Raw genomic sequence first — 66,423 nt, forward strand, 5'->3', positions numbered from 1 at the left:
GCTGCATTATAATAGCAACGACATCTTGATTATTTAACTTAATTTTGGTCAAATTTATATAATTATTTATGCTATTTATTAGACATTTAGAGCCCATTTTGCATCCACTCTCAGAAAAGACCTCAAAAGACCAACAGTGCTTTGTCACTAATGCTTTTGTTTGTGTGCGTGTATTGGCTGGGGGTCTCTATGGAAGGGCTGTATCCAAGTAGTGCTGGCACAATAGTGGAAAGTGCCATACCTGCTCTAATCCCTCGCATAACCTCTGCAGCAGAGGGGAACTGATACGGGGTCAGTTTGGTGTCAGCTGATGTGGACATCGGCTAAAAATAAAAGGGTGGAAGCATGTTGGTTATTGTGAAACACAGGGTCAGTTCTGGAAGTGACTTCTAAAAATACTTCCATAAAGCCAATTTTAGTTTTTTTTTTGTCTACAGTCAGGACTGTTTTATACATTCTCACATCCACCCACCCCCCCACACACAGACACAGACGCACACACACACAAACACGTATTTGCTACCCAGACTTGCCAGCTGTACTTGTGCTTTGTTCCCTCACTCAACCACTTTCTATTTTTACTTGGTTCAGGGGGTTAAAATAGTAGCAGTAAAGGCTGTGATAATCCCCTGCTCAGCTGTTACAAGGACTGTCCAACTCCCTGTCTGGCTTTCAGCTGCAGGTGATCAGGACTGTATTCATAACTCCTCTCACAGACACACATGGGTAAACAGATGCACACAGATATGCCTACTGTTCAACAAAGTCTCTCATAGGTTCAGTTGTAATTTGAATCAATATTAATGACAGAAAGCAGGGTTTTTCCTGCATAGAGACATTTTCGGCGCCCCCCAAAGTGGTGTTATGCCTCCCCCAAAGAAAAATCACCAGCGCCAAAATGATAAAAATTGAGAATATATTACGCTATTTAAAACCTCTCCAAAGGGCTGGACGATTGATTGCAATTACATTTATATTAATGCTTCCCTCGATCAAATTAAAACAAAATGTTTGTAAACGATCATTGAAACTCCCCTTTCTCAACCCCATACCGCTCTTAACACCCCTTTTCGCCTTTACTGTTGCAGTCGCGACCCCAAAAAAGTTGTCCCGTGTTCTCATCCCCCAAAGGCCCATTCTGAGCCAGGAAAAACCCTGAGAAAGTTAAGACTTCTGAAGCCTGAACACAAAAATAAGCCAGCGGTTTCACACAAAATAAGTTTTATTTTGGAAAAATTGTTGAAGAAATATCCATTGTAACACTGTGGCTGTGAAAGTAAAAGAAGCCCAAATACCAAAGTACGTATTTGTCAACCTTTTATTGGAGTGTACAATGTATGAGTTCATTATTTGTCAAGCCTCATTGGTAAGGCTTGACATCCATACCATCTTATTAACCAAGTTACCCACAGAAACTAACATTAGTGAAAAACATGGCTAGGGGTTTTCCCAAAAAAAGTATCTTGATATTCGACAAAAGAGGTCAGTTCTTAGATCACGAGTGGCAATTTATCTCTCAAAGACAGAATTTTAAAGAGTACGCCAACATTTCTCTTTTGCAAACTGCCCAACAAAGAAAACAAACAAAGGCGTTTTAAAAAAAAGCATTTTCATCTGCAATATTAGCCTACTTCTTGTGTAAAGTTAGCATTTCCTCAGTTTGGAATGTAACTATAAATGCTAAATTCTATCCACTGAGTGCAAGGCAGCAAACTGGCTTGTCAGTGATAGTGATGCTTTACAAGTTGGCTAATATGCTACTTTAAATCCAGGTGAATGACGTTTCCATTAGTGCATCAATTAGGAAATTAAGACTAATGTACAAATTGAGGTCAACTCAACAGTGCATGTTACAACCCTTAATTAAAAAAATACTGTAGAGCTAACATGGCTACCATAGTTAGCAACACTGGTGCCCCATTGATAAGATTAGGCGATGATAACTTCTGAAAAAAGAAATTACACGTTTTCCTCTTACAAATGAGAAAGCCAAATGTATTAGCAGTAAAATGTTCTCTTGCTCAATTCGGTTTAGCTGCTACAGCCTATTTTTGTCTGGTACGACCAGTTAGCATATGCTTGCTAATGTAAGCAAACTTTTGAAAGATATAAAGCATGAGAAATGTTTTTTCACCCCAATGTTTGATAATGTTCTGGCACATTTCTTCAAGCTCCCCCCCCCCCCACCATTTTTATTGTAGCTGCAGTAGTTATTTATCAAGTTACAGTTAGCTTGAAAAACAGACGCATATCTACGCTGATTGGTTAGCAAGCACTGCATGGAGGTCATATTAGGTCATCATGTCAGATGCTGCTGCAATAACATTTAAATATATGTAGGTTTCTTTCTCAGATATATATTTTTTTCTTCTCTCGAGCCAGACTGAATGGGTTAACCAAAATGGGACTAAAGTATTTAACTTGTGACAAATCAACCTTTAAATGATAATATAGCAAGTTTGGATAAATACATTTTTTCGACATCTGGCTATTTGGTCTTTATTTGGTGATTAATTATCCACTGTCTTTGTTCTTTTTTTGAATAGAGAATTCCTACATTACACCTCATGATTTACTAGTTAGTCAAGAACATGTTGATACTTAAGAATGCCATTTATCTATCGTTTCTCCCTAAACTGTCAACACTTAATGTCTTCAAACGGGAAACACAATACTTTACTCCTGCTGTTTCTGTACAGTAACATAGCATATGGACCCATTATAAGCAGTGGTGTGTAAAACTAAACTGTCTTTATTTCTCAACCGTTACACGATGAATGACCTGATTCAAACAAACAGGCATTTAATAATACTCTGCTTTCTATTGTAAAAAAAAGAAAAGACAAAAGATAAAAAGAAAACAATTTTAACTGAATCTGTAGTGTAACTGTGACAAAGAAAATTTAACAAAAATTTGCTACGGATAGCCAGACAAAACTGGCCACCTTGCGTGTAGTGTAGTGTGATGAGTTAACGGATATAAATGCTTAATGTCCAAGTGTATTTTTGCTTTGTTTCTTAAAGCAAGTATGCACGTGTCATGATGATACAGACCTTACAAAAATGTCCTGTATTCATGCCGCGAGTCTCCTCTTTCAATCTGTGCAAAAATATAACAAGACTCAAACTCTGGTGCAAATTTACAGTCGACAGCTAATCAAGCTAAATATTCCAAAACGCGCATTTTTCCTTTTTTTTTTTTTGCTTTCTTTCTCTTAAGAAAATATGAGTGCTAAAGTAGAATCATTTGAATAAGTAAAAATAAACTACAGAGCAATAGGGTATGAAAATAGTTCAATCTTTTTTTTCCTCCTGACGAACAATGACACAACCGATGAAGGATTTGTGGCAAGTTATTTTGTAAGCCTTCCCCACCCCGTTTAATAACCGACCAAATGAAAAAAACAAAAGAAAAAAACATTCCACCCGAAGGTTCAAGAAACCGCTTGCTGTAAAATTGCACATTGTAACCTGGGGATACGTGGGAGTGACGCGGAGGGAACATGTGTGATGGGATGATAGGTTTGACAAGTGACAAGTCAGGTGAAATGCATAAAGAAGTTCAAATGAGATGTGTGACATTGCTATCAAGTGACAGAGATGGAACCAAACAGAATAGAGACGACCGAGATAAGGAAGCGACAACCTAAGATGTGAGAGTGACAAACATTTACAGATTAAATGAGGTATTGCACAGATTAATAATTAAAAAAAAGCATAAAAAGGCAACAAAAATATACAGCGAATTGATAGAGCATTTACATTTATAGTTTTTGAAATTAAAGATTTCTTAAAAAAAAAAAAACAAGAACAGTTTTAGTGTCAGAATGTCAAGGGGTTGGGGGGAGGGGAGAAAAAAAAATGAAACCAAAAATATCTCTAGTCCTCCCATTCATCATCATCCTCAAAGTCTTCGTCCTCGTCATCGTCATCATCTTCATCTGTGGAAGAAAAGAAGACATTCACATGAAGTCTACTGAAACAGCTGAACTATGTTCTTACAGGTAAGGAATAGACATACAATGGAAAAAGGGCATTTTCTAAAGTTCTTCCTTTACCAATTAATCCAATTTTCTTAAAATCTCTGTCGAAGACCAAACTTCGCTTCGCCTTTGTATCAACTTTAAAGAACTATTTTCTTGCAGGGAAGAAAAGTTTCCTCCTCTCATAGGCTAAAAATAATAAAAAAAGAGGAATCAACAAGGTTGTTAGAGACTGATGGGGAAGTGGTGAAAGTCTAATTTATATTTTGGTGACAGCGTGTCATCTCACACATTGTCTGAGTGCCAGCGACTGGTGTTAAGCAACTGCTCCCTTTTCTTCACGGTTCAAGTGCTAAGTGGAACAGCTTGAGGTCCGACCAGAGAGAGAAAGAGAAAGAAAGAGAGAGAGATCAAGCCAGAGAGTGCGTTTGTATGTTTTTTCAGAATTGGCATAGTTGCTGAAGCTGCAGCAATTTTCTCCTAAAGCAATTGTTGTGGGCCGTTGTAGCACGTGTAGCCTTTGTCTGCGACTGTGCCCCGAGGATCCCTTATATTAAGTGTGAAATAGACAACATTCTACAAAATCCTTTCATGAAGTTGCTGCCTCAAGCTCAGTCCGTTTTCACAATGAGAGGACTGTTCCATTACATTTTGGATGACCGCCAGAGGCAGTGCTTAACAGTGGATGTCATCCATGCCGTGCATGTGCAGGTCGAGTATTTAATATCAACAAAGTCACATGTGACCTGGGATGACGAACGGCAGCCACGCCTATATAAGCACACTTCCGCCTCAAGATGTCCCCACAGAATCTTTTTTGCCACGATTACAAATGACAGAGAACTCTGACGGTCATCCAGAACTGATAAACCCCAGTTACATACCTAATGTAACTCTTTTGTTTTATGATTAGGGTGCAGCTTAGGGAAAGAGTGGATTTTTAGGTTTTGGTATTTTATTTAGTTAAAATAGTTGAGAGAAAAGACACTCTTAATAAAAATGCTTTGGACAAAAGCTTCATGAATGTTACTTAAAGCATGTTCCATGGTAAGCGTTGCAGTAATACCACCACAATGTAAAAACCCCTGTGGATTTCTACCATGCATGACAGACAACAGAAAAGAAAGATACTATTTGAAGATGAGCAGATGCTGAATGTTTGCGTATTTTATTTACCTGAAGAGTGAATAGCCTTGCTCCTCTTCTGCATCACCTCCATCAGGGCTCCGACGATGCCTGCCGAGGGGGCCGGAGCGGCAGGGCTGGTATCGTTTTCATTTTTCTGTAAAGAAGACAACACGATGAGCAGCCAAAGTTAACTAGAGATTCATCCAGAGTTGACGTTTAGACAAGATGTGTTGTGTATTTAACTGAATTGAATATAGACCGGTTTCAGTTTGATTCCTCCTCGGATTTGGTCCAGGAGCGCGTCTCTGCCGACGGCAGACACTGGCCTCTCTTTCTGCGGGTCCACCTTCTTCAGCTGGGCGCCTTCTCGGATCTGGTTGAGCAGGGCCGACTTCCCCATGGGCAAGGGGCCGTCACCCTCCGAGGATGGCGGAGGGGCCGGGGGTGGAGGGCCGGGGGGAGGGGGAGGTGGAGGGGGAGGTGGAGGTGGAGCTCCAGCACTGGATGGAGTGGAGGAGGGGGGAGGAGGCGGAGGGGGAGCGGACACTGGGATGGAGGCGTGGGCCGGCGGAGGTGGAGGAGGCAGAGAGCCGCGGCTGGGCGGAGGGGGCGGTGGGGCGGACATGCCCGGCCGGGAGGGAGGGGGAGGTGGGGGAGCGGAGACGGGCGCTCTGGATGGGGGAGGGGGAGGAGGGGCGCCTCGACCCCGTGCAGGGGGAGGGGGAGGGGGGGCAGAGCCGTGGTGCGGGGGAGGCGGAGGAGGAGGGCCGCCGCCACCGCCGCCTCTGGATGGAGGAGGTGGAGGAGCTGAAGAGAGAAAAAAAAATAAAAATAAAAACAAGGACAATGTTAAGTTAATAAAGAGTGAAGTTGTGATTATCTATGAGGGGAAACCCATTCAAATTTTGTAATATGAAGGTATTCTTTAAGAAACATACTCTTTTAAAAAGGTGCACTCAGCTATTCTGGAGAATGCTTGTTGTCAAAATCACTATTTTTAATATCTATGCTTGATCCACTACCTGTACGTACTGTGTGCGAGCTGAAAAAGCCTAGATTGTTTCCAGCGCACACAGTATGTACAGGTAGCGGATAGTTGGGAGATCTTCACTGATAAAAAAAAAAAAAAAAGTGTTTTTGACATCAGGCGTTCTCCAGAATAGCTGATTCCACCTTTCACTCTGCTTATTGATTTAAACAAAAGATAAACTTGTAATGTTCAGTTTAACTGCTCGTTATTGAAGCGTATGCACGTGCATAGTTGTTACAATATGGTGTGTACCAGAGCTAAAGTTTACAATTTTGGCTGATACAGAGGTTTAACAGCAAAACATGGTGATATAAAATGCATGTCAGTCAATGCATCATGCAGTTATATAAACAAGCCACTGGGGGGCAGCCTTCTCTCATGTAACTTGTGTTAATGTTGTCATTGAAAATTGTGATAAATTATTTGCATAGTTTTTACAATATAGTGGACACGATTGGCTAGAGTTGACGGGGGTTCATTATCAAGGCTTCACAACACTCATTTCACTCAACAGAAGAAGGATGTCTGAGTTGATGAAGCAGCCGCGTATAGAAATGCTTTGTTTTTTTTAATGTCTCCAGTTGTAGTATTGAGTCAGCTTCAACATACAATTCAAATTCAAAAAACAACAAACACTCAACTAACTTCAGTAACTGCAACAACAAAAAAAAACTGCACACACTATGACTGAATTCTTAGGTCAGATTTACAGTCAGACATGCACAGCTCATTGGCTGTCACAGCAAGTCATGCACAGAAAACCTACCACTCCACCTGGGCGGACCTGGGGATAGAACCACCACACCAGTTAGACTGTCGTGAATTGACTATCAACCTTTAAAAATGCATTTCACATGGCCGGTGTGCTAAAGATATCATTTAACGTGGCATGGATACAATTTTTTTTTTAGTAATATTTGCTGAGGAGATACACATTTACTCAGCAAATGTGTGATGCTGTCCCTTTTAATTTCAAATGTGTTAGTCCAAAAATAAAGAAAATTTAAAATCCTTGCTGTTGACAATCGCCACAAAGGAACACGTGGTCGAGGAACACGCTGTGTACCTCGACCAAAAAGAGCTTGCGTTCCGCCTTACCTTGTCTCCGCAGCTCATTCTTGACCGCTTCCACGCCTCCTTTCTTCTCGATGAAGTCGTAGATGACTTTAGAGGTCTCCTTGTCTTTCAGCTGAGCCTCAGAGATGCCGCACATATCAAACAGGTTCTTCAGCTCTGGGTCCAGGTTATTTAACTAGAGGAAGAAAAAAAAACAGTATATAAACAGTCGAGGATGAATTTAAATTCAGTAGTAGTAATCCTTAAAACATAATCCTGGAAATGAATCTGCCATGATGTACCAATTGGATTATGGATTGGATGGACGATTGACAGCAATGTTATGATGCATAATGTTTTAGAACAGCTGACTGTCATATCTGCTCCTGTTCGAGCACATTCCTGAACATGCAAAATCCCCTACCCTACATGTTGAGATGTGCGATATGGTTTTAATCTGTATTTATGAGTTTTGCGGCCCAGAAACACATAATGTGATGGAGAGGTTCAGAAAGGATTGAAAGGGACATATATTAAAAGAAGCAGGATTACCCAGTTTTACAGTTGGGCTTAGAAATCTATGTAACCACTAGTCCATTCATGAGGGAGTGAGTGTCTGAGAATTTTTTTTTTTTATGGATTTGTGATGCTACATTCTGCTTAGGGAAGTCAGAAATATCCTTTTGAGATGGCTCAAAATGAGAAAACTATGCAAGTTATTATGCTGCCATCTGGTGGTGTGGGGTAACACCCAACAGGAAAATAGTTCTACTCAATAACACCAGATTTGAATGTTCGTTACAAGTCTGGTCAGGCCTTTTAGCATCATTTCCAACAAGAGTTACCCCTTCATCCGTATGTTTTAAACTGTGGTTTGTTGCCAGCAGAGATGATAAAGAGAAAGTAATAAAAACAATACAATATGATCTTCATTTAATTGTGTCATCATTTTATCCTGTTTCAAGCTTAATTTAAACCATATCCGGGTTCAGTTACTGCTCTTAACAGATCTTTTTTTAATGCCTACCACAAAAACTGGTCAGTTTATGTCCATTTCAACTAAGTGGTTTTGGTGTGGATGATGACTTCAAAAGGTCAGACCTTTATTAAGTTCTTTATCTACAGTGGTTTTTAGTGTAAGGATAGAAAATAACAGATACATATTAAAGGTACAAGCTGTTAAGAATGGCAAGATATCTTCCTTGCTCCTTTGTGAATCCACTCATGTGTGCTTTGCCCAATTTATGTCACCCATTCAATTCAATCTAAGTCCTTGAAAGCATTAAGTTGTGAACTCATCTGAATTTCATCTTTTTCTCATTTACAGAGTAAGGCCTTTGACCTGCATTATCTCATACTCATGAGACACAATCCAGTTTAATTACAGGCAACAGGCTCTTTTGGGAGCGAGTCCATGGATTATGCAGATACAGGTTGATTCGCTCTTTCCCCTTTCAAAATCTGGTTGTGTAACCCTGCTGAGGACTTGGCCACGCAGCTCGGCTTAATATTTCGGAGCCCTTATTAAATTGGAAAAGTCTGAAGGGTCTGGCTTACGAAGAGATAAACTAAAGTTTTTCAGGATATCCAGAGTTCAAAAGTTCACATACATAACGAGCACACATGTTAACGTTACATTCTCGTGGTGCACTTACGTCGAAGCCCGTGTTTGGATCCCATCCGACGTGCCCAATGTGCCTGTGAGAGGAGAGAGTGAGACAGAGAGAGCATGTGTGAGATTGCGTACAAGTACAAGAAAACCAGATGGTTCACTGATAACATACTGCAGGTCAGCAAAGAGTATGAGAGCTGCCACAAATCACATGAGAAACCATAGGATTAAAAGGTAAAGACAGCCTGGATTAATACCTCGTCCTGAGATTCACGAGTACTTATATGGACAAGAGGGATATAGGAGTACAGATCTACAATGAACTCAAAGACCTAAGTCATTGCATGAAAAAAAAAAATACTAATCATACTAAGAGTATGATAGACAATCACACTGGCTTTGTTAAAGGAGGAATTGTTCCAAGTCAGAATCACGACCACATGGTTATGGCCATATCATTATATCATGTACTGCCTATAAGGAATAGGATACAGGATTACTCAAATTGACATGTGCAAGTGTGTGTTCCAGAGTTGCCACACAGTATGCAACATGGAATGACATATCAATATCAAAAATGCTTATAATGTGCCTGTGTGGTGACTCACTGGAAGTTGCTCGGTGTGCCGATGTCGGCCTTGGTCAACCTCTTCTTCTTGCCCCCTCCCTTGGGCTTCTTCTCCCTCTTGGGGAAGGCGGAGTGCACAATGTTGTTCACCTGAGAGTTGTTGTGGTAACGCTGACCAGTGCTGATCTCTGGGTTTTTGATGTCCACTGTAGCCATGGGCAACGTCGGGCCTTGAAAAAAACATGACGAGATGATGACGTTAGGGGTTGTATAATGCAGCACGTGGACTTCATATAGACGGACAGCACTTTAAATAGAACTCAACTAGCTAGTGGGGTTTTCAACTATACTTCAAGGAGTACTTTTTAAATGTGGAATACCTTCTTTATATAATAAAAGTGTACAATTGGTTTATCTGGCGCAGTTGTGTCAATATTGACATGCTGACTTAAAACATGGGGATTTTCAGTGCCAGCAGTGCTCCTTTAAATTATGTAATCCATTATTTAATGACTATAACAGCCTGGGTTATGGCACAGTGAGGCTTGGCAATTGTATTTGGGTTTGTGGGCTGCTTACGTGGGATTATAGTGTCATCTCATTGCTGTCTCTCACGTTATTCAAAACAAAATAACTGGACATAACTGGTTAAGATTGAAAAAAACGGAAACAAAGCTTTCTACGTATTTGAGGATTGATGAGCATACATAACCATCAAACTGCAATAACTGATGTAAAAATGTCATGTAATAAATAGGATAGACTGGACAAAGGTGACCCAGACATGTCCTAAACAACAGTCACTCCACCACACACACAGCCAAACAACATGGATATCCAATCAACAATGTCTACCAGTGCCTCCAGCTGTTAGCACATACCTTTGGTCTTACTACGGGGACTTTTGGGGGTTCGGCTGGGCGAAGGAGAAGGCGAGCCTGAGCGACTGCGTTGCCTCCTCACCCTGTCCCATATACACCCACCACCACCCTCCCTCCCTCCGCAGGTGTTCATAGTGACATCAAGAAGCATTTTGCCCACCAATTTGTGAGCGCGATCTTTCGAGCAAACTGAGAGCCGAGCTTTGGGGTTGGACCCAGGGTAGAGTTCATCCTGTGGGAGAACCAGACAGTGTAGGGACGACAGGCAGCTCCCTGGGCCCAAACCACCTCCTCCACCTCCCACTGCTGCTGATGCTGCTGCTGCTGTACCTCCTCCTATGCTGCCCTCACAACTACGTTCCTCAGAGGGAGCGGACAGGAAGGTGGTGCAAAACATCATGGTAGCAGCCACCGACAGGGCATGGGCTAATTAGGATGAGTTCTAGGGACTAGGGAAGATCCTGGGAAGTTTAGGGCACCACCCACACAGACTGAGGTATTCCTACTCAAGTCAAGTAAAAAAGAGATCTAGGATAATTCCTGGAGGTTTTCCATCCCAAGTGAAAAAAGTACTGGCCTCCTGAAATGGACAACTAACCACCCCGTAACCGAGCTTCATAGGCAGGTAAAAAAAAGAAGCACAATCCACGTGCTGTCTTGTTTAAGAATTGGTTTCAGTCTTCTCAAGAGAAAAAAGTTTCTTCTTTGCTGCCAAGCCAAGACGAGATCCCAAAAGGTTTCCAAAACACGACCAAAACAAAAGCCCGGAAAGTGAGCCAACTCGTGATGGACTCGGTGCAACAGTCTGCACTTTACTGAATCGGTATCCTCGTCAGGCATCTGGTGGAGTTTACGCTCATACTGTCTGAGCTGTGGAGGCAGACATCCAGCAATGCCATCAGTAGGGAAAAGCGCCAGTCAACACTTAAACCAGACAAAAAGCAGCAGTTTGTTCCCTCTTATATTCCTTCCGTTACAGCAACAATTTTATTCAAAAATTGTTCACCAAATTCCATGCGTCAGAGCTCTGCATATTTCGGTATCTATTTTTACAATCATTTTTCTATTCCCTTGACTTTTTCCGTCTCAGCGGGGCGCACCGTTTGATTAAAATGCTCGGATTGGCTCTCCGTAAATCGCTCCACCCACATAACCCTACCATGCAAAAACACACACACACACACACACACACACACACAAATGGAACTAATCCCAGCCAAATCATTCTGGATTACGCAACCATTAAAATCCATCCACAAAATAATCCCACGGTAATCTCTGGGGTTAGAAAAAACATGATGAAGTTGCATGGTCAGAGAAAGAAAGAAAGAAAGAAAGAAAGAAAGAAAGAAAGAAAGAAAGAAAGACAGTTTAAATGGATGGGGACAAATGATGAGAAGGGGGAAATGCTGGAAAGGGCAGAGGGAGGAAAACAGAACGAAAGCAAAAGCCAGACTGGAGATGACAGACAGTAACAGTGTGACGATGAGGTAATGGGGAGGTGAGAATGAGACAGATGAATACGGAAAGAGAATAAATTCCTGTGACAGGGTTGACTCCTTTGGAAATGTACCAAATCTCTCTCTCACACACACACACACACACACACACACACACACACACACACACACACACACACACACACACACACACACACACACACACACACACACACACACACACACACACACACACACACACACACACACACACACACACACACACACACACACACACACACACACACATATTCAAAAAGTGAAACCATGCACGACAAATCCAAAGGTAGATCTTTAACACGCTAAATGAGAGAAAAACCAAAGCAAAGCCAAAATGGTTTGTAGTATGTAATGTATGACCATATATGGCTTCTGACCATATGGGACCCATAGCAAAAGCATCCACAGGCCTGATGCAGGGAAAAAACTCTTAATAGGGGGATTAGCTAACTGCATAAATGTGCCACTTCTCGAGTGAAAAATACTTCTGCATGGGCTGCATGCACTCACACAAAGATATATTAATGAGACAGCTGGGTCAAATCATGCTATTTATCACTCCAAAACTTGTTTTTTTTTTCCTATAAGTGCTTCTCTGCATAAATGGATTTGTAAGCGATAGGAATATGAAGCCTGTTTGTTTCTACAACTGGATTGTTTTTGTTGGGTTGCTATTAACTTAATATTTCAGAAAGACACTGCAGTAAAAATGAAAGTAATATGGAGGATGGACGGCAAAGAACAGATGGTACTTTCTTTGTAAACGTTTATTTATTTGTGAATTGGATTATTAATATTATTTTTTTACTATTTTAAAGTTGTTCCTGTTTTACCACCATCTTTTCTAGCGTTGAGCAAGTCCATTAATTTTGTGCAGTGCATTGTCAGACAATAGTCAAAATGAAGTGTTCTAGAATGCATGCTGACAGTTTTGAGTACCGTACACTTTTATAACCAGCTTAGCGGTTGCATGTTCACTGGAAATTGGACACAGCTAATGTCTTACTAGACAATGTGAATACGTAGTTTTGCGACAGCTGTTGATTAAGATGATAATTTTTAATAATAATAATAAACAATCTGATTGACACAAAGGTTGCCAACACCATCAGAAACACGTCTGACTCAGGTTTTTTTTACACCTCTCGTGTTCATTTTTGAAATGATGGAACAGGAAACAGTGGGAGGACATACCATTTGGAGGGTCGCGTCTCTTCTCTGTGAACACAGACAAATGAAATACATTACCATGCTGTGCTACTTAGTGGGTTGTGTTAGTGAGAAGCGATTATGTGTGAGTGCGTCAGAGCGCAGATGCACAAAGGGAAGAGAGCTTGCTGGTTTTTCAAGGGGCAGGGCCCGGTAGGATTGTGCATGTGCTGCACAGAACAGAAAGTTATTCGGAAAAGTTGCCAAGCAGAGTGTTCGGTTAGCGTGTTGAGGAGACATAAATCACACACGCACACACACACACGACAGCTTAAATGAATCCAAACATACTGTACATTCAGTGCTGTTTAAACACTAAACCCTGAGGACAACACATGTGTCTCTTTCGGTCTCGTATATTATTATAAACACTTATGCATTAATGATGTTGACACACACATACACACACACACACTTCAAAATACTGATGGTTTCCATTTTTCAAAGGCTGAAGGTCAAAGAGAAGTAGCGTTTTAGATAAGATCAGAGCACCCAATGCAGAGGGGCTGGAGATGAAAGAAGGATCCAGTTGAAGGGTCAGAACCCGCAGAGGAGGAAGAGAAAGAAAGACGGACGGTCTTAATCAAGCGAGTGATGATAAGAGTTATGGATCGAGTGACGATTATAGGTTTAGGAATGTACCTGGACGTCTTTTCTGACGTACAATGAGTTTTTTTTTATTGAATCCTTAGTCTGTTCAGATGAATACAAACATTCATAACCCATTTCAATAGATTAAAAGTTATAATGTAAAAACTAAAATTCAGAAAATTGCCTGCCAGTTCCCGCTCTAACCACTACACCACAAGCTCTTTTGCTAGTTTTAACCTGAAACTGTAGTGCCCCCCCTTGGCCGGTCAGCATACAGTATCTGTCCAAACCCCAAACAACAGTCTTAAATGTTTTTTTTGCAGCACCAAAACCATGCTAATTTTGTAAGGATCACTTTGAATAATGTACAAGTGGATTGATTTGAAAATTGTGATAATGTGTTATGAAAGGAACGAAGAATGGGTGGATATTATAGTAGAAGAAGACCGGAGATGTAGTAAACAGACCTAGGCAAAAGAAAAAGGATCAGTATAATGCCTCTGAATGAATTTTGTTCACTGATTGAAATGTATAATTTTTTTTTTGCCCAGTTCTGTGGGGTTTAGCACTGTAAAAAAATGACACGTTTAGACATTAATTTGATATTGTGCTAGCACTCCCGACAAGCCAAGTCACATCACCAAGTTTGTTTAACGTGTCATTTTTTTTCCAGTGGGTTAGGTCAGTAGATAAGGTTTGACGGTTAAGTTGGCGGCAGCAGAAGTAAGTAGGTACCGGTTTTCCTCTGTCTTCTGCCCATTAGCTCTTGCAGATGGCTACGGAAACGCTTGGTCTCTTCCTCACTGGCAAAGTTCAGACCCACTTGGCATGTCTGTTAAGAAAACACACACAAACAGTCATTGGTACAAATAAAAATTAAAATAAATAGACTGTCAAGGGCAAATTGAATTTCCAAACCTATTTCCATAATGTGTAGACAGTGAACAGTCCCAGCCTTATCACAAGAACCAGCGCTCCCACATACGTACCTCATGGTCTGCTGCAGTCTGACTGTACCCACTAGCTAAGATGTTTGCTCCACATATAATAAGGTGTCCTGTGACAACAAGTGCGTTGGACACAAAGTGACTTGAAGCTAGGATTTAAAACAAACAACATTTTGTATTTCTTGCAATGGGATTACAGAACTAGAATTTTGCTCACATCAGTTTTTCCAATAGAATTTCTGCACTGAATTTCTCTTTGTGACTGGGCCCATAATGAAGGAGTCAGTGTCGTGTGTAATGTTTACAATCAGGCGAATGGGAGCACTTTGAATAAATAGCGCTATAGCTTTTGAAACTAGTTGAAATGTTACTGTACAAGAGACAAAGTTAATTGAAAAAAACAAACTAGGATAGACTTAGAATAATTAAAAATGTGCACTAACTTTTGGTTTTTCACAGAAGTGAACAGTGGTGTATGGTATATACTCATGATGACTGAATAAACAAACTTTCCTCAGAGGAAAATTGGATCCCTCAAAAATAATTTAGTTCTGATCTTTGATGATATAAATATTCAATACAAAGAAATACATGTAGAGAAATATGAATGGTTAACTAACTGTGCCAATGTAAACAAATACCCCTCCTCTAAAAAATGCATATTGCACCTTTAAGAGGTTTAGAAAAAATAAAAGGGACAACTGTGAAAAGGTGTAGAGAGGGGAAACTCACATCTCCAGTAAATGTGAGGAAGTAAGGTTTGCTGAGGTAGGCGGCAAAGTTGTTGTACAGCTCCTGCTCAAACGTGATCTTACCCTCCTGTGGAAAAAATAAAAAGACAAGGTTGAATGACTGAATTAGTTCTTAGTTAATTGACCAACATCCCACATATTCTAACTGTGCGGCAATAGAAATATAAGGCCATGAATATAAAGCAGAGGTGCCCCACCACTGGTTAATATTGATTGTGGCGAGGGCTATCATGTGCCAGCTACTACTACAGCAATGAACCACAATGAACCACAATGATCACCAGTGTGCAGAACTGCTCTGTGCTTTGTGTGTTTGCTCACCTTGATGTCAAAGACCCTGATGAAGTAGGAGCGCAGGGGGTTGTCCTTGACCAGACAGGCCACCCCGCAGCATCTCTTGTTCCAGATGGAGTTCCTATCTGATGTGAACACCTGGACCACGGCTGAGGACAATGACTGGAGGCAGAGAGAGATAGAGAGGGGGAGAAGGGGGGAGAGAGAGAGAGAGAGAAAGAGGTGCTTTAAGCAGTGTGTTTTTGTACATGTATCTCACAAGGGTTTCAAGCCAGCATACCACAAGACGGTGATACCATAAAAATGAATACTTTCAAAACAAAATACAGTCCTATAAAACAAATTAGACTGACTACAACTTAGTGCGGGTTGGTTGGTAGCAATGCAGGCTAAGCTTCAAGGTTTAACTGAGCCAATGTTTGCAAAATTCAAGATCTGAGAGCATCAGACTGCGTACAGTAAAATACAGAATATCACTTACTCTACAAGAGGCTTAAAAAAAACAAAGCAGCCTCAAATGTGGGAAATTTTTGGTTGTTTCCAAATGGTCCATTCAGTGGTAAATCTTCCATCTATTAAGTGCCCTATTATAGCCTGGACAGTGGGCAGAAAATCGCTTTGGTATTTTTGGTAAGAAACTGGACTCATCGAGGACCTACCTACATTCCTTTCATGACAAATGATAGCTGTAGCAACATGCTGTGTGTTTCTAAGCTGCAGACAATGTCAGATATGTAAGCATGAGGGAATATCAATAGAGGTAACGTTATGGGGGCATTGTTAGAACAGAATGTTCACACAGAGCAATAAGAAAAGGTTTGAGTACAATAATGACGACATAACCGATGACTGACAGGGTGACAGACAGTGAATCAATGGGGGGGGCCAAGGAGCTTTGGCCTGCAGCTGTCAGAAAAAGGGTTCATCAAATCCAAAAGCCTGACAAGTAGCACAGAAAGACAACTATGAAGACACATCTACTATGCTGAATGAAAGCAGAGCCATTAAGCAAGAATATTGAGGTGATATAGGTCGTGAAGTGAACATGAACCTAAACTAATTGTGTATGTACTGTATTGCTGTACACACACTGACACGCTGAACGACTACTACTAAAGCATACCAATTTATTCATCAAAGCTAAAAAAAATTTAAGAAATTCTAATTGAAATCATATCCAGTCAATTAATTACATTTCCACAATAGCCGTATGTTTGCCAATTTATGTGCGTTTGGGAATTTTTCAGTTTACCTTTATATCACCTCTCTTATTTTAAGATCTTTGAAGTTCGAGGCTTTGCTTTAATAGTTACACTCTGTGAGATACATTTCTGTAGAGTTATTTGGTAAAGCAGTGGAGTTCAAAGCAAAGAGACCAAACCTGCGTAATGATATTATGGATACACACACACACACACACACACACACCGAGGAGCACACCTGCAGCGCGCACACTCACAAAACACACAGACACAGCCAAGATCATAAGGCCAGATCAGCCTCCCACAGGGTTTTACAGGTAGCTGCAGGGATGGCTTCACAACGAGGGGTCGAGGCTCACCGCCGTTAGCTCACAGATGAAAGCAGGAGTATCAACAGGGGGAAATGCCTGGTGATCTTTACTGGCAATGGCAACTACCTGTGTCTTGAATGAATAACACTGTACACAACTATCTCAGGGCTTGTATTTTGTCCAATCAGCAAACGTTAGTAAAATTACACTCCACCCCGATAGTTCCTGCACCATTTGAAAATATTTCCTAGAGACAGGGTACTTTTCGAGTTAAGGCACTAACGCTGAAACAAAGTTCACGTGTAGAGTACCACTTTTATCTACTGTTGAAAAGAGACTATTTTACAATTATACATAATATGTATGTATGTGTATGTTTTTTTTTAACATTCTTTTTACTGGCTTTTCGTCCACTATTACCAATCCACTTAAATGTGTTTTGTGACCGCTTCTCTAAATATTATTTTTATTTGGCTACAATCGTGCCAGAATAATGCAGGCACTCACAAAGTGACATATTGGAATTGTTATTGGAAATGTATTACTAGTGACACAAGCACGCTTTGGACATCAACAGATTATTTAGACATGGCTTTGTTTTGGTTTGCCTTGGTTGTAACTGCAGAGCTTCTCTACAGCAGCACAGATTCACAATGTATACCGGCCTGACAGAGAGGGCCTTTAATGAAAAGTTATGTCGATCCTCTGCCTTTCATCAGCACCACAGCTCTTCATATATAGGATGTCAAGGGTTATACTAAATGGCCTCGGGGCTTTAAGGGAACGGCTGAAAAGCCTGGTCGTATAGCGGCTAATGTAGCCACGTCACATGACATGACTAATGTTAAACTGCACACGATGCAGCCAACATGAGATAACAGAACAAAGCGTGCACATGCAGAGGGAACCATTACATCACAGTTGTGGATTGTGAATCAGAGTATAACCTCACAGTAGAAGTTATCTAGTGAATTGTTTGGTTTATCTGTTGCCTAAAAACACACAATTTCTATAATCAAATAGATGTAATTTGTTCTTCACAAGCATGCAACTTATCCCTCTACCTCTGTGTGCTACATTGTCAAAGAGGCAAGTTGTCTTCCAGCACTGCATGTACAAGATGTATATCTTCACACAGTTTTTATACAAGCATTGGGTTTCTTGGCGGCATAGCAGCTCTCAATTATTTGGATTTGGAACAGAAACAGGTCAAAACATAAATGTGAATTTCCATTCCCCTGTGACGGTGTCCAGGCGGTGCGGCCCCCAGGGTTTCATCTGCCTGTGGAGCACTGATCGCTCCTGACAGGGCCAAAGGCTGCAGGAAGTGGAACTGTCTGTCTATGATGTCATCAACACCCGACACCCAACACTCGCCCACAATTCCTACGTCTTTCTACAACAGTGATAAAGCTTACAGATCACCAGTCTCTTTTTCCACACAGAACAAGGAGACTAGAAAGTATTGCAACAAACACTTAAATATATATATAATACTGTTCTCTCTGAAAGCTACAGCACCAATGTACCCTAACATTTATTTAAAACCACATATTTGGTGAAAAAACACACTTCTTTAGATCCTGGAAGTGAATGATTAACTCTTTGGGAGAGTTGGGACCAAAGTCATGGAGCTGTAAAGAGACGGGAGATATAGGCAGCACAAACTAAACATTTGTGAAATGAGGACGGTTGCCATTTCTGTCTCTGCGCAGTTCGACTTAAGACAGAGCATTATCCTCACTTGCATCTTCATGTAAACAGACTAGTATTCACTTGTTTGTACCTTGACATGTTTCGACTACTTCCTGCAGTCTTCAGAAGCGTCAACTGTTGCTGTGACGCGTGCTGTTAAGAGTTTCCACTAGCACCATTAGCCTACACCTCTTTACACAATCTTAAAAAGGTGTAGACAGCGATTCAGGAGAATGCTTGTTGTCAAAATCAGTGAACATCTCCTCACAATCATCTACCTGTCCATAATGTGTGTGCATTGAAATACAAATACACATGTTAATAAACAGGCTTCGTAAACATCATGCATGTAAACAAAGTGTAGCTAGCAACATACCTGTGTACTAGGCTGTGTAATTTTTTTTAGTGCGCACACAGTAAGGACAGACAGTGGAGGAGTGAGGAGATATTCACTGATTTCAAGTGATTAAGACAACAAGCACTCTCCAGAACCACTGACTCCACCTTTTAAGAAGAGGAAGCAAATGAATGGTGGTGAAAAGGTTCGAAGGAGTGGGAAAAAAACAGAAGTAAGGAGGAGTGACGGAAGCAGAGGAGAAAAGGAGAGCAAACATGTATAAAAGGGGGGAGGTGATGATAGTAGGAAAAAAGGATTGAGGATGCCAAACAGGCATGAGGAAGTGTTAGGAGGACCATGAGAAACATGAATGAAAGAAAAGAGTGCGTTTGTGTCTCTAGGGGAAGGCTGGATAACATAAAAGGAGGTAAGGTAAGACGACTTAATAGGAGAAACAATTTAAAAGGGTTAAAATGGAGGAAAGGAGGAGTCATGTTCCACTTCTCCAGCACAAATCACCAGAGGAGGCCGACCACGGGACTTCCTGTAGGACAGGACTGCTGATCAGGCAGTCTGCCCATGCACACACACACACCAACCCACACACACACACACACACCAACCCACACACACACACACACACACTTGGACCCATTCCACCTTCTGCCCAGTCAGACAGTGACGCTGATTGTGAAAACAGCAGAAGGAATACCAATGAGTAGAACCAATGAGTGGGACCACTGTGCATGTACCTGTCTCTCTTCTTTATGCATGTGTGTGTGTGTGTGGCTGGATTATTCAAACAAGCAGAATGCAGGTTGAAACGATCGCATATGATCTAAGTAGCTACACATTTATAGGAAGAAGTCTTGCTTCCTTGAACCCACACGGCACACACTGGATTCATAACATTTTCCTTGTAAATGTTAACTGTTGCTTATTGTGCACATATTTTAGTTGTAGAGTAATGCTACCTGCTGCAACACTGGCTAGACCAAACATGTAAAAAAAAAAACTGTCTCTAAAAAATAGCAAGAAATTCATTCAGCTTCTTACCAAGGATTGCCTCTCAATAAGGTCTTTGCCCAAGCTCAACAGGCAAAATATGTCTTGTGTGCAATTCTATGTCTAGTTATTAAAGCAACAATACTGAAGGCAGCTCTCGAATAAATGCTGTGCAAAAAAAAAAGATGGTCTTAGAATCACTGTTGGACACCAAATCTTCTCCCCCTAATCCCAAGCCCAAAAGACTATTACAGACAAACGAGGAGAGCCCTGCTGCTTTCAAGGAATTAACTCGTATACAAGCCTTAACAGCATGAATTAATCAAGTCTAACTCGGTTGCGTTGGACCCAACTAAGAGCTGTGCAGACAGGACAAAGAAACATAGTAAAGTTGACTGTGACTTTGACAATTTCGGCACAAAAAACCCATTATTAGCGCACTTTCAGTCAGCCACTATATCACTATTGGGCATTAATTAGATTAGGTTTTTACCCATCTAATTTCCGCCAGTATCTAAAACACACAGTCTTTCTCTGCCAATCGCTCAGTGCAAAGACCTGAAGGTATTAGGATCTCTGTCACATTGCAGAGTGACGCAATGGTCAGAATGCCAGCGCAGTGTCGTCACTGGATTCAAAACAGGTTACATTAGTGTGTAGGAAGATACGCCTCAGGAACCTGTGTGGTCACGTACAGGAGTACAAGCCTGACGCACTGTATCATGGGACGGGAAGTGTATGTAGCCATTCCAAAGCAAACACACACACAGACAATACCTGGTTCTCTGCAAAAAGGAAGAGCATTTATTTGTCAGTCAAGCCCACACCACCTTTACAATACAAACAACTATGGGGAAGTAACCTGGGGAAGAACAATCTACACTTCTCAAGAGCAGCAATGCAGATCTGCACACCATTGTTTCACCTGCATGTTCTACACTGCTATCAGGCAGAGACTCATCCATACTCCCAAACGAAAGAACGAAAATATAAAAATAAATGTTTATTATGTGACACCTTGGTTTTAAGTTAAGTTATCTTTATTAGTCAATTTACACAAGGCACAATGAAATTCGTCTTTTCACATATCCCCTCAAGTTGATACTCCGGAGGGGATCAGCGCGCAGGTTCAGCCAGCACCCCTGGAGCAGTTTGGGGTGAAGTGCTTTGCTTATGGACACAATGGTAGAGATTAGTGGGCATCATACATGTTATACCAACCACCACTAGTTTTACTACTAACACCTTTCTATCTGGTGCTGGGGATCAAACCAGTGACCTCATGGTTACTGGTTGGCCCCTCTTCCTCTAGGCCATCCTACCACCCCTTAAAGCATGTCTTATCTGTAAAGGCTTCCAGTAACAGGTGATGGTGCGACATTCTTTGCGGCTGATATCACTGGATGACATTTGCAAGACACAATGGCACAACCTACTAAGCAACAAGGGGTTGGGCGGTAATATGGTAATACTGTATCCTGCGGTATTTAAAAATGTCAACAGTATTCTTTTAATTACCGTCATAAAAAAATCTGCTGTGTAATGTAATGGCCGCATGTTTATAATGAATGCCTTAAGAGTGTGTGTCTGTGTCCAGCAGTAGCAGCACCAAGGCCTGTGTTTGGAGATGCTGTGATGGCAGAACTCCTGTAAATGACTGAGGCTGAATTTGACAAATAACAAACCTGTCAAAGAAGGACTAGCAATCAGAGGCACTCATATTGCAAGTCACGTGACTCAGAAGGGATAATTAGAAAGAAATAAAACCTTATGGAAATAGGTCATTTTAGCAACAACAACCCTCTTTGCTGGGAGCAATATGACGCAGCTTTACAGTTAAAGACTTGCAAGCGCATTACTACCTTATGGATCTCAGTATTCATTACGTGTGACAAAGGGTCATCATTTGTCTGTCTGCTGGATGCAGGATGCTCCTAAAGAGATGCGGACGTGCATATTTCCCACATGCACATACGTGTGTGTCCTTTATTGATACTACCCGTGCAGGTCTGCGCCAGTCTTGTGGTCCACGCATGAGCATTTTGCCGATCCCGCGACGTGTACCGTTAAAGTCTGTTCGGTTTTGAGAAGAGATCTACAGTGTCAGCACAATGGAAGCTTATACCACACTCAAGCGACACACAAGGGTGAAACCCATCACCCAAATGTTGGAGCACAAAGTGCAATAAGTGACTCTGGAGAAAATTGATCCCTGTCTGCATTAGCCTACAATACTGCTTTGTGGTGCAGTTCTCTTCTTGATATTGTTCTCAGCATACACCACAAACTGGAAAGTAGTGCAGATACTAGGGCATGCGCATTGCGCAGTCGGCTAACTTTCCACACTGACAGGGCAGCAAGCACACGCAAGGGCACAGGGTTCGCAGTTGTGGGCGAATGACGATTTCTAATGAATTGGCAGTAACAATGCATAGGCAACCATGTGTGCAAACCATAGTATGCATCTGCATTACTATATAAAACCAACACACTATCTACATTTGCAAGGCTCTACAAGTGCAACGCCAACTTTTTAATTGATAAAGTCTTTTAGCATTAGTATTATTTGCTTGAATTGTTTAAAAAGGTTGTCTAATATTCAGATGCAGTGCAGCATGCCATCTTTAGGTATGGTTGACTAATGAGGGTGGGGGGGTCTTGCAAGATCATAAAGAAGTGGGTGAAAGCAAACTACGCTATAGATAAAATATGATAATTAGCTTTGATGTGTAGGCTAAATGTAGCTTATTGATGCTGTTGCAAATGCCTCAGGTGAAATGGTGCTACATGATTCTGATGGGTATGGTGGGGCTTGCTACGGACACACAGTGCACATGGAAGAGAAGACACAAATATGAGTCAGCTGAATGCTAAACGTGTTACCTAATGTCAGACATCATCTCTCACACTACTGAGAATACTGAGTCGTGACATCGTTCACACTTCTGATTTTTGACTGCAGTTTCACAGTGGTAGCCTATTCCAGGCTATATCCCACTGCTTTCCTCGTTAGGTTTTGTGACTGGCATGCAGTCTCGCATGGGTGGGAGGGAAGGAAGGGAGGGGGACTTTTAGCTCGTCAGCGCTGTCCTTAACCATGTGTTCTCCGCACATTCTTCTCTATGGACACACACTTCCCGAAAACAACCAAAGGTTCAGATAATGTTATGTAATGCCAGTGCAAAAATAAGCAACTGATTACTTTAACAGCACACACACATACACACAAACTTGACTGCTGTTAACTCCACTGTAGCTCATGTTTAGGGTCAGGTGACAACGGAATTTCAGGATGGGTTGGGTGATCTCAGGTGTGTCTTGTCAAAGCTTTATTAAGTTAAAGGCGTACCAAGCGGAGGCCCGAGGCTGAGAGGAAACTTGCTGTTAACCCAAATGTCACCGTCCCAAACAGGACGTTTAAAAAAATCGCTCCCTGCTGCCCTCCCCAGCCCCCGTCGCCTCTGCTGTCAAAACAAACCAGTGTGTCTTCAGATATAGGCTAACTCTCAAATGTTTCCTGGGGGTTCATTAATCAAAAACACCGAAATCACAACATGAAAAAAAACCCACAGGCCACAAACACACCGTGACACTTCAGAGCTAGCCTTATCTCCCGGCTCGGGACAGGAAACAAACACGGTGCAAGTTAGCTTTCCTAGCTTTTCTTATTAGCCTGCTATCATACAACAATTTGATGTGGGGAAAAGAAAAAAAAAAACTTACAATGCATTTCCGGCCAAGGTGCTGGAAAAGGATGTCATTTTCCTGCGGTGTCAGTAGTATCGACCCGACATTTGCTTGCCGCCGTTGCGACGGGTGTCCACTCATTATTGGTGATCAAGTATATAAAGTATGCACCGACTGTGACTCGTTATGTGAGCTCCAGAAAGATACATAAACAATCCCTCGGTCATCCGTGGCCTTCCACCGACCCCCTCTGCCCGGTTTGGTTTATCCCGGGGGGGTCCACGAGACTGCTTAGCCAAACAATGTATGCCGTATGGGAATGCAATGTCCCGCTCCCTCCTCAAAATAAGGTCAAAACTGCAGCGGCAGGGCGAAGGAGGAAAACGGTAAAAACTTTCCTGGGAAGTCCGGCCACCACAGAGCCAGTAGCCAGATCCATCCAACATGGCAGTGTTAGGGCGAGTCCACTTTCCGGGAATGGGGTCCGCACGTTTCCCAGCTGTGTCCCACATAGTCCCCCTGAGAAGATTTAGACACGGTAAAAAGGTAGGACTTTTTGTATATTTATTTGTAATTTGCAGGAATATTCTGTTGAGAGACCGGTGAAGAAATTCCTCTTAATAAAATAACCCTTTTCAGCACAACCACCGTGGAGATGGTTCGGTCCTGTCCGCCCGTGGCTTTCATGACAGGAATGTGAGCGAATGGGAGGAGATAAGAAATATAAGGTGCAAGTTGCCAAGATAATGGCATACAATACTTCCTGGGAGAGAGGGATTATTAAGCCTAACTGAGAAGTAATGCAAAAGATAAGTAACAACTTTAAGAAAGCAATAAAAGAACCATGGAAAATATAATTTCTCCTCTAACGATGATAATGTAGCCTACCTTTTCAGCTCATGAGCTGATAACATGGCCCTGTGATTTCCTGGATGATAACACATTCCCTGGGACATAACATGATTTGGCCCCTTGAACTGATTTGCTTCTGGGATGATGTGCAGGCCTCTCTCTTTCATTGCAATTACCTATAAATAGCCTATAAATAAAGTGAAGTTGAATTAAGACTGCCCCAGTTATTACTCAAGGCCTCAGGCATACAACTGCAAAGTGTGACATAGGCCTGTACACAGTGTACATTAGTAGGTTTCACAAAATGAAACACCATATTTTTCTTGATGTATGGTGCATAGTTGAAATATTTCAAACCATTGCTTTTTCAGATGAATAATTCATCGTAATAAATATTGCTCAACAATTTAAAATAGTTAGCAGACATATTTAGAGGGTATATACATTTACCTTTACCTTGAACAAGGGGAGGATACATTCTCAAACACTCATTTTAATGATGTCCCTACGGCTGTTTGTATTACCATGCAACGTGCTGAGTCAAGCAGATAGGGGTGTGCTGTGTGCTGGATGTCAGAGTCTGAGAAGCAATAACATGAAAAGACTCTCCCTTCCGATATAAGGCACTCTGGATGTTGTTAGACAAAACGCTTTTAGCTTTTCACCGTTGTTCTACTTGCAGAGATTCCTGTACATTGTTTATGTCTGTGTCTGTTTTGTTTGCATGTAAATGTTAACACATGTGCCTACAACTTTGTATAATGCATGAGTGTATGTATGCATGCATGAGAGTGTTTCAGAAACTCAGGCCAATTGACCTCTCTATGGGGTCGCTGTGAGCGTAGAGAAAGCGTCTACAGAGATGACAGTCTTCAATTAGGATGAATATGGATGTTTGGCCATGGTTAATTACAGTAAATTGCCATATAGTGCGCTTCAAACTGAATTGTATGTATATTTTTTGAATCCCTGTATATTTGCATTGTTATTGACCACCACATGGAACTTTAAGATGCCTTGGTAACTAAAACAACTACAAGTCACACTTATTTCCTTATGAACCATGCTTTACATGCGTTCATTTTGATGGGTTAATTACTTTGCCTTGCCATGGAGTATTCTCATATTAGACTCCTTGGCAATACATTTAAAACTGAGAAAATTATCTTTAATCCAAAGCATCCTTTGAAAAACAAAACTATTGGTGACATGTTTTCACAGTAAAGGGCGGGCTGCTGCACTCACTATTTAGGGAGGAACTTTGTGTATACATAGATTAAAATAGTCATTGATGACTGTCCCACTGTTTTTTGTTCTGTCTAATCACTATGCTTTAACATCTTAAAAAAAACGAAAAACGTTTAAAGTTTGAACATTAACCCAACCTATATTCGAACACTCTTTTAGATTTGCTTCGATGTACTTGCACCTGCTTCTGCCTGATTCCCTGCTCCATAGTGGAGTCTAGTCGAACTCGAAAAACCCGACCGACAGGCAGAGAAACACCCGGGGGATCTGACTGGAGTACTCCACCTAGCCTCGGTTCAATGAACTATGGAGGCACTCGAAATGACTCATCCTGGATAAGAAGTTATAACATCACTAATGTTATTCATGCAGAAACCCGAAATGAAAAAGATTTGTCATTTTGGGGCAGTGATTGAGTGAAAGAGAAGGGTGGGGCAGATGAAGAGGGGAAGTAACAGTGAGGGGAAAGTGAACTACATACTGTACATACAATTTGAAAGAAAGGAAACAGAAAGAGAAGCGGTAACACCTAGGAGTGTTTTCGAGATGATGTCATTGGCATGTGTATTTTGGCTTATGAAAACGGTCGCTTAAGTTCTTCTTGACTTGTCTTGCGGATGCTTTCAGTCCAGTGTGTAAACCCCCCTCCCCCCCATAACGTGAGTAAGCAGCAATCACATGAGTAGAGAGGTGAAGTGTACATTCACTGACATATTGAGATGGATACAGATGCTCTATTCACGGAAACCCAATGAGAGTGACAGTTAATAACAGCTTGGTATGCACTCACTCACACAATAGCAAGAGCACTGGGCCATGAACAGAAAGCTTGTGTGAGATACCTGAGTGGCATTTCTCAGCAAAGTGGACAAGAATGTGCGAGGTGTTAGCACGGGCAGGGAAGAGTTTTTTAGTACTTGTGAATGTAGGCTAAAGTCAGCCAGCGCGTTTGTGTGGGTAGTGCTTCTCTTGTTTTTAACAGAATGAGTATTTAAGGATGGGAAAACTCTGCATTATCAGAAGCTGGTTTTAATTTGTACCAGTTAAGACACTCCTTCTGGGCTACACCTTGTGAAACATTCATTTGACCCACTTTTTTACAACAAAAGACAATTGGGATTATGGGAGAAGCAGGGAAGAGCGCAACATGAATATTATATTTTGAAACCCCTAGGAAGACATCCCCTACCGTCTGCTGTATGAATATTTCATGAGGTCGGCCTTTCCACGTCTCTTCTAGCATCCTGTTCTACAATGTTCTAATCTCCCGTCATGATATTTGCAAATAATACCTGGAGCCAGAACCATAAGGGGTCACACGATACATCTGAGGGATTATAAAATAGATCAACAAGGCAGAAACTTTTATTTTCCCTGCTAAATCTGATTATTACTTCCAAATATATTTCATGTTTGATTTATTTTCTAATATAATACACTGGATGCTGTTACCTCTTTGGACCTCTTCATACTTTTTGTATGGGACAACCATTGAATGGAAACCACATCTTTGTTTAACTGGCTGCTAATGCAACCTTTACAAAGGGGTACCAGATAAACATTACTTCACCTTTAAAAGGTCACAAGCCAAAAAGGGAACCACTGGTTTTACACCATCAGTTATACTACTGTGTAAAATAACATTTGGGTAAATCTGTGTAGCTACAGAACCTTTACCACAATATTATTGTAGATTATAAAGATGAGTTGATCTTTGCAGGATCAGTACAGTTTAACCACAAGGTGGCAGCATCACTCTAGAAAGTATGTCACTGATGCAGACCATGCACTCGGCATATTGGTCACTGTATCGCATTAGGCCAACATGTATTCCAAAGCACAATAGGTAACCATCATGCATATTGCTGCCTGCATACATTGTTGCACAATGAGAGTGTGAGGAGTAACTACTCTTCTGTTATAGAGAAAATATTAAAGTGGGACTGTTTAAGGAAAAAAACAATGCAACTATGCAGAGCACAAATAGACAATATTTTAGGCCTTGTTAGTTGGAGCTTTCCTTTAAATGTTGTGCTGTAGTAGATTCTTGACAATGAACTGCTGAACATGTCTAGGTATAAGGAAAACTCATGTGTCTGAATCATCAGTGTGTAGGCTAAGCCCGATCAGTTTGCGATATGTTCCATAAGTGGACAGCAAGGGGCCTACAATGATACATTTTATGTTGCATTGAAACAATGCTTCTAAGTTTATATTGAAGGGGTTTTCTATAAAATCCATGTTAATTGACTGATACCACAAAACGAAACACCCCATTGTTCTTGATGGTGATGCGTGTGAAGGAAGTTCTTTCAAGGTTGGAGGTCAACTCAGGTGGAAGAATGTTTCAGGAGACTTGGATGAATTATGAAGCGATATTTATTACAGACTTGGCCAAGGAGAACCGGACTGCAACTCTCGTGACTTGCACTTCAATTCTGACAGACACATGCTTAGAGCTGTTTATTAACCTCGCGCTATCTCTAACACCTCCCCGGCTCGGGCACCAAGCGTACCAATGTTTTGGTTCAGAGCTGAACACAGTGAACCATAACATTCTGGAGTAGAAGGAGATGAGACTTTATCTATACAACTGACCTATGTGTCTCCTAACAGGCTCCAAGGCTGACCTAGAGTCTGTGAGACAGACACACAAGATAGGCATATATGACCTATTAATCTTTACCATTAATATTACAACTAAAGACCCAACATTCCCTCACAATGCAAAGTGTTCAAATATTTAAAATCATGGCCTGTTCGCTGCATTCATTTAACTCTTCGAAAGAAATAGCGCTCAGCAATTAAGCAGACAACCGAGGCCTTAACAAGGCTGGTATATGTTGCTCATCCTCATGTTTAATAATGTGCCCAAACCTGTTTGTACTCAGCAATATGTTCAGTCAGGCTCACGAACAGCTGTTCATCAAATTTTTCTCGTTGTGTCCCAACATGTATAATCCATGGGTACAAAACAACTATTACATCGTTGGTAAGAAACCCTCTAAACTTAGTGAGTACAGCATAGCCAGGTATTTTATTGAACTCTTGTCTTGTAATGTCTCTTGAGCAGAATGATGGAGGAAATGTCTTTCATATTTCAACCTTTTGGAAGGAGTATCAGAACTGCCATCTTGTATCTGATGCGACATTGATGCTATCTGGTGATGAAAATATGCCTTACCAATAAATCAAAATAGAGCCCATTCTTTAGGTCTAATGTATCAAGGGAACTGTACACCGTAAGTCACCAACATTTCCAATTGGTCTCCACAACCTCACATCCCAAGCCCTCTGCATTACTTTCTCAGATCGTCTCTTCATAGTCTTTGCTCACTTCTCGCAGGCCATGCTCTTTTTTCCTATACACTCCTCAACAGACCTGTACATCCTCAAACTGTCCACCAGATGCCCTAAGACTTTTCCAGACAACCTGATTCACCCGCTCACCTGTACTTACTTCCCTCATTAGCCCTGCAGTCACCCCACCTTCAGTTAAATCACCTGCCCTAATCCTTTGTTCCCTGTTGGTTCCTTGTTGTGGTTGATTTATTTTTGGTTCCTGTGAGTTTCCATGAACCAAACCTCGACCTGTCTACTTGCATTCCTGTTACTAGCCTGCCAACCCACGTCCATCTGTACCTGCCAGTAAATCACTATTTCTGATAAACAATCATGGGTCTATCTGATCTGTCTGCGTCTGAGTCTTTCCCCACGTCTTTCGACACCTTTTCGATCCTCTCGTGCCAAAACGTGACATAATATTGTTCTCTTCCTCTAAAATCTACCTTTTGTATTATTTTAACAGAAACACACCACTCTCCTGAAAACATCTAGTAGGGTCAAAGGTCACTGTCCCACTGTTCACACTGTGTCAACAACTTGTGAAATAATAACCATTTGGTATATCTCGCATATATCGCCAGACAGTGTACACTGGCTTGCAACTTGGAGGGGAAACGTGCCATTATTAGATACTGTATATCTGAGTTATTTTTGTCTGAAAGCTTCACTATGAGTGTCTCATAGAAGAGAGCTGCTATTGTTAACCGATGCCATCAGTATAAAACTCCTCTCCTGCCACCTAGGTGTCAAATTCTGATGTCGCCTTACTGTAGAGAGAGGGAATGGAAAGGATTTGGCTGAAGCATTTCAAGTCGTTATTTATCTAACAAGGCCAACCTGCCACCTTTTGCGTAAACCCACTGCCCACACGGTCAAAATCACGGAAAATGCTATTACTGTGGAAGCAATGATAAGCCCAAATACAGACATCAACTGATCATGTGGTTTTGAAATATGGAGGGATGAATTTCAGTTAATAAAGAAATGTGAAACCCCCATTTGCTTCCATGGAGTCGACTATTGTGATAACTTGTTTATCCAGTCCCAGGTGACAAGCGTCTGCCAACCCTACTTAGTGTGATTCACTATGAGGACAGTGCATGCACCACAACCTCACACCCAGGTGTGCCTTCCTCCCCCTGCTCAGACCTGGCACATGGGTGATCAAAACAAGATGTTTATTTATACTCAGACAAACAACGGAGAGCAGAGAGCATCCTTGAACACAGCTCTTCCAACCATGCCTCTCCTCTACCCTCCTCCCCTATACCTATATCAGTGTCATTTTCACCAGGATAGCCTCACTCTCTGTGTCAACACATTGCATGGTGAGACGGCTACACTGAAGGCATGCCCAGGTATTGTGTCTTTTTATAATGTCTTGCCGTTATGACCTTGTATGTTGTGTTTTATTATTGTAAAGGGGGCCATCTGGATTTTTTTTGAATAAATGCTTACATGGGAGAGAATTGTGTTTGGCTAGATAGGGAGAGTGAATTCATACCATGCTGGACAGATTCAATTAGAATCCCAGAGACAAGAACTACAGGTTCTTTGTTAGTAATGCATTTATTTTGAATCTACATAAAGTAATTAACATTTGGGAGCAGCTTGTTCTGAGACTTCTTTGCATGTACAACCTTTTGCTTGGATTATTTTAAAAGTGGACCATTGTCTTGCTTGTTTTATTAGCTGCTAATATATACATATTATTAACCTATTAGACTGTAATATGGAGTTTAATCGATTCTGTTTTTCTTCAGCCAGGGGAAAGGATGATTTCAGTCGGACAGAAGAAGAACAGCGAACAGAGAAGTTGTGTGCTGCTGCTTATCTTACTCACTCCATCAATCTTTCCCCCTCTGCCCCTTTCTGTCCTCCCTGCTCTCGCTCACTCCGTCTGGCCTGTTCTTTCATTATCTGGCCCAAATACGCTAAAAGTTGTGTACCCTACTGTTGGTAACACAAACGCATCAACCGCTTCCAACTCAGCAATCCTAAAATCATCCAACGTCGCATCCACCGTTAACCCAACATCTTGGTCAAAAGCCTCCACTATGACTTTGCATCCCTCTACAACAATGCCAGCTCCCTCTACAGTGTCGCTCTGGAACCAGACATCTCCCGGAAAAGACCTCACCTCTCCTCCCTCAGCTGCTACAAAAACGTCTTCCCTTCAGCTCGGCCAAGTCTCTCCGAGTCCTGATCATGTCCATTTCCATCCTGTGTCTCAGCTTCCTCTTAAACCCTTCAAAGAAATGTCTCCTAATATCTCCAGGTTGCTACCTCACCTCTGCAAACGTCTGACATTGTCCCTCAAAACTACGGGAGCACCTCTGCACAAAAACCTACCGTGCCAATGGTCCAAAATGACTCCTGTGTCTTCAGAAAAACTGCCTCTTAACACTTCTAAACTATCTCATCCCTCTGACTTCGCTCTACTTTCAAAACATTTCCCAACCTCCTCTCCACCCCAAACTGCTTCACACAAGCCTCCCTCTCCTGTTTCAACGCTATCCTTTTCCACAGCGTTCTTGACATTACCCTCCAAATCCTCGCCCCTTCCTCTTGAGGATGCTTCCCCCGTCCCTGTACCCAAAACCTCGACATCTCCTCCAGTCACAGTGAACTCTCGTAAGCCCAGGCCACTTTTGCGTCCCCCTCTCCCCAACACCACAGGTCCACTGTTTGAGCACCAGCCTTTCATTGTCAGTTGGAACATCCCCGATCTGGTGTGTAACAGGTACAACATCTATCTGGACACCTCACCCTTTAAAGGAGTGGCCACACCTGCTAAGGTAAGGGGACAAATAGTTGAGTGTTCTCTTCATTAAATGAACTTATGCATGCACACATATTGTAGGAATGGAGCAAGCACGTCCCCTTGAAATTGTCATTTTAAACTTATTTAAGAGAAATTCCCAGTGTTACAAGTTTCTCTTGCAGGTTCCAGGCCAGTTCCTTTCTCTTTTCTACACAGATCGGTTGGGTCTTTACCCACGTGTAGACCTAACAGGGAGGAAACTGAATGGCGGGATCCCTCAGAGAGCTAACCTCAAAGCCAGTGTGAACAAAGCCAGAGCAGATATTAACTACTACATCCCATCAAAGTGAGCCCACCTTACATTTAATAATGTCCCCCTTTTATTGTTTGAAACATTTGATGCCCCCCTTCTTCCTCATCCCTTCTTTTCTCCAGGACAAGCCGGGGCCTGGCTGTGATTGATTGGGAGGAATGGCGCCCCCTATGGGACAGAAACTGGGGCACTAAGAGAATCTACCAGAATTTATCTGTGGCCCATGCCATGCACAGAAACCGATCCCTCACAGTCCAGCAGGCCACAGAGAAAGCCAAGCAACAGTTCGAGGTCAGAACTAACCAGAGGCGGACTAACCATTAGGCAAGCAATTGCCTTTTTTATGGGCCCTATAGCTTAGGGCCCCATTTAAGTTAAGCTGGCATCCGAATGCTTAATTCATGAGTAGTCTCAGACTCAACTCCACTACATTGGACTATAATCTTACTGAATATCTGCAAAACATATTGAGCAGAAGACAGTCATCAACAAAGAACGGATTGGCAAACAGAAAAATTAAGAGAAGCACTTTGAAAATCTAAAGAAAATAAGTTCAACAGAGGTCTTTCTTTTATAAATACGAATTAAAAAAGGGACCCCATGCCTGTGTTGGCTGTTTGCCCCAATATATCTTAATCCGCCCCTGGAACTAACTGCTTGAAGTTTAAAACAGATTGTATAGTTCTAAACAGCTATTTGATATTCTCTTCCATTCTTCTGTCTTTCCTTCCCTTTTAGACGGCAGCCAAGAGGATCATGTCAGGGATGTTGGCAAAGGGCAGCACCATGAGACCCAACTATCTCTGGGGCTTCTATCTGTTTCCCAATTGCTACAATTATGGCTGGGAGAAGCCCAACTACACGGGCCGGTGCTCCAAGGAGGTGAGGAGGCAGAATGATGAGCTGCTCTGGCTGTGGGAGTCCAGCACTGCCTTCTATCCCTCTGTATACCTGCAGGTTGGTTAGACTGTATAGTCATCACAAGGTTATCCCTTATAGTATTTCCGCAATTTAAAATAAGTTGTTCGAATGTTTTCAGGTTTCTTTGGCGGACAGCCCCAGAGCTGCCCTGATGGTGAGAAACCGTGTCCAGGAAGCTTTGAGAGTATCTGCCCTGCCTAGATGGGGTGTCACTGCGCCTGTCTTTGTTTACACGCGACCTGTATTTGTCGACCAGAACAGAAGATTCCTCAGTCAGGTGAATAAGAGAAATTCAAATGATTTGTCTAATATATGCTAAATTCTCAGATGTAGTATGGTATGAAAGAATGATATGTCACTGGTTGATGTTTATTTAAGACAATTAATCACTGATCTTAATGAATCAAATTCACCATTCGACTCACGACTCACTAGTGAGTGACCAAATAAACACATGATAAGACACATCTTAGGTTACTTATTTATCCCCAGCAGTGAAGTGTTTCAAGCCTGGGGTCCAATTGTAAGAAGAGTTTGGTTTCTTGGTGTAACAGCACCCTTCTCAGGTGGCAACCCTTACCTGTAATCCTTATCCTTTCTTCTAACGCGCCCCACACACATCCTGCGTCTACCTCTGGAGCGCGTCGCATTACCTTACTGCTGCCTCTCTCAGACTTTTCTCGGACACACATGCAACGTCTCAGCAGCTGCTGCTGCAGCGCTGCTTCTAAAAGCCCTATCTTTCTACATAGAGTTTTCATAGATAATTCCCATTAAAAATGAAGTTCTTTCATGTCATCTATGATGCATATGATTTATATTGAGTCTGGACAGTAATCCGTGCGCCCCATTGCCATTTTTTTTCTTTTTTTTTTGCCATATTTTCCCTTGTTGGAAGTTTTATTTTGAAGGGGACACACCAGGAAATGGTGAAACTACAGCGAAAGCTGCCAGTATGAAGTCAATATGACTCTCAACAGAGTATTTCAAAAATCACTTTACTGATATATACGGGAGAGAGAGAGGGGGGTGTGGTCGGGGAAGAAGAAGGCCGTAGACACAGATAGAGCAACGGAAAACTGTTGCGCTCATCATGATCTTTTTTATTTCTTCACTATATTGGATCTCTATATGTGTCATTTATCCAAAAATGAAATGCCAGAACTAATTGAAAATTAGGTTTTAAATCCCTCGGATTTTGATTGCACAATTAAATCGTGAAATAAAGGGATTATTCGCGTATACGACTGAGGGATGTTTTATTTTGAAATAAACACACCGGGTAAACGTGTAACTAGAGTGAATGCTGCTGGTATGACTGTCAACAGAGTATTTCTCTATCAGTTAAAGCACAGAGACGCGAGAGAGACGCGCTGCTCTCAGAAAAAAATAGGCGAGCCTCCTGAGGTGAAGGGGAGCGGCGCTGCAGACGTGCCTCCGACGCGCCTCAGCAGTGCGTCTGAGGTTGGATGTGTGCTCGCTCTACGTTGATTTCACAGTCTGTGACCAAAAGTCAGACGCAGACGCGAGGTAGACGCGCAGTAGAGGTAGGATGTGTGTGGGGCGCGTAACATGGTACAATGAGGTTATTTTTGGGAGTACAGTGTAAACATCTATGTTCCATGCATTCATACATGCATACATTCATACTAATTTCTGAATTCCTGTGGCAGTTTGAGTACCTGTACAAATGTAATAAAGAACCTTTTGACTATTTCTGTCTAGGGAGACTTGGTCAGCACCATTGGCGAGAGTGCTGCAGTGGGAGCGTCTGGCGCTGTGTTGTGGGGGGCCTTCACTGACTATGATGACCAGGTAACATCACACCTCCCCCAGGGTGTACTGATGGCAGGTAGTCAGACCATAGATGGTGTATTCAGTTGGATGATATAAGAGTCTGCTCGTCTCTGTCAAAGACTGACAATACCTCAGTGGCAGATGAACTGATGGATTGAATAAGTGGATTGCGCAACAGTTTTAACTGATCCATGACAGGGAAGCCTAGATATTAGCTTAATGGTAATGACTTTCACTGGATGAAGTCTTTTGAAAGAGACCTCACTTGTAAATTCTGCTTTCGCTTGAATTTGTTGACATTTTGGGAAATATGTTTATTTACTTTCTTGTAGAGAGTTGGATGATACATTTGAAACCCCTCTTCTGTCTGAACATTCAATATTTGGCTAGAGCCAACAATAAAAGCAGGAGGAAACGGCTAGCCTAGTTCAGTCTGAAAGTAATAACATCTGTCTACCAACAACTCGTACAAGTTATAGCTTGTTTGCTCAAGTCATACAGAAACCTAGCTGTGTTTGAAAAATGACATGGCCTGGGAGAAGTGACGTATTGAATAAATAATAATACTGGCCATGCCAACAATAATAATGTGTTGGCAGCCAGGGTAGCTGTTTCCCCGTTGCCTCCAGTCTTTATGCTAAGCAAACTTTGTGATAGTTTCTGCTTCATATTGAATATGAGAATGGTATCGATTCTCTAACATAACTTTTGGCAAGAAAGCCAATGAGTGTATTCTCCTAAAAGGCCAAACTATGTATTTCATCAAAGGTCTGCAAATGAACATATTTCATGCTTGTTGGCATCCTTTTTTTTAAATTTCCCTGTATGTAAAATGTTATTTTTGCAAACATGTGACCAATAAAGCTTTGAACTTTGGTCAAATTGTTCCCCCCCAGACACACAGTATTATGAACAGTTTAGTTTAGAAGCAAAGTTTAAATTTACTCTTGAATAATGTTGTCTTGTTCTTCCGGTTCCTTCCTCCCTTTGCGGCCCAGACTTCTTGTGAAGCCCTCTCATCTTACCTCTCCTCCACACTTAACCCTTACATCACCAACGTCACCGCCGCCGCCCAGCTCTGCAGCCACTTCCTGTGTCAGGGAAATGGCCGCTGTGTCAGAAAAAACTACAACTCCAATCACTACCTGCACTTAAACCCTGAGAGTTTCAGGGTCGTTCATGTTCAGAACCGCTACGTTGTCCTTGGGAGACCTACCTTGACGGACCTGAAGACCTTAAGCAGGGGGTTTAGATGTCAATGCTACAAAGGACTGAGATGCTCTCCCGGGACTTACAGAGAGCTAGCCAAGGCACTGAAATTTAGTGTGAAGCAAGGGCTGTATCACAAGGCTCACACTCTGAAGAAAGCCATGTTGGACGATACACAACAAGCCAGTATTACTAAGGACAATGTTCTAAAGAACTTGAAAGTTTAGCTTGTAATCAAACTGTTGGGTCACTTTTCCAGAGATTTTTTCTGACAGGACAGTTTTTTTTCCCGGAGCACACCACCTTAACCAAAAAACTAAAAGACATTGAGACCTGGGAACTACCCAGCCCTGTCACAATCCAGTGCTGAACACCTTACATATTTAGTCAAAAGCTTAATTGGCTTTTTCAGTGATTACTGAACCGAGAGATACTTGCTCATAACAATCATGCGTACCACGACCACTGACAGAATGAGTGTTTCGTAAGCCTACTCCTGCAGAGCTGCCATCTGTGTTTGCCTTATTTCAAAACAAACAAATTTCTATTGGGCATTTGTATTGCCTATGAGTTGACTGCATATGTAAATAAATGAAAAACCTACAAGGGGGAGCAGAGTGGTTGGTTTTGTGTTGAACTTGCCTGTCACAACGCAAGAAAATAGTGTGACTGGCTTTTAAGTAAATTATGTTAAAAAATTAAATATGACTTAATGTGAATTAGGTCTTTAGGAGGTAGGATCAATTTGAATCATGGTATTAAAGGTGCGTTTATTTTTTTCCTGCATTCAAAATACCAAACCAAAGGAGCTAAATATAATGTAGCCATCAAAGTCCATCATTTATGGCTACCAGTGTTTTATCTTTGGTGACAGGTCAAAATGTCCTGACATATTCCTGACTCTCTTAGTTTGTATTTGTTCAGGCAGAACAATTTACATCTTGTATGGTTTATATTTGCATATGGACTTGGATCCAACTTCAATGAGAAAAGGTCTAATCAGATAAGTGAAAACACCTGTTTGGATGGACAGTCGCAAGCTGCACAGCATTTCAGGCTGATTTGGCTAGCAGCTAAACATTTCGGCAGATGTGTGTCACCCAACATTCATTTCATTTGGGTGACATATTTCAAGCCACAGGGTGAATGCAAGTCCGATATCCAATCCTCTTCTCATTCTGTTTTTTTGTCCCAACTCCTGAGGGACATAACTGGACTGGGTCAATAGCTTGCAATAGTGTTGACTGGCTTATAGCTAATGATGGTTTGTATTAGGTATTGAGCAGGTTGTGTACAATGTGTTTATTGGAGTTTACCTACCAGTTGCTAGGGGACAGCTGCTGAGGTAGGCTACATAAGTTACAGTATATGGGGATATACAATAACCCAAACTGCTCAAAAATAGCTAACAAAAGAGAGCTGCAAAGTTGAACGTTAAGCTATTGGCAGCCGAACAACTTGATCTCCATTCCTGTTTTAATCTGGATGAAGCCATGTTTTCATGTTTGTTCACAGCGGAGTGTAGCTACTTTCTTATTGAGAGCACCAATGAATATCTATGGAGAAGTCACCGTATTCCCACTGAGGCGTTGTAGGCTGATACTGTGGGTCATTGGTGTATTAAACAAGTCCTATGGGTGGTAGGCTTTTGAGATGTGCCTGTGTTTGTGTTTGCTTGTGTCACAATGATCTCCAAGGTGAGAGAGAGAAGACAGTTTGATGCGTGTTTCGCACCCCAGTTTAACCACTCCCAGGCCATTTGTGTTCAAATTTAATCTTATCATATACTCTCTTATGAATGTCACTATTGGCTATGACAACATACACATCATTTTAAAAATAGAAACCAGTTAAGCACCTTCATGCATATTTGTTTATCTTTGCAACCAACCACACACAGACACACACACACACACACACACACACACACACACACACACACACACACACACACACACACACACACACACACACACACGTGTTGCCATAACAACTTTACTCATGTATAAACTGCAAAAGAAAGGACAGTGAAACATCTAATCAATGTAACATTATCTTAACAAGGAAGTGGGACCTAAAAAAAATGCTTTTGTGTGTACCAGGAACTGTTGTGTTTTTTTTTTGTTAGAAAGAAACTTCCAGGCACAGAGCCAATGTTATCATATAATCTATTGCTTCTGTCATTGGATTGTGTTTTCGAAGTGAACTTTGCTGAAACCAGTTTCTTAACTGAGATAAGACAAAGGTAAGCATGAATTAATAAGAAACCGCTGTGTACAGTTGACACAACCATGTCAGCGACATGACTCAATATGTCAATAGATCACAGAGATGTTTTCTTGGTATCCCGTGTCACGACCCCGCCCCTATTATCGCCATTATACCCATGATAATGAAAGGTCAACTAATTAAAAAGGAAGTAAAGATAAACATGTCCCACTTGTTTTACTTCTCTGTTAAAAGTGAAGTGGTCAAGTAAACAACATATTTTACCGAGATTCTCCTAATCTATTTGATAAGGAGAGCAAGTTTTTTTTTTTTTTTCTTTTACAAACACAATGTGAAAGAAGTTTGCTCTGAACTCTACTGCATAATCTGAATGGTATTTGCCAACAGTACAAATAAATGTACAGTAAAGAAATGAAGGACTGTCAGTCGTGCCACAGGAAAATGTCAGGTTTAATTAAAATTCTAAATCATACAGCCAACATTTAAAAAAAAAAAATCTAATTTGCCTAAACCTTTCATCTTACTAAAAGTAGTTTTTTTCTTCTTCTAATTGGTGAATGACGCAGCACAAGATCAAACATGATTAAAATACAGCAGAGTTATTCGACCATGGAAATTCTGTAAGATGTACAAAGGCATTCACTCGTTGCTCAGTAAACGCAAATGTTTAAGAACCTCCAATTTAGCTGCCAAGTTGCACAGAAAAAAAAACCACTAGAACTGCTAGGTCTCAATAGCACTGTACATGTTCAGTGCAGGTGAGCAGTTCTGATAGCTGGACATAGATTTGAACTAGGTTACTACACCGATGTTTGTTGTAAGTAAATGATAAGATATTGTACAGTATGTGTGCCAATTACTCCTAATATGGGCAGACCAGACATTGACATTATTCTTATTTTTAGAACAGAGTTATTTTTAGAGTTATGATTAGAACAAACACATTTTTTGTAATTATACAGAAATAAGTAAAGGGCGGCTCCAAACATTACCAGGTTGATTCTAGCACCAATTTAAAATGCTTCTGTGATATCTGTGCAAATCCATCAGCTGAAATGATGGTAAGTAAGCCACAAGTTTCCTATCCGTTAGTGCCATTTCTTTAGTCACAGTGCAGAGGCCTACTATCAAGCAAATTTGAGGGGTCAGAATATGCCCTACAGACACTCAGTCTAGGTTTATTTAGTGAATATTTAGCTAAAACTATATGGTTTAACAACATGTCTGTACTATATTCCTTTCAACTACACTTGATGAATGTATATAAACTAAATGTGCTTTCTTGGAGAAATGTTTTTGTGTCAGCTTTGGCACAGTGATAGGGTTCCCTGTCCGTCAACAGTAAAAAGTGCTTCGGAAATTAATTTGATTTGACTAGACTTGTTGCTACACGGAGCAATACCAGAGTTTTATGTTCGGCCATATTTATTTTATTATGTAACCATAAGGAAAAAAAATCTTGCTGTAAATTTAAGCAGTAACACAACATAAAAATCTATAATAGAACAAATGCAACATCTCTGACTGAGACCGTCATTAGTAGTAAAGGGTAAAATATTTGTATAATAACTATTTGCAAAACACTTCAGTGCTTCAAATATAAAAAGAGGAGCCCTATGGACACCGAGCCTTTGTTAGTTTGAATCTGGTTGAGTCAGTAAGGCACTCATGCAAAGTAACGTTTGGTTCATGTAAAATTCCCAGTAAAATCTCACTTGGCTCTTCGTATCCACTCGGCTACAGGTTCTTGCTACATATATTCCTGGGTTTATCTATTCTATAAGTTGCCATGCATTACTCAGGGGTTAACAGGCTGAGTGGAAATAGGGAGTTTGTTTTCAAATGTGATTTAAAAAATTTAAAAAATAAAAGAATTGATGCAGTTTGAGTATGAGATGCCAGTAATAGATGTTTTTTGACGAACAACCTCTAAAACATAAATCTTTTGAAACAAAACTATCGTCTTTGTAGCATGCAGACATGAGCTATTAGGCTACAGTCAAAGCATGCCGGGTGGTGCATAGGCAAATGACACAATCAATCCAACTCAAACGAGGACTGTCACAATGCGTACATGTATAAGATGGCAAATCTGCCCATATAATCCTTTTAAAAAACAGTATATTATATTCACACTTCCAAAGTCATGAAGACTTGAATAATATTAATATCACAACCATATTTTACATTAGATAGGTAAAAACAGCAGTAGGTTAGTTTACTTTAGTGTAGGATGGCCTAGAGGAAAGGTGGCCGACCAGCAACCATGAGGTCACTGGTTTGATCCCCGGCACCGAACAGGAGGGTGTTAGTTGTTAAAACAAGTAGTGGCTGGTATAACATCTACGGTGCCCACCATCTCTACCATTGTGTCCTTGAGCAACACACCTAACCCCAAACTGCTCCAGGGGCGCTGTACTACGGCTGACCCTGCGCTCTGACCCCCTCCGAAGTGTGGTACATTGAGAGGGCAGAGGGGATATGTGGAAAGGCAAATTTCAATGTAACAATTGCCTAATAATATTAACTTAACTTAAACAGGTGATATCTATATTTCAGGGTCCTTATAGTTGCATTTTTTCTCTTCTATTACTAGACCAAGACATTTCAGGCATTGAAGAGCTTACAGCTGGACATTGTCTAATCTGAATACTTGTAACAAATGTACGTAAGTAATCATACCATTAATTTGCTGAAAGAATTACCCGCACTAAATGTTTTCTCCCATATTCTACAAATATGTTGTCGTTATCATGCAACATCTTGCTGGCCATCTGTTCAAAGTCTCAAAGAAATGATCTTTAAGCTTAAGTGCGTAACTTCTGTTGCCCCCATCAGAAATTCAGAGTAATGACAACAACACTGTGTCAGTGCATTTACATGAGGTAAGTCTGACGCACATTAATTTTATTCTACTGTACTGCGTCAATGTTTCTGAGAAATACAGTGAGGTTTTTGTGGAGCTGATAGGCTTGATCAACTTTGTGTCAACAGATATGGCGATGGCTTGAATGAAACTGTCATTCATATAAAAAAAGTTACGCACTACAGCTTTAAATACTTCGATAAGTTGAAAAATGCAGAGTTGAAAGGTCAAACTGGTCTCTCATTTATTTGACTTCTTGCACTTTCACACAAATCAAATACATTTTTTATTGGACTCTGGCAGGTGCCCATTGACCTCTCCATTCTCCCTGCTCAAATCATCATCATCATCATCTCCATCTTTGGTGCAGTTCACTCTCAACATGACGTTGGACAGGACGTCCTGATACAGACTGAGGCAAAGCCAGCCCGGCAGGTAGAGCAGGGTGATGAGTCCCATGACGTTATACGGGTAATGTGAATAGTCCCAGGAGCAGGCGTCGAACTGCCTCAGGACCAGACCCCAGCAGAACTCCCAGATGTAGATGAAGCAGACGTAGATGGGCAGCCGCCTGCACGTGCCCCAACCTCGGCTGAAGTGCAGATGCATGTAGAGCTTCTCCACCACGAAGCTGCAGCTGCCGTACATCAGGAACGACCACAGGGACGTGTGGCCGCTCATCGTCCGGTCAGACTTCTCCACCAGGTTGAACACGGCCGTGAAAATGACCTCGTCCAGAAAGCCGTGCATGCCAAAGAACAAGAAACGCACCAAGCCCGGGAGCCCGTGAGGAGGAGGTAAAGGAGGCCCCCGACTGTGAACGTTGCCCTTCGATTCCGGGCCGGCTTTGCTCCGGGGTTGCCCTACTGCGTCAGGGGGGTAGGATGCCGAGTAGTGAAGCCTCGACATCCCCCGGTGAAACACCAGGGAGAAATACAGTGCCAGGAGGTAGTGCACTGCGAGCTGCGTGGCCGAAACCACCCTCACCTGCTCGCCGGTCAAAGTGTTTATGTTCCCGATTAGAATCTGCAGCCCGATGTAGACGGACGGGTAAAACACGAAATGAAACACCACGCGGCGACCTCTGAAGCACCTCTTCTGCGAGTAGATCTTCTCCAGCGCAAAGTGAGTCAGTGAGTGTATAATGCAAAGGTAGGGAGAGGAGAAGCCTACCAATTGAGGGTCCCGATGATTGAAAAGCCCTTGTATTGAAGAGAGCAGGACGTCCAGGGTCACGCCGTGCATGCCGTAGAAGTAAAGCCGCAACCATCGCGGCAGCTCCCGCTTCGACTCCGCCACCTCTCCGGATGTTTCTCGTTCGCGGGGCACCGGCGCAGTTTTTAGCCCACCAGGGGGGTCTGCTGAACGGCTGCGAGGACCGTTGTCTCGCGAGCAACTGGCCATGATCAAATCAATCACTCTCTTCTTCCTTCAGACGCACACTTCCTTAACATTGTTTTCTGTCATGTTCCGCAGCGGCCGCACACAGTGAAGGGAGCTGCTGCTTTCTGCAAGCATCTCCTGCTGCACTGTCTGTGCAGAGTAGTCTGGCATGACCACTTCCGCCAGCGTCTATTCGCTTGCGTCGAAAAGCTACGCAGCCCCCGGTTGCTGGCTTTCCCCTATTGTGATCCCCCTCAAATTCGGAAACAATTCGCTCAGTCAACCCGTGTGCTTATGTGCAGCGCTCTCTCTCTCTCTCACACACACACACACACACACACAGGGTGTGAGAAGTCACATTACTGTAGACAGATATAAAGTGTGGCGATACTTCGGGATAATAATATTGGCGGCGGCGGTCCGGGATGCATCCTAGCTTAGCCTAGCTGTCCAACTTCATTGTACAACTACCCCCGGGCAGAAATACCCTCATAAACTCTGGAAAATGAAGCGTGGGGGTTTGAATTGAGCACCGGACCTTATAACCAGCTAGATTAAGATCCGCCGTTCCCTTTCTTTGGTGAATTAGGGACTATGCAGCGGTGTTTTAGCGACGGGGAAAGATTCCAACGGCTTCCACTATCACCTAGCAACTCTTACGGCTACTTGCTGCAGTTGGTGTAGCGCTCACAACGTCAAAGCCCTGTTCTGCCTGTAAACAGACGGACTACGGCTCTGACTACAGCGATAGGAGGTGGTGACATAAGTTCTCGAATGCTAAAAATTCTACTCGACCGCCGTAGCCGTCCTCTCAACCGCCGATGATAATGTTACCAGAGATAACACTACGTGGGTGGCTAGTTAACTCCGGTTAAGTTATCCCGTGAGCTCCTCGGGGGCTAAAGTGTATGGTGTCTTGACATGCTGGTTAGAAAGCAACACACTATGTATATTCCTTTTGTCTTTAATAGTTTTTGTGTGGCGTTTGCGGGTTTAGCCATTTCTCTGACAGTCTCTGGACGTAAAGACGTTCCATCAAAATAAGTCCCCCCCCGGCACTATTTTGCAGGACACCGCTGCTGCTTCCCGGGGTTAGCCCCGCCCTAGATGATTGTGATTGGTTTAAACAAATACAAACAGGCTAGCCCAGTTTCCCCGGTTTCCCCATCCGAATAGACGGCTCTAAACAGAGTGCTTCCAGACCCTACTACTTGCTGTAGTTTGGTCTGGCTTTGCGAGACTAGTGCAGAGTGACTGCTGCGTTCACGTGCTCCCTGAAAAAAAGAAGAAAGCTTGAGATGCTCAACCATGCCTTGTGAGGTGTTTTCTTTGTAAACTTGTATGCCTGAACAACAGTTTATCTGTTTACAATTAGTGTTTAGGGCTAAATGTCAAACTGTTTAATGCATTTCCCTCTTCACAAAAGATTTGAAGGGCCTATTTTAAAATGTGACATGTTTGCATCCATGGTTAGCATACTAGCTAGCATTCTTCTTTCTCCCTAAATGTGTTGCACGTTTGAGATGATAATTATGCTGGTTATGTGCATGTCCATCAGTCCTCGTGAATTGGGCACAATGCAAACACTAGGCTATACAGACCAACCCATAAAACAAACAATAATAGCAGGCTACAGTAGCCAAACCTTTTTAGCTGTTGTTCTCTTTTTCAATCCAATATATTTAAGAATTAGAATAGGCTTCATTAACATATGCCCATTAAAGGACGTTTTTACATAAATAAGTCAATATAACATTATGATAAGCATAGCCTACATTTTAACAAATAATTCATAGTGTAGCCTATACTACCACCTCTTTCACTTCTTAAATGTCATCTCATCATTTTGAATATGATAAAAGCTCAATGTACAAAACCCTAAGCTTACTGCTGATATAAAAAGTAAATTGGCCATGGTAAACTTAACAGCTAGCCTATTTAAAGTAGGTCAAGTAGTTGAGATGTGTCTATTCTACTGTTCAATGCCATCTTTGTGATGTATAATCCAGTGCCACAGAATTGGTCATGCAAACGCTTGTTGGCTGCGCACTTGATTGTCATTTTCATAGTTGTTGTAACTGTGAAGGCAAATGTATTTGTAACCATCGTATTGATCTGTTTTTTTATATGTATATCACATCACAACACATGTGCATTTCCTCTAAGAAATGTGCTGACAACAGTTGCTTAAACTAATGTAAGGTTTATTGTGGCTGACCACAATAAACCACAATGACCACAATAAACCCCTGAGACCTGTTTGACCATTTGCTAGTTGACATCTGTTAGTTGACACCCCTGTTGTTGAACGGGGCCTTTAAAATCCCTGTCTGACCAAAAGATAGGGTCAGTCCCGTCGGGGGCTGACCATGCAGGTTGGAAACTTTACTCTGTAACTCTGTTTTTTTATCTACTTTTATTAAATAGTTTATATTGAGAAGTTTCAGTTCATTTATTCCCACAAGGTTTAACTGATTAAAAACTTCCATGACAGTAACATCGTTTCCAAATGACCGATAGCACCTGAAGGCAGCATTAAAGGGAAGCTGATGGAGGGGGCTGTACTACTGTATAACCGCGGTGGAGACACAGGACGCCTTGGATCTGACGCGGTTCATAATTGAGCTCACATCCCCCTGCGACGTCCTGGCTGACACTGTTTAATTAAAAGTCATTTATGATAATTACAGAAGATAACTCTACTGTTATGATCTAGACTAATATTGCTTCTCGCTAAACTTTGTAGCCCTACTCAAAACGCGATTAACTAATCCATCATCTTAGGCATTTACAAATCACCCATCCACTAAAAGATGTAACAAATATACAGCCATTATCATTTGTTCGAGTTTGATCGGAGTGACGGTTTTGCAATAGGTGAAATGAGGAAATGAAAATCCAATTAATCCAGCGTGAAGTGGATGCAGCCCAGTCATGGTATCTCTGCTTCCGCTTGTGGTTTCCTGTCTATACCACCTTGCATCATCATCAACAGAGTTCACACACACACACACGCACGCACGCACGCACGCACGCACGCACACACACACACACACACACACACACACACACACACACACACACACACACACACACACACACACACACACACACACACACACACACACACACACACACAGACAGACAGACAGACAAAACAAGCATTAAACTATATTTGATGTGAATAATGCAACTATCCATAAGAGACCATTGTTTTGATCAGCTATTCTTCCAGCAGGACTGTACCCAAGTTACTGAACATATAATAGACACTGAACAACCACAGTTATCTTAATTATAACCAAGTATTCTTATTAAAGAGCTATAGTAACACAAGTATTTCTAATAGAGTATTGAAATTGCTTTTTAGAACCAAGCCGAATAGAGAGCAGTGGAGGAGCAGCAGCAGGCTACTTCACACACAGTGCAAACAAAAAGCCTACATTGTACAGTGTGATCCTAAACCGATGAGAAGGCATGCAGTGTAACTGGATGCCCACATGGGGGCACTACTGAGAGCTTGACCAAAAATAGAGTGATACTGTAGACAAGGTTCATTTTAAAGTGTAAGATTGGTGTTGAGCGTGTGCATATTTCACATATTAGTTTGTGTTCGCATTCTGTGTGAGTTTTTCAGTGCGTGATTTTGTGTGCCTTTGTGAAAGTTCCTGTCTGTGTGCTGCTGCTGTCTGTGTGTGTATGGGAGTGTGAATGGAGAAGCATATCGTGTGTGTGTGTGTGTGTGTGTGCGAGCACGCACGTGTGTGAGTGTGTGCGTGCATGCGTACGCGCGTGTGTCCTCTAAGCGGAAATAGAGATGTCTGTGGTCTTTCTGGCCCATAGAGATAACAGTGTGTCTCTGCATGGTTTAAAACTATTACAGAATCTCTTTACCACAGAGCAGTGGACTCCAGCCTGAACTCGCTCAGACGTGGCTGGGGACTTGCACAGCTCATTCAGAGAGGAGCAGGCAGGACACATTTTCAAATACTTTCTGTCTTTAACAGATATATACATTTCACTCAACCTTCACAAAGTGCCATTCTGCGGGTAATAGCGATAATTTTTTTTGGTCTGTTATGTCGACAATAGCCTTTGAACATCAATAATTTATTAAACCATTTATGGGAAGTCGCAATGCAATTACTATGAAATATATAAACTAGATTATCACTGATATAAACAGTCTTGAAGCATCTAAATGGCCGTGGATATTGAGTAATAGAGCTGTACGCTGTAGAGAATACATGAAATAGAATGTGGAATTTAAAAAAGATGCTAATTGTTCGAGGCTAAAAGGACACTTAGCATTACTTGGTCATTGCTTTCATATTGTCATTGCTATAACAATTGATCTTAAAGGCCTACTTCACCGGTTTGAATATGAAGGTGAATTGAATTCTGAGATCCTATGTAGTATAAATGTGCAAAAAAAATTAAAATCGGTTCATCCTAGCCTGAGAAAAGGCAGAAAGAGTGTTTTTTTTAACCCTATATTTCTCCTTCTCGTGACATCACAGAAAGAGAAATATAGGGTTAAAAAAAACATACTTGTAAATATTACTGTGATGTCACAGTAAAAGACATCACAGTAATATTTACAAAGTAAGTTTTTTTTTTTTAACCCTATATTTCTCTTTCTGTGATGTCACGAGAAGGCCTTCTCGTGACATCTGTGATGTCACGAGAAGGCCTTTTCTCAGGCTAGGATGAACCGATTTCAATTTTTTTCGCACATTTATACTACATAGGATCTCAGAATTCAATACACCTTCATATTCAAACCGGTGAAGTAGGCCTTTAAGCTACATTTAGGGTAATGTGATACTATGATACAAGAACAGTGAGTAAAACGTGTGTAAAATGAAATGGACACAAATGACCAACATTTTAATGATAATTTGATTAGTCAGAAGGCTCAGAAGATGTTGATTTTGCACTTACACATACGTTTACAATACTTTTACTGCAAGCTGTTTGAATAGGGGTTAATTTCACATATTCTATCAAAAGTTGAGTGTCTATATTATAAAGCATGTTTTTTCAATAGTACATGTAATTAAAAGGCACAGTATTGTATGACTCCGTATTAATTGGACAGAAATAACTAGTTTTCTCATGGATAAAGATATGCAGTCAGACCGCTTCACTGAGCACCTAAACTGAGCCAGCATGCAAGAGAGATATGAGGTCAGCACTGCCTCATGTATTGGATTCCTTTGTATCATTGTGCTATTTCACACTTTAATTTCCGTTATCAGAGGACACAGAGAACCCAACGAAATCTCCATTATGTCACGAGAAGAAAGCTGGAGTAAAATTAGAAAAATATTGTAATGCAAAAAAAGTGTTTTGCAGAGCTGTTAATTATCTCTTGGTGTCGCCAAAGTTATTTTGCAACCTCTTGGGCGGCGGTGACAGAAACTAATCCTGCCCTTATGTCTCATTACTGGCTTTTGTTCAAAGACTTCCAGACTTGATGTCGCACTGAGACGTACATTATTGTGAAGCACGCAAACCGTGGAATATTAACTGAATAGAAGTCCAACAATGAAGCTTGCTAATTTCCCCTGGGTAGCAGATACCATTGTCTGTCTTTATGTACTGACACACTGTCTGTCTTTGCGTCACCAAAACAAATTCATGTAGATTAAAAAGACTGAGATGACTGATCTTGATATTTCATGCAAACCATTGTCTCCCTGTACTAGGAAATGTGTCCTTCAGTGAAACATCTGCTCGTGGGAGAGTAAGGAGTCTCCATATTCATCATCAGACACCGTAGACCTTTACTTAACGTCCCACAGACAGCCGCTGCTTTGTTCTCCTTGTCTCCCTGGTTATGTTTTGTGCATTTTTAAAGGTGGAGTCAGTAATTCTGGAAAATGCTTGTTGTCAGAATCACTTTTTGGCAAAATCCGTGAATATCTCATCACAATCCCCTGTGCTTGTGCTGAAAAAAAAATCTGGTGTTAAATACGCAGCCTATGCTCTGTAAATGCATTATGTTGCTATGTTAAATACACTACGGTTCCTGGTTGTAGAGCAAAGGATATAAGAATATAAGAATATAACATCCCATACACCTCCATAACTATGAACTGGACTTTGCTTCGCTGTGCACACACTCACACTCAACAACCCTACCAACATCAGATGTAGCCTATATATTTATTTATTTATTGCACCAAGCACTTTATGGGTTATGGGGAGTCTATGGGGTATTTATGACATATAGGAGTTACCATGTGTCAAATACTGGGTGATTGATTGATTGATTCATGGAGATCAGATTAATTATGTAAATGTAAATTGGTGGACAACTAAAACGTTATGCCTGTTTGTGTTGCTCTGACAACGTTTCGTTGTTACCTGTAACAATGACAAAATACAACTGAACTGAACTGATCCAATCTACACTTTATTAAAATATTTTACCAGTTTTGTGTTGCTTCAAAACAAGTGTCTCCTCCGGCTCAAACACTAGATGGCAGCAGGGTGACACAGTCTCCCATGGCTTGGGTGGGCCCATCTAGTTTGGATATTCATTCACAGAAACATAGTAACACTGTTTTGCATGGAGTGCATGTTAATACAAAGCGGCTATACAGTATATGTGTTCGTCGATGAGGGCCAACGTGGCAAATCCAAAAGACATACTTCAAATGTGTGGCCTGAATAGCCACAATACATTATTATGTATACTCTATGTAGTGTACTGTGGCCCTGCACTCCTTTATACTCATCGCAGCATGCTGATTCAAACCTTGAACAATGGGGGGTTGAAGCTTATTCTACTGCTGCTGGTGCCATTGTATGCAACTTAACGCTCGGAATTTGGATATGTTGATTTGGTTACTGAAAGGTACACCCGTATGCTTAAGGCTCTTGGCAAATTCACAGGTGGGGGGGCTCTTGTAAATGTACAAAACAGATATATCACATTAGGTGTTCGACAGCCCTCTTGTCGATTTGTCCACCAAACACATTTTCTCATCAGACAGTGTGTGTACTGTTATCCTACGGCTTTCCAATGGCTGCAACATGAAGCTATTTGATGTTTGAGTGATGTGACGCTTGACCGAGCCCCGCAGGAAATGAACGTGTATCTGCAGCAGCCGTGCACTTAAAATGAGAACCCTTCTGAAAATGTAATTTCAGAAGCCATTTCCTCCAATTTGAGCCATTATTGAATGGACCACTGGCCCCCCTGTGCTCTCCCATTTTGTCTCATATGGTCAGGCTGGGTGTAGGGAAGCATGTGTCTGTGTGTATGTGTGTGTGTTTGTGTGCGTGCGTGTGCCTAGAAGCTCCTGCTGTGTCTTGCTTCACTGTATTTTGCAACAATCTTCCCATGTAGCTTGTTTGATAGCATAATTTCTTCAAAGCTAGTGAGCCTGTTGCATACATGAGAGCATCTGCATGTGTGTCATCATGTGTGATGAAGACGTGCCCTCTCTGGAGTATGGGAGGATGAAAAAAGAGGGGGGGGAAGGATGGAGAGAGGATAAAGATCAGTCTTTTTAACCCCCCCGATAGGAGCTTTGCACTCTTCCCTTGGAGTAGTTCAGGCTCTCGTCATTTGCAGCTTTCCTCTGGCTCATTAGGAATTCTGTGCAACCCCCCCCCCCCAGTAGACCCTCTGGTGCTCACCCTGTCACCTGGCAACACAACACCTTGGCTTACCTTGGCCTCACCTTGCCTTACCCCTTTTCTACTCTCCTCTAAAAGAACTCTCTCCTCTCCTCCACTCCTGATATTATAATTCATTCAACACATATCCGCCCCGTCCAACGATACTTTGAGATATATTGTATTCATTTAATACTACTCAGACAATGCAACTGTTGGACTCTCTCGCCCTTTTTTTCTTCTTTCATTTATTCGTTCACATTTTAACTTCTCTCTCTCTCTCTCTCTCTCTCTCTCTCTCTGACACTCTCCTGTGTAATTCCCGGAGGATCTGCTAGTATAATTAATCTGTGCCTTTCGCCAGCTCTCTTCACCCATCTCATTCTCTCCTCTCCTGCTCTCTCGTTTCATCCGCACACTCCTCTAACCCGCGGTGACTTTGTGACCCCTAATTTTAACCTTGTCATCTTAAATAACCCTCTCACCACCACCTCCTGCTCTGTTCTACATGTCTTCAACCTCACCCTAACCTTCATTTCTTCCCTTTTTTCACCTCTTAACACCCCCCCCCCGCCCCCACTACATAAGTTTGTATTGTCTTCAGTTATAAAATGCCCCCCCCCCCCTTTTTTATTATCAGACTCTTCAACGTCTATCTTCCACTACTTAAAGTAGGAACAAGTTATTTTTTAAATATTTTTTTAAATATTTTTATATTAAAGGTATAGTGCGTAATAACTACAACACTGTCAGCGCATCTAGGTACGCCTTCGGTGATCGCATGGATTTGATTCCTTCTGCTGTTGGTCCAGGTTTTTTCTTCGCAGTAGAATCAACAACTGAAACATTTCTTGGGCGCTCCGTGGGATTTTTCTGAAGTCTTGTGCCAGTGTCGGGGGCTGACCAATTTGTAAACCTATTGGTTACTCCCTTTTTTCATGACATTGAAACCCCCTCTCTTTTTTATAGTTTTTTAATTTTTCAATCAATATTGAAAAACCCTACATAGCATACATGCATCAACCATTCAATGTTACATTATTTGATTATCTCTTTATACAATAGTTTTCATTGTGTCAGAATGGCAGAGTCCAACATTCCTTTGCCGGTTTCAAATTTCCTTTACACTCTCTTGAGGGATTCACAGGAAACGAGGCATGCAAGACAGGGATTTCACTTTAATGGTATTTGTTAACATCCACTCTCCCAGACCATATTGGAGTTATATTAAGTTACTTGGCTCACATTGAAAGCATTCAACTGGCGAAACCTTGGGTGGCTTTTATTGTGAAGCAGTAACAGGAGACTTGACATGTCACAGACGTTAATGCTCACCACCATTACTAATCAGAGATGCTTTAACGAAACAACACAGGTGTTTCAACGAGGACTATATGATAATGCTTATGACTTATATCATTAAATGACCATAACCTCTCTTTACTGTAAGGGTAATGCACCATGGAGTATTTGAGATGTATATAATTTGTTTACGTTGAAGGCTTATTCCAAAAGAAACGCAACTTTGCATACCTCATATAACCTCCCAGCTCACTTCAAATATGTCGCCTTTTTTCCTTGTGTCCAAAACCCCATTTAACCGTTTGACTTGTGCCTTCCACTTCTGTCAGATACTTTTGATAGTCTTAATCCTCCACACCTGAATGACCCACATTCTAGTCCCTCCGTCCGTACAGTCTTGTCAACTCACTCTGACAATTACAAGTCTTTTGTTCCCCTCTTTTGCCCTTTGCTCATCCCCATTACTTTCCCTCAAATCCCCTTCCCTTTATCTCCTCTCCTCATATTAAATCAGCTCAGAGCCAAAACCCAGTTAGCTAACTCAGTCCAACATTTCCAGATGCCCTCTCTGTGTACCTGTTGCCAGACAGTCTCTGTCATCTTTCTGCCTCAAGCCTTTGTATGTGGGCCTTCTCCACCTCTATTTATGCATCTTCCTCTCATTCTCTCTCTCTTTCTCTCTCCGTCTAGACAGTCGGGGCAGCAGCAGCAGAGGACGGAATGATTTAATCTAACTCGCCTGGGGTTGGTTGGTTCTCCGGTGACAAAAAGTGTGTGCTTCATGGCAGGACTTCTTCCATTGAAATGGGTGGAATAAAGTAAGGTATACAATAAACAGTATATGAATTGTACATACACTATCAAATTGTATATAGTTAGATGGGAGCATTCAACGGTACAAAGGTTTAAGGGAAGTGAATTAGTAAACATAAATGATTGAGCTGTGGAGAAGGGGTAGGATAAAATAGGTTAAAAAGTGTATACTTCTTCTTACTCCTTCTCAGGCATGTCAATGTTGAATGGAATATGGGCTACATTATGTTGTAACTTGCTTTTTATTTTGCTTATTTGTGCACCGATTCATTCAAGGTAAATAGACAGACAAACAGACAGAGACAGACAGACAGACAGACAGACAGACAGACAGACAGACAGACAGACAGACAGACAGACAGACAGACAGACAGACAGACAGACAGACAGACAGACAGACAGACAGACAGACAGACAGACAGACAGACAGACAGACAGACAGACAAACAGAGACAGACAGACAGACAGACATTGGTTGTGAGCCTTTTTTGCATCCCCTCCATGTTGTTTACAATCCTCTCTACGTCCCAAGAGGGGGGTCTGGGGAGATTGTAGCCATGGGATACCAACACTCCATGAATGCACGTGTGTCATATTCTGATTGGTCCAGGCTGCCACCAGCAAGGGACTTCTAGTGATGTGGGCATGGATCATTGATGATAGTCTCTTTTGTCTCTTTGTGTACTCTCTCCCCCCCCCCCCCCCCTCACCACCCCACCCCAGACAGTTTTTCCCAATCTGTCCGTTTTTTCTCCATCCACTTGCGGACAGCTAGAGACAGATAGGCAGAGGCAGTGTGACGAGGCGAGAGAGAGAGAATACTGTTGAGAGGGAAATGGAGAGCGTTTTAGAAGAAGCAGAAAATCAATAGTTATCTCTGGGATTGGGTGATGTGTAGACATCCGATGAAAGCAGCGTCGTTTTTTGTCTATTAACTGTGGCTCCCGGAAGCAAATGGGGAAAAAGCAGCAGGTGGTCTGTCCTTTGGACCTTGGCTTTACCTGACCTTTGACCTTTATTATTATTTTAGAGTTCATATGTGGATTTCAATCTGGTGTTTCCACATTCATCACAATGTCATTGCTCTAGTTGCTGGTGGCAGGTCAAATGAATTGGAAACTCGACATTGATAGTTTGAATGTGTCCTGGCAACTGGCATCCTGTCTGGGGTTCCCCTGTATCTCACCCAATGCATGCTGGGATTGACTCACAACCATAAACATGATAGTGTTAAAGAAGATGCGTGTCAATGTTGAAATTATATCCTGGTTTACGGATAACATCCAACATTTTTCACATAAATATATGTTTTGCTTGTATAATGCCAATTCCAGTATTACTGTAGAACATGAAAACCAAACTAAACCTAGTTCATGTAACCTTTATTGCTGTTCAAAACACCTTCTCCACTGAGTTTCTTCAGAGTAAATGGAAGTTCTGGGGAGTTAGCAACACTCAGCACTGACTGCAGAAGAAAAAAAAAACATGTCAAAGTGCCAAATACAGAAATAGTGTTTGACATGTGGTCTCAGGAAAGCACAGTACGATGGCTGCACAGCAGTGGCCACTCAACACTAAAGAATGAGAAAGAACTTTTTGTTTCTCTAGGAGCTGTTGAAATAATAATTTATTTGTATTACAATATTATCGATAATTCCCAGGCAAACATTTTGGAATATATCTAACACATATGGAAAGAAATATCTCCCATTAGAAATATGGCAATTTTCATTATCCACACCAAGCGAAAGGTATACATTACATTCTCCCTGTCTAAAACCTATATTCTTAGCACTACTTGCGTCTTTGATGAGCATAACACCTGCTTGGATATGGAAATAAAGTCACAGTGTTCAACTTGATGATGTCAAAAAGCTTGCACAACACTGAAATAAAGTCGCTGTGCTTGATGAAGACGTATGTCAAGATGTGCCTTTGCCTTCTTGATGGAAGAATTCAACAAGGAAACAAACAAAGACACAACCTTTCCCCCTAATGAGGTCCCATGGCGGGCTGTTCACACGGGTTCACAAAAGGAACTCTCTTGTGGATTTTCCTGAATGTTTCACCCTGAAACTTGAATGTTTTACATTTGTATTTGTGTTGCAGGAAATAGCTTTGAAGTGGGTTAGGAACGGGTCGTGCTGCTTAATGTTGATAATGAATATGTTTTTATAATGTTAGATGTTTTAGGTTTAGTACCGCGGCAGGCCAATGGTTGTGTGTCTGTTTCTTAATGTACAAATCACAAAATTGATGATTTGTCACCAGAACAGCTTTCCTTTTTACAAAAAATCTGCATCAAACTAGTATTTTCCCCAATTCGGGTAAAGCGAATTGACAGAAAATGAAATGATTTCCTTGTACCATGCAGACCGTCCTCTTATACAGTACGTCTCCTAACAGGTGATTTCCTGAAGGAAGGACTCTATTAGTAATCAACGTAACACATTTCTTACATTACCATCCCTGAGGAATGATGTGTATGCCTTGTGCTTGCTTATGAGAACAATACTCACTTCCTAATTTGTCTCCATATCCCTCTGCCTTCAGACATTGTTCTTTCTTCAATTTAGCTTTCCTCCTAACATCTCTCTCTCTCTCTCTCTCTCTCTCCTTCAGTCTTTTCCTCTCAACTACTCCTCTCTATTCATCTCTCCCTTTCATTCTTGCCCTCTTCCCCTCTCTTGCTGCTTTTTAAATGTGCCCCCACTTTGTATTTTCAGTTCAGCTATGAAAGTCTGCCCCTCCTACCTTAAAGTGACTGCTCCCTGCAGTGCTGCTTGAATGTTGAAGAGGATGCACACACGCTGCATGCTCTGGTCATATTTGCATACAATTTGTATGGAGGTGGTCACATTTCATGCATTTCCCTTCAACCATTCTCAGTTCCACACTATTTATAAAGGAGGGGTTGGTGAACGGCCAACATAAACACATACTTGAGAAAGTATATTTCAGCTTTAAATGACCTTACTTAGAGGATACTATTTGATAATGTGTTTGACCTGTGACCTTGGATTCAAGGTTACAATAAACTGACAACCCAACACACCATATTTCAATCTACCTCATCTGCTCAAAACTCTATATTTTCACATTTGATCCTGTTCAGCATTTAAATAATGCAAAGCCTTGTCACAGTTGAAAGTAAGCAGAATAATATTTGAGTGGAACAATGACATATACTTCAATTTAACCGCCACTCTAGACTGACACGTTTGTTTCTGAAGAGCAAAATATGCTCCAGGAACACATAAAGAAACCAGGTTTCCTGAGAAGTGTCATTCAAATATCAACTATTGTTAGTGCAGATCTGTTTTTATTAGAGGTGGGCATAGATTATTTTTTTAAATCTAGATTAATCTCATTGAATTTTGGAATTAATCTAGATTAATCTAGATTAAAATGGCTCATTTGAATTCATTCATAATATGTGTGTGCTCCCTAAATAATGACTCAAAGTAGGCCTAAGTCTTTGAGAACGTGTTTCTCAAGTCAGGTGGCGCATCAGACCAGGGGCTCATCTCCTGTTTCCAACATGCATCACAAACTGCTTGAGGAAGCTGTTCTACTAAGATAATTGGTGATGAATGAATGTTCAACAAGATGTTACTTAGTAACGCGTTACCGGCATCGGACCTCTTTTTTCAGTAACGAGTAATCTAACGCGTTACTATCTCCAAACCAGTAATCAGATTAAAGTTACTCATCAAAGTCACTGTGCGTTACTTTTTCTGTCATTTTCCTTAGTGAAACATTTTACATAACTGCACAAATGACTGCGATTGCGATTTTATGTAAATAAATGTGCGCGCATGTGTCTCTAAACGCTCCAACTGCTCCAACCGCTCCTCTCGTCTTTTTGGTAGCGGCCCTCGTCTCTGACATGCAGCGTGTGTGTGTGCCTGTGTCTGTGTCTGTGTGTGTGTGTGCAGCAGCATTACGGCCGAGTCTAAGCTGAACTGTGGCGCAAAACAAAGTTTTCCTCCCGATGAAATATAGCGTCTGCTATGGGGATATTTAGGATTCGGGTACGGTGACGTTGACGTTGAAGAGATAGAAGTGCTTAAAACTTGGAAACTTATAGTCACGTGGCGACCGGTGGCCACACACACCCACCCTGCGTTCCAATACCCGATTGTGTCGTGGGCAAGTGATGGAGAGAGAGAGCGGCGGGTGTGTGAGAGAAGCTTCGCTCCTGCAATAAAGGCTCCTCAAGTGTCAACAACGGCCCCCGGCTATTATTACCCGACCAGAGAACACACGGAAGGGGGTTCACCCCGACGGCGAACAGCCATCGGCCCTGGAGGGAACCATCTCCCCTGAGCCGAACAGGAGGTGGAATAAGAGATTAACGGCGATATTTTTTTTTATCGCCGATAAGAGTCTGGCGTTAACGCAGCACGTTAACGCCGATAACGGCCCACCACTAGTTTTTATACAAGTCAATGTATTGTAATGCAAAAAAGAAATTCCTATGAATGAGAAAAACCATTTGCACCCTAAGCTTCTGCAAAAACAAAATTCCCAAAATCTAAATATCTAGATTTGATTTCTATGAGTGATAATGAACCCATCAAATGGAGCGCTTCATTGACAATGAGATTAGTAGAGTGATTACTCAGCTCCAACTGGTTTAAAATGTCAAACCTGAGTATGTGCACTGTGCATTTGAAATTTCCAAACAACAGTAAAAGTGGCTGGCCCATGGCAACCACCACTCCTGCTACTACTACTACTACTACTACTAGCCTACTACTCTACCCTTTTGTTCATGCACATTACACTCATTGTTCTCATACTTCTGACAGTATACTACCATGTTCAAATGGTTGAATGGCCCATTTACAGTATAACTCATTTCTTTTTTGGTTTGCGTGTGGAAGCTACACCAGATTTCAAAATTACGTTTTTACAAGAGAAAATATGAATTTAGAACCCCTTTACAGCAAGCAACTGATGTAGCCGGCAAGACTGTCAGCAAGAGCACGATAGCTTTTGACTCAGAAACTGTACTAATTCTGCTTGACTCCTTGAATCCCCCTAGTATTCCAGATGGCAGTTAACCCCTCACATATAGTCTTGGCTTTTGGTGGCTCCATCTGAGGCAAAATAGTAATAAGCACACGTTTCCCGTACAACCTTAACCACTAAAAGTTCAACGACCTGATTAATGTTGAGACCCAGATTAGCCAGATCAGCTGAAAAGAAGGCACAGCTGTAGCTTACTGTTTATGTCAGTGGAGAGAAACTCCTAGTGTAATTACTGGTCGATTGATATGCGCTATTGATGCTGGCCAGTCCCAATCAAGGTCATCATGATGCTTACTATAATCCCAATAAACTAGGATCACCCACAGGCTATTTGCATGGTGGAAAACATTGCCCCTAGCACAGACAAATCCATACAAGTAAAAAAAACGACAACAACAACAAGACAACAACACAGAATTCAAATATTGATTTACAGACATTTAGTTTAATAGAATATTTCTTCATAGAAAAACAAATCCTCAACTCAGTCATTTATTAGTCCTCAGCACAGTGCCCTTGAATATACAAAAAATAATCACAATGTTGTGGCCATGTTTTTTTTGTAAAAGGTGCTCTGAGGAACTTTCAGTTTGTGTTCATTCTTGCACCCAATTTGGACAAAAGAGGTCGAGTTTTTACTACGCCAGATGTTGTTCCAGGGTGAGCGTACCCATGACAAAGGCATTAAGAAATACTATATAAAAATCATTGAAAAATAAAATTCCTGGTAGCACCCTTTAAAGTATATTCGAACATTTAATTATCCGCAAATGTAAGGAAAAACTGGCAAGCCTCCGTTATCACCATCACTATCATCATTATCTTTACCATGTGTCAGCGTGTGAGTGTTCAATGGAGCGTTGCAGAGGTCACAAAGTGAGTTAAGGACATAATGACCCTTTTAGCACATTGTGGAAAGGTATCTTCTGTCAATGACCAACGCTGGGGGTTGGCAGGGCAATATACACATACATACACATAGCTGCTCGCATAGACTCACAAGTGTGTCCAGTGGATCCACACACAGCCACACAACACACACAACCCCCCCTTCATCTTCACCACACTCACACCAGTGTCAGTGACTAACTGGGTTAGGGGCGGGGGATATAGGGCATTTCACTGTGTATCACTGACCCGCATTAAGTTACATCGTTTTCCCCAGAGAGAGGATATGATCCGCTATGTCATTGGGAAAATGATGGGTGAGCGGAAGTATAGCGGGGAAGGGGGGAGGATCGGCAAAGAGATGGGATGGAGGAAGGGTGACGGAGAGAGATGGACAAACAGTAACTGTAGGGAGACATATAGAGAGTGAGTGCACTACCATATGGAGTAAACAGGGGGGATTTCGGACACAGCCAAACTGTCCGTTGTGAATATCTACCATAGCTCACTGACTGACTTTGTAGTTTAAGTTTGATCCACGGCATTTATAGTAGTTGTGCACACATATTTTTTTGTTTTACCTTATTATAAAGTGGTTTAAATAATACATATATATAGTAAAGTGCTTTAAGTGTAGAGTATAACATACTGTCTGGATGTGCTTGAGAGCGCACTAGTCTTTGACAGTGCTTGTCTTGCCCGAGTAGTATGCTCAAACTATTGTTACCCTTTTGTAGTTGTAGAAACAAGTTTTGCAGTAAATGGTTTAAATGAAGAAAATGGAATATGTAGTTTTATTGAAGCACGCGTCAACTTTATGCTTAAAACAAGGGAACAACTACGGAATGTATTATCATCTAAGGGGCAGCTGATATGGTAAATGGACTCCACTTACATTGTGCTTTTCCCTGGTTTTTCACAGACTCAAAGCGCTTTACATTGTTTTGTACACATTCACCCAATCACACACACATTCATACACCGATAGCAGCAGCTACCACGCAGGGTGCAAGTTTACTATCGGGAGCAATTCGGGGTTCAATGTCTTGCCCAAGGACACTTCGACATGTGGCGGGTAGGCGGGGGGCTCGAACCTCCGACCCTGCCCACTTCGCCACTGCCGCCCCTGATGAAGCCATTGGTGTATCCATGGTCGCAAGATGCTACTCAGAGTATTTTTCTCTTTCTTTCTTGTTCAGACTGTCCTAGTTTCCCTCCCTCTCTCTCCTTCTGTCTTGTCTTCCATGACTCACCTTTGCTCTTTCAGTTCTTTTTCTCTGTTTTTCTACTGTGTCTGTCTGAAACTCTCTCTCTCTCTCACTTGTCCTTTGCTGTCTCCTTCTGTGCCATCTTTCTATCCCTTTCTCCCTCACATCACCAACACCCACGGCTGTCTGTCTGTTAAGGCCCTGTGAGAAAACTCACACACGCACACAGGCACACGCACACAGGCACACGCACACACACACGCACGCACGCACGCACGCACGCACGCACGCACGCACGCACGCACGCACACACACACACACACACACACACACACACACACAGCATTCATTCTTAGCAGCTGAAGCCCTTTTCCAGTGAAATGTCAGGGGAACGTCAAGCTAATGCCAACCATTAGATTCTACCAGCATTTAAAATCTGGCATACTGTGAGCACATGAGTTTGAATATGATAAGAAGTGTGTGCATTTGTGTGTGTGTGTGTGTGTGTGTGTGTGTGTGTGTGTGTGTGTGTGTGTGTGTGTGAGAGAAAATGTGCACCAATGTGTGAATAGGAATGTTGTTACATTAGCACACATGAATGTATTAGACAAATGTGAGTATCTTAATATCTGACATTTTCCATCTCGAGGTCAGGCAGAAGGACAGTATATACAGGATGGAGAGATGAAAGATAAACCCATCTCTTTCTCTCTTTTTATTGTTCTCCCTCTCTTATACAATCTATAGGCATCTTCATGTTTTCACCCTTCTGAGGTTGATGTAACCATGACCGTACAGATCTTGAGCAGCTCAGTAATATATTAAATGGAACAAGGAGCCTGGATTTGTCGTTAATTATCCAATAACACTCCAGTGTTTGATATGATTATCCTTGTTTGAGTGTGTCATCTAAATGCTTCACGGACCTTTGGCTCAGGTTAATATGCCTTGCAAACTCCGTTCTGGGTGCAGTGCAGTCCAATATTTAAATGGCGATTAAAAAGCTGGAGTCTTTGCAGAGTTTAATCAACTATCTTATTGGAGGAGAGAAATGAATGTCCCTTTAAGCCAAGGCTCCAAGTAATGCGGTCACATAAACCAAAGTTAACTATGTGATGTCAAAGGAGCAGAGCAGGCAATTACTTCTACACAAGCACATTTTTTAATATAAATAATTTTTAGAAAAAAATATATATAAATATATTAAACAAGTACATTCAACATACAGCATTATCATATTCAAATGTATTGACTGTTCATTTTAAGTTAAATATTTGTCTGTAAACCTGCGGAGCGGATGCTGCCTTTAGCAGGGCTCATGTATGTGCATGACACAATAATTAACACAAGTCATCCCAAAAGGGAACTTATGAGTTTCATGCTTCATCAACTAAACCAGTCAGGCATGTGGGAAGTCCTCATGATCTTGGTAATTGTTGACAAAGCCCAGTAGGAAGGATGGAAATACCTACATTTGGGACGCTGTGTGCCACAGTGTTGCCTCATTAAATGTTTTGTAGTTGGTTTGTGATAAATGCCCAAATTGTTCTTGCAGTCAGTCACAGCTGGAGAAACCAGCGATCCGTGCATACACGTGTGTGTGTGTGGTAAAATGGGACACAACACTAATGACCAAATTATAATTCAGCTCATGCACACAGGAGCATGGAGAGGCACATGGGCTCACAAACAAATATACACACACACACACGCACACACACGCGCACACACACACTCACACACACACACACACACACACACACACACACACACACACACACACACACACACACACACACACACACACACACACACACACACACACACACACACACACACACACACATTAAAAGTAATGGCTTATGGCTCTTGTTATCCGAGTTCACATCTGTGTGTGTCTTGCACACATACACCCATATGTTTAGATGCATGTACGTATGTGTATACGCATGCATTAATGCGAGCCTATATGGTGAGGGTGTGCGCATGCATGTGAACGCTGTACGTCATTCTGTCTTGATGCCTGTCCCCCCTGCCTGCGCGAGATGATGAGGTCACTGGGCCGAGCCTCTTAACTTCACAGTTCAATTTGGATTTGCATAATCCCGGGCGCTAATTTCCGCAGGGTGCATCCATCCAGGGTATCTCGACAGGTGACGGGGGTTAGACTAGAGACAGCTATCCCATGTTCCACTGCTCCATCAGCAGACCGCAGCGAACGAACAAACATGCAGGAGAAGTCTAGGAACGCAAGACACACTTTGTAAAGAATAGCTGATGATTTATTCTTGGAGTCTAAACACACAACGCCCCTGAAGGAAAAGTGGAGCTGTTAAGTCAATGATTAAATTGAAATGCGTTGAAATGAAAAAGGAAATCAATTAGAGACAATTAAATGTATTATTAACAACAAGTGGAAATTATTAATGGAATGGAGAACAGATGAAAAATAAATTGAAAAAGAGAACAAGACATGACTTTCTGGATTGTTAAGCATATACCCTGAAGTGATCATTTAGTCCTTTTATTTTCAATGAGCCTGCAAGCTGAAATGTTTGCAGTGTTGTTCTGACTTGTCACTGCAAGATAGTCTTTGGAACAAAAATCTTGCCTCGACACAAATACGAATTATGTAGGAGACAGTTGTGTGTGTGTGTGAACAACATAGCGAGACTCTTTAGTTTGACAGCTTATTGTATTATATTTATAGTGAACAATTACATCACATGCTAGCCGAGTTGCCGCTATTAATCATGGTTTATTGTGTGATACTTAAAGAGAAACTCAAGCAGCAGGTCCCATCAATTTCACCAGGTCTTCCCTCCCTGTTAAATAGTCATGACTAACCTCACTCTCCCATATTGTAACACAAGCTTTATGTTAAAGGAATAGTTCACCATTTAGGGAAACACCTGCAGTATTCCACATTATTGCAAAGAGTTAGATAAGAAGAGTGATAGTCATGGTTAATGTTAACAGAATTTAATTTGCTTTATTGTATAATATTTTAATGCACAATACATGCTTTCTGCCTATTGAACTTTGTCCCAGAACCTGAGAACTCCAAAGTGTTTTGCTACAAGTTTGTTGTTTAGCCTTGAAGCCTAATAAGATTTTGGCCCATACAGAGGTATGACGCATTCATGTGCACAGTAGTTTCACTCCCCATATTCTGTTATCAGACATTGTATGAAGGATAACACCAGCTGAGATGAATTTCTGGGAATATCTGCCAATTAAAATGTTTCTGCTTTCGCCAGCAAAACGGGCTGGACACACAAACCGAGTGTATACGCCTACACACTTCTATTGCATATAATCCCATGTACACTGTTCATTCGATGTATTCAATCATGTAAGCCCATTTGTGATGCATGTTGTTTGACCCTTGCATGCTGTTTGCAAGTAAATTCACCTGCTTCCAAGAAGGCCTGACTCAGTTTCAATTATTCAAACACTTGGGTAGTTTGATGAAATAATTCTAGTAACAGTTAACTAATCCAATTGACTCCTAGTTTCCTAGTTGATGCACTGATATTCACCCTACTGCCCTAATCTTTGCGAGAAGGCAAGATTTATTCTCCCATTTAAAAATATGTCTTGCCAGAGATAACATAAAATATGTCACTTGGTAATTTTCTCAGACTTACAAAGGTCCCGGAGACTATCAAATTCTAAATTCTCAAATCAGATTGTCTTCACTTCCCCATTAATTCTGACTATCAATTTTACTCACTGCTGCCACATAAATGCAAATCATTCTCGATAGCAACCGCTGAAATCTCCACAGGTTTTTATCACTTTTCCGTCAAAGTTGTCAACATCCAGTCTAGCGGGAACATGAAAAAAACTGAAACCCCCCCCCCCCCAGAAATAACACCTTTCCTTGGCAGCGGTTAATAGCCTCCCATTCTCCTCCTGGGTTAATAGAGGTGACAGTTGGCTCGGCGGTACCAAGATGGCGGTCGCTGTATGAGGTTGACCCAGTGACACATTTCCTTCCCCATCTGTCTGTGGGACCCAAAGGAGGAGAGAGTCCCCCCTGTGTGTGTATGTGTGTGTATGTCTACTTCTGTGTGTGTGTGTGTGTGAGGCTGCATCTTTATGTCGACTTAATGTTTACCCAGCGAGACCCAGCTTGACTCTGAATAATTCAGGCTTGTTCACACACACACACACACACACACACACACACACACACACACACACACACACACACACACACACTCTCTCAAGGATGTGCTGACAACTCCTGCTGTTTAATTTGTAGCCTGCCAGACGTGGAGGGGTGAAAAAGAAATCCAAATTTTCCTCTACTGCCCTTTTCCTTTCTCTGTTAGGATCGCTCATCTTTTTTCACCGGCTGTTTCTTTGATCCGTATCTCTCCCTATCACTTTCTCTGTCTCTCTGCATACACTGAGTTATCTTTCTTCACATCTTTAGTCTCCTCTTTCTCTTTCTAGCCACATGACTCTCTCTCTCTCTGGCTCTCTCTCTCATGCATAAGTAAATGAGTAGCAGGGAAACACGCCTTACTACTCCCGAAGTTGTAACTATGGGCTTTTGAAGATGCATAATTGAGCGGTCTGCTGTCTTGGATAGAATAAATGGCCTGGTCATGTCAGAGAGTGTTACAATGAAATGACGGTGTGTGCATCCTTGAGAAATATTGGATTCTAGAAGTTCGAAGAGGTAGGCCAGTAAATACTCGCAGGGCTAGATGTTGAAGTAGCGTTCTAACTGCTTGCCTACTAGCTGGTTGGCCTATAGTGCTAGTTAGTCACTACTTACCGAAGCTTTTTTCTCTCACATTTCTAACTTGTTCCCCATTGTACCACCCTATTGTTCAATGAAATGCTGTTGGAAAAAGGGATATGAAGCTAGGATATCCAGTCCTATCCTTTCTGAAAATTTGCCGTTTGCAATCTTGCAGTTAAAGACTATTGGCACATTTGCAGGTCAAAGTTTGTCCAATTTGAAATCAATGCACAACAAATGCAATGATTTCCTTCATCCCCATGAGCAATAATTATGTTGCTGTTTTAAATGCCAGTCACACCAGGCCTTACAGCCAGGCAGATATGTCATTTCTAGCTCAATCTTCTAGTCATTCTGCATGATGGTTCAAACGATATTATCCTGGTCTGAATCGATTATTCAATATGCCACATCTAGATGGCAAAAGGGGAACGGAGAAAGAAAGCGAGGAGGAGGAGGACAGGAGAAGGGAATTGAGAAAAGGAGAAGGAGAGCAGGGAAATAATAACACAGAACATTGTATATTGAGAGGGGAAATAGAGAATTAACAACATGGGGAGAAGAGGCACACACGCACACACACACACACACACACACACACACACACACACACACACACACACACACACACACACACACACACACACACACACACGCGCACACACACACACACACACACACACACACACACACACACACACGCTCGCACATGCACACACACACACACACACAGCACACACGGCAAGAACACAACCAAACTGATACAGGCAGTGTTTACCATTCCACTGTATCTTCAGCTAACAATCCCATCCCTATAATCTTACAATCCTCAGAATTCTGGTGGATCAAAGTGTATCGCTCCTACAAACCTCGCTGCTATTCAAAAAGTCAGGGATGAAATACATCAAGGCTAATGTGTGTGAGTGTGTGTGTGTGTGTGTGTGTGTGTGTGTGTGTGTGTGAGAGAGAGAGTGTTTGTGCGGATGTGTGTACCCCCTCTCTCCTCACTCTCTGCTCCACCCTCCTCCTTCATAATACCCCGAGCTGCATGGTTGTAGCATGATACAGCAAAAATGCTAAAACACCTTGAATGAGTCGAATGGCTGTTATTGTTTGCCTTTCAATCTCTGAGGCTCAGACACACTATGACGTCAGGCCAACTGATTAAGTCATTTTTTTCCTCTCTTCTCTATTCCAGACCTGTTTTTTTCACAATTGTTTTTCGCGGCACACCTCTTCTCCCTCCTTTCCCTGCTCTACTTTCTGCAGCTTTACACTTTCTCCATTCATCTCTCTACCTCCACCCCCCCCCCCCCCCCCACTATGTTCTGCCCTGCAACAGAGCAACCCAGGCCTGAGCAAATCTCCTGAATTTATTCCGAATTACGATAGTGTCTTGCTAAACCCCTATTTATAGCCACCTCCACTTACTGTACTGTAAATCTGGGAGCATTGAAACCTCTCGCATGTCTGCTCCTGCATGCACATACATACTGCATACGAAGCTATAATCGATCCTCGTACAGGATTTATGGTGTGTGTGTGTGTGTGTGTGGTTGGAGTGTCCATGTGCCAGACTTGTTCATGCATAATGAGAAATGCCTGGTCTTGTCTGGGCCAACCCCATTGAGATTGAGCATAATTGATTAAATGGTTATTATATGCTAATCTACCATTATAAATGCTAGCTACAGTATGTGTAGAGCCATACCTTGCTGTGTGTGGGTGTGTTCAGGTGTTATCAATGTGTGTATATCTTTATGATAATGCAAATATAATAACTTGCAAGTGAGCATACTGTAAGTCTGTATGCTGTGTGTGTGTGTGTGTGTGTGTTTGTGTGTGTGTGTGTGTGTGTGTGTGTGTGTGTGTGTGTGTGTGTGTGTGTGTGTGTGTGTGCTCGCAGGGCAGGCTGATGTATTTCTGTCCAATTAGCCAGTGACCTAATTCTCTCTGGCTGTCTCGGAGTCTGTCTGTGGTTATAATGTATTCACTCCATCATCATATCCAGTCCTATCCTTTCTGCATTACAGTAGAATACCACTCTATTTAACGTGCACACGACCTTCC

General features: G+C 41.7%; 3 protein-coding genes across 4 annotated transcripts; 1 reads left to right on the forward strand and 2 right to left on the reverse strand.

The window, feature by feature from the left end:
• Positions 1 to 1,300: 1,300 nt before the first annotated feature.
• Positions 1,301 to 24,214, reverse strand: LOC307268560 (actin nucleation-promoting factor WASL-like). 2 transcript variants are annotated; one of them, XM_080051239.1, is made up of 11 exons: positions 23,824 to 24,213; positions 15,578 to 15,712; positions 15,237 to 15,323; positions 14,293 to 14,389; positions 12,952 to 12,975; positions 9,418 to 9,607; positions 8,853 to 8,895; positions 7,240 to 7,393; positions 5,371 to 5,918; positions 5,160 to 5,265; positions 1,301 to 3,941 (listed from the first exon to the last, which is right to left on the reverse strand). In XM_080051239.1, exons 1-11 carry the CDS (start codon positions 23,926 to 23,928, stop codon positions 3,880 to 3,882), a joined length of 1,551 nt encoding a protein of 516 aa, XP_079907365.1. In that variant the 5' UTR covers positions 23,929 to 24,213; the 3' UTR covers positions 1,301 to 3,879. The 2 variants fall into 2 exon arrangements, with proteins under 2 accessions (XP_079907365.1, XP_079907366.1); XM_080051240.1 differs by lacking the exon at positions 12,952 to 12,975 and having other exon boundaries at positions 23,824 to 24,214.
• A 6,105-nt stretch (positions 24,215 to 30,319) lies between these two features.
• Positions 30,320 to 36,784, forward strand: LOC307268770 (hyaluronidase-1-like; the record flags this gene model as incomplete). Its single annotated transcript, XM_080051516.1, has 8 exons — positions 30,320 to 30,392; positions 31,762 to 32,030; positions 32,179 to 32,342; positions 32,432 to 32,600; positions 33,048 to 33,266; positions 33,349 to 33,507; positions 34,956 to 35,045; positions 36,026 to 36,784. The coding sequence occupies 8 exons, from the start codon at positions 30,320 to 30,322 to the stop codon at positions 36,461 to 36,463; spliced, it is 1,581 nt and encodes a 526-aa protein (XP_079907642.1). The 3' UTR covers positions 36,464 to 36,784.
• Positions 36,785 to 38,897: 2,113 nt separating this feature from the next.
• Positions 38,898 to 42,824, reverse strand: tmem229a (transmembrane protein 229A). The gene has a single exon (XM_080050729.1). The coding sequence runs from the start codon at positions 42,733 to 42,735 to the stop codon at positions 41,605 to 41,607; it is 1,131 nt and encodes a 376-aa protein (XP_079906855.1). The 5' UTR covers positions 42,736 to 42,824; the 3' UTR covers positions 38,898 to 41,604.
• Positions 42,825 to 66,423: the final 23,599 nt, after the last annotated feature.

This window comes from Ammodytes marinus (genome assembly GCF_949987685.1).
Source record: "Ammodytes marinus genome assembly, chromosome: 22".
Lineage (NCBI taxonomy): Eukaryota > Metazoa > Chordata > Actinopteri > Uranoscopiformes > Ammodytidae > Ammodytes > Ammodytes marinus.

What these genes read in the sequence shown, in the direction of transcription:
- LOC307268560 (XM_080051239.1), bottom strand. Translation starts at nt 23,928, where the DNA reads ATGAGTGGACACCCGTCGCAACGGCGGCAAGCAAATGTCGGGTCGATA. An exon ending in GAGACGCGACCCTCCAAATG is followed by an intron (nt 9,608 to 12,951) that starts GTATGTCCTCCC and finishes GTTTTTTTCAAG; the next exon opens with GCCCGACGTTGCCCATGGCT. An exon ending in GAGGAATCAAACTGAAACCG is followed by an intron (nt 5,266 to 5,370) that starts GTCTATATTCAA and finishes TCTTCTTTACAG; the next exon opens with AAAAATGAAAACGATACCAG.
- tmem229a (XM_080050729.1), bottom strand. Translation starts at nt 42,735, where the DNA reads ATGGCCAGTTGCTCGCGAGACAACGGTCCTCGCAGCCGTTCAGCAGAC.